At 43.2% G+C, this 57,586-nt stretch overlaps 2 protein-coding genes across 2 annotated transcripts; one reads left to right on the forward strand and one right to left on the reverse strand.

Annotated features, from left to right (window-relative positions):
• The first annotated feature begins 11,336 nt into the window (after positions 1-11,336).
• Positions 11,337-23,180, forward strand: LOC143785249 (serine protease 27-like). The gene is made up of 5 exons (XM_077273975.1): positions 11,337-11,341; positions 16,808-17,104; positions 17,640-17,671; positions 22,165-22,771; positions 22,805-23,180. The coding sequence occupies exons 1-4, from the start codon at positions 11,337-11,339 to the stop codon at positions 22,440-22,442; spliced, it is 612 nt and encodes a 203-aa protein (XP_077130090.1). The 3' UTR covers positions 22,443-22,771; positions 22,805-23,180.
• Positions 23,181-23,325: 145 nt separating this feature from the next.
• On the reverse strand, positions 23,326-56,133 carry LOC143785145 (mast cell tryptase-like). The gene is made up of 5 exons (XM_077273827.1): positions 55,487-56,133; positions 31,074-31,278; positions 27,720-27,991; positions 27,160-27,329; positions 23,326-24,857 (listed from the first exon to the last, which is right to left on the reverse strand). The coding sequence occupies exons 3-5, from the start codon at positions 27,805-27,807 to the stop codon at positions 24,579-24,581; spliced, it is 537 nt and encodes a 178-aa protein (XP_077129942.1). The 5' UTR covers positions 27,808-27,991; positions 31,074-31,278; positions 55,487-56,133; the 3' UTR covers positions 23,326-24,578.
• Between the last annotated feature and the right edge of the window lie 1,453 nt (positions 56,134-57,586).

The raw sequence follows: 57,586 nt of genomic DNA on the forward strand, positions 1-57,586 counted from the left end.
GCTCATCTGGCGACTCTGTTCAGCAAGTTAAAATTGTTATTTCTTTGTTGCGGGGTGACCCTCAAGATTGGGCATTCTTTCTGGCGCCAGGAGATCCGGCACTGCTAAATGTTGATGCGTTTTCTCTGGCGCTTAGAGTGCTTTATGAGGAACCAAATCTGGTAGACCAAGCAGAGAAGGTTTTGCTGGCTCTCTCTCAGGGTCGGAATGAAGCAGAGGTTTATTGTCAGAAGTTTAGGAAGTGGTCAGTGCTCACTCAGTGGAATGAGTGCGCCCTGGCGGCGATTTTCAGAAAGGGTCTTTCTGAAGCCCTTAAAGATGTTATGGTGGGGTTCCCCACGCCGGCGGGTCTGAATGAGTCAATGTCTTTGGCCATTCAGATTGATCGGCGTTTGCGGGAGCGCAAACCTGTGCACCCTCTGGCGGTATTTTCTGAGCAGAAACCTGAGCCTATGCAATGTGACAGAATTCTGACCAGAGTTGAACGGCAAAACCACAGATGTCAGAATGGGTTGTGCTTTTACTGTGGTGATTCTGCTCATGTTATCTCAGCATGCTCTAAGCGCACAAAAAGGGTTGCCAAGTTTGTCACCATTGGTACTGTACAACCTAAATTCATTTTGTCTGTTACTTTGATTTGCTCTCTGTCATCCTACCCAGTTATGGCTTTTGTGGATTCAGGTGCTGCCCTGAATTTGATGGATTTGTCATTTGCCAGGCGCTGTGGTTTTATCTTGGAGCCTTTACAACTCCCTATCCCGCTAAAGGAAATTGATGCTACACCGTTGGCCAAGAATAAACCTCAGTACTGGACTCAATTGACCATGTGCATGGCTCCTGTACATCAGGAGGTAATTCGCTTTCTGGTGCAACATAATTTGCATGATGTTGTCGTGTTGCGTCTGCCATGGCTGCAGGCTCATAATCCAGTCCTGGATTGAAAAGCAATGTCTGTGTCAAGTTGGGGTTGCCAGGGGATTCATGGCGATGCTCCTTTGGTGTCAATTGCTTCTTCTACTCCTTCTGAAGTCCCTGAATTTTTGTCGGACTACCAGGATGTATTTGATGAGCTCAAATCCAGTGCCCTACCTCCTCATAGGGATTGTGATTGTGCCATAAATCTGATTCCTGGTAGTAAGTTCCCTAAGGGACGACTTTTTAATTTGTCTGTACCAGAACATGCCGCTATGTGGAGTTATATAAAGGAGTCCTTGGAGAAGGGACATATTCGCCCGTCTTCGTCCCCTTTGGGTGCGGGGTTCTTTTTTGTGGCCAAGAAGGATGGTTCTCTGAGACCCTGTATAGATTATCGCCTTCTAAATAACATCACGGTCAAATTTCAGTATCCCTTGCCACTGTTGTCCGATCTGTTTGCCCGGATTAGGGGGGCCAGTTGGTTCACCAAGATAGATCTTCGTGGAGCGTATAATCTTGTGCGCATAAAGCAGGGCGATGAATGGAAAACAGCATTTAATACGTGTAAAATCTAATAATAATATATATAATCACTTACATATGGATAATTACATGAAATCAAATAAAGAACCAAGGGTATAGGGAAAGTGTATGATACAGTTTCTGAAGGTCTTGTCATTGACCATCTGTCCTCTGCATGTCAAAAGCTAGAGGTGTTTGTGAAGCCCAACCTATATTTGGATGTCTAGCGTTATTTCTAGCCGGTAAACAAGTGTAACTAAGATAAGGAATATTCTGGAATCTACTTTTATGGTATAGACCATTGGCATGGAACTGGTTTACCTTATATGGATATTGTGTAGGAGAAAATAGAAACCCATGAAAGCCTATGGGACGGATTTGTATATAAACCGTCTCTTCTCAGCATGTGGTAGAGTCCTCATACCTTGAGCCTCTCTACACGGACGAACACATCATCATGCCACAAGACCATATGTAAGATCTCTGCTTGCTTTCATTTTCTTTTTAACCTAATACTTGAATTTGTGTAATGAACTTATAATTTACTTTTTCTTCATTTTTGTAATCACTCTTTTTGAATGGACAGTAAATGAGTTATGTTTTATCCACACAATTCTATTTTTACTTTTCTTCCCAATCCTCACTAAGATACATTTTTTCTAACATTTTGGCGAGCCTTAGCCAGATCTGATTTTTTGTCTTTTCTGTGAGGAATTTCAGCCTTTTCAGGGGGGGAGGTTGCTAAAACACCTGTTTTGAGTTGTTAAAAGGCACAGAAATTCTACTATATCGTGTTACAAAAGTCAGACTGAACCTACACACAGAAGTGAGGATACGTGATGCAAGTCCCATATACGGAGCTCTGAAGGATCCATAAAGACAGAGGATCTTCCATTGACTATTGGACCAATCCAGGAGGAAAAGAAATTCCATAGGTAAGAGAATGGAATTTATCCATGAATTCTCTAAGAAAAGTAATATACAGTTTCAGTTTGTTCATAGCCATACAAACGCACAATTATGGTCTAGTCTGTATAACCAATGTGAAGCAGAGAATCTTAAAATTGATTAAGAAGTTTTTTTCTGTAAAAAAGTTGCAAAGGAAGCTGCAGAATGTAATGCACATGGTCCGAGTGTACAATAATTTAGTTTTTGATAAAACTGAAACACAGACACAAATATGTACTATCACACAAGACATTGATCATACTGACATACAAGGTGTCACACAAGAAGCTGATGGAGATTACTTTGACTGTCCAAATTGTTTGATATTGTCTGAACATATTGAACAATTGGAAGATCAAATTGATACCAGAACAGAATTATTGTCCAAATTGAGACAAGACATTAAAAAAGCTTCTGTTGTTACACGATCAAAAGACCAAGAAGACAATGCTGCCGCATCATTTATACCTGACACACAAGAATTAGATGAATCAGTAGATTTACATGCAGAAGAATTGCAACGGAAAAAATTCCATGACAGAGCTGCAAGCATTAATCTAAAAATACACGATCAGTTAATGAAAATTGCAAAAGACATTCCAAAATTCAATGACAAGATGGATGCCTTTTACAATGCAGACATTTTTGAATCAAACACAGACAAATACAATCTTAATGATGAACAGAAAAACAAGATTTTCAAAGTATGGTTACCCTCACATATGGGAAGAAGGTTACAGGCCACACCCAGATTAAATGAGAATCATGAATTGACACAAAGTACAAGAGAAGACAGACTTAGGCAATTAAATTCTTACATCACAGGAGAGGCCACTCCGAATGCTGAAATTTTGGAACAATTAAAAACTAATATTAATGAGGATCCATTTGTATTTTTGGTAAAATTTGAGCAGGCCTATAGAATGGTGATGGAAATTGGGCCTAATCAGGAACCAACATCCATGATCAGATTTTTTGTGAAAAAGTTCAAATATTTGGATCCTGCCTCAGAACAAATGGCTAGTACGCAGCCATCATTGCAAGAAGCAATAGTTTTTATCGACAGAGTAAGGAGATCCATGAAGCAAAATCAGGTAAAGGCGAAAATAGCTGTAGTTCATGAAAAAGAGGATAGTCAGCTGAAACCTAGACCCACAGTAACATTCAAGAGCAGAGATTACGTAGAACAAAGAGGTAAAAATACTACACAAAGAAACAATATCCATTGTTATTTCTGTGGTATACCTGGACACTTAAAGTGGCAATGCAGAAAATTCTTGAGAGCAGAATCAGAGACAGGTACACAAGGGACAGGTAATCTTGGAAGGGAAAATGGTCTCATGCCAAAATTATCCACCAGACCTTCTGCACCTCCATTACAGTCTAATGCCCCCACTCACACTGACAACAGACAAACGCAGTCTCCATATGCACCATTAATCAGACAGATCAGAGAGATGACAGTGAAGGAGACCGAGCCCAGAAATAGAATGCCGAGTGCTTTCAAGAAGGACACTGGACTTCTTCCATCTCCTTCATCCTTCTGACAATCACAGACAATTCCAACACCTCATCCACTGGAATTTGTGACTCGAGTTACATTAGATGAATGTGGAAGACCATTTGTCAAGGTAAATCTAGCAGGACAGAATGTTGTATTTCTCATTGACACAGGAGCTCAGTTAAGCGTCACAAATCTTGATCTGAAGCTACAACCAGATTCACCAGTTTGTACAATTGTTGGTTTTAGTGGAAAAGGTGGAACTAGAGCAACCTTAGTTACTGATGTGATATTGGAAATACCTAGTTCTTTCAAAACAGGAATTGACATTTGGTATTGTCGTGACTCTGAAAATATACTTGGCACGGATTTTATGCAGAAATTTGCATGGGTTGTTGATCTAGGAAATCAGGTGATCTGGAAGGATTCTAATGGTTGTAAACCTGTAGTCATTGATCCTAGTGATTATAGCCATGTTGGAAGTATTTGCTTAAATGATGTTGTGTCAACAGATCATCTGTGGCCTGAAACTGGTGGTGATGAGGTATTGACAGAAATTGTACAGCTTTTTCCTTCTCTTTGGGCTCAGTTCAGAAATGAAGTAGGTTCTATGAAAGATGTTATTGTAAATATCGAGGGGCGAGTTCCCCCACCACAACGTCAGTATAAATTGCCTCCAGAATCAATTGAGTCTATGTCAAAGATCATACAGGAATTGTTAAAACAAGGTGTCATCCGAAAGGCTAATTCTGTAAGTAACAATCCTTTGTGGTGTGTTTTGAAATCTGATGGTTCTTATCGGATGATATTGGATCTGCGGATGTTTAATAAACATACTCCCAATGTAGCACCCATTGTTGCAGATACTCATGACATGATGGCAAGGCTGAATGCAAAGGCAAAATACTTTTCTGTACTAGACATCAGTAATGGTTTTTTCAGTATACCTCTTGAAAAGAGTTGTCAGTACAAGTTTGCTTTTACTTTCTTGGATGAGCAATACCTGTTTTGCAGGTTACCTCAGGGAGCTCATTTGTCACCGAGCATCTTTCATCAGGCATTGGCAAAGGTATTAGCTAAATTTTCAAGGCCGGACTGTATTTTACAGTATGTGGATGATATTTTGCTATCCACAGAAGATAAGGAGTCACATGTTTCACTTCTGAAAGAGTTGTTTGAGCTGCTGCATGATGCAGGGTTGAAATTGAACACAAAAAAGGTCAAATTGCTGCAGACTGAGGTCAGATTCTTAAGGTACCGTCACACTAGGCGATATCGCCAGCGATCCGTGACGTTGCAGCGACCTGGATAGCGATATCGCTGTATTTGACACGCAGCAGCGATCTGGATCCCGCTGTGAAATTGCTGGTCGCTGCTAGAAGGTCTGCACATTATTTGGTCGCTAGGTCGCCGTGTATCGCCGTGTTTGACAGCAAAAGCGACGATACCAGCGATATTTTACACTGGTAACCAGGGTAAACATCGGGTTACTAAGCGCAGGGCCGCGCTTAGTAACCCGATGTTTACCCTGGTTACCAGCGTAAAAGTTAAAAAAACAAACAGTACATACTCACCTGCGCGTCCCCCAGCCTCTGCTTCCTGACACTAAAGCGCCGGCCCTAAACTGAAAGTGAAAGCAACAGCGGTGACGTCACCGCTCTGCTGTTAGGGCCGGAGCTCAGTCAGCGTCAGGATGCAGAGGCTGGGGGACGCGCAGGTGAGCATGTACTGTTTGTTTTTTTAACTTTTACGCTGGTAACCAGGGTAAACATCGGGTTACTAAGCGCGGCCCTGCGCTTAGCAACCCGATGTTTACCCTGGTTACCCGGGGACCTCGGCATCGCTGGTCGCTGGAGAGCGGTCTGTGTGACAGCTCTCCAGCGACCAAACAGCGACGCTGCAGCGATCGGCATTGCTGTCGCTATCGCTGCAGCGTCGCTTAGTGTGACGGTACCTTTAGGGGTATTGTTGAGCCCAGGTAAAAGACAACCATTGCAGGAACGGATCGATGCAATTGCTTCTTTGCCAGTTCCAACATCACACAAGGCAGTACGACATTTCTTGGGTCTTATAAATTTTTCAAGGGAGTTCATTGAGAATTTTGCAGACAAAGCCAGGCCTTTGTATGATCTTTTAAAATTTGAAAATAGTGAGTATTTTGGTCCTTGGGGTTATGAACAACAAACCTCATTTGAACAATTGAAAATGAATTTACAAACTGCACCTGCTTTGTCCACAGTAGATCCTACGGCTCCATTTGCTTTGCAAGTGCACACATCAGAGACTTCTGTGTCTGCTGTGCTGCTACAGTTGCAAGGAGAAGAGTGGAGAATTTTGGGCTATTTTTCTAAGCTTCTCTCACCTGTTGAAAGAGGGTTTGAGACATGTGCAAGACACCTGGTAGGTGTGTACTTTGCAGTCAAAGCAACTGAACACATTGTTGGGTTCAACAAAATTACTTTGCAAACTCCTCATTCTACACTAAAACTTCTCTTTGAGAATAATATCCCAGGTGTGTCACATCAGAGATTTGCTCATTGGTTACTGTCATTGTCTCCCAAACAAATTGAGGTAGATTACAAAGCCAAATATGTTCTTCCTCAGTTGATGCAATATGAAGGACAAACTCATGATTGTTTGCAGTCTTTTCAGGATCCATGTCCATCGCTTTTCAGACGGAAGGCAGAGGCAACAGATGAACCAATTTTTGTTGATGGTTCCAGATTTTATGCAGATGGACACTACTATGCAGGATATTCCATTTTTTATCCCAAAAGAGAACAGGTAGTAAAACATAAATTACCGAGTCATTTTTCAGCTCAAAGGGCAGAACTAGAAGCAGTGAAAATGGTGCTACAGCTGAACGAAGCTGATGATCAGTGTCCCATTGTAATCTACAGTGATAGCTCCTATGTTGTTAGATCACTGACAGATTATTTGCCAGTTTGGGAAAAAAGAGGCTATGTAGATTCTTCAAATAAGACTCTTGTACATAGTGACACACTGAAAACAATTTTCAAAATAGCATCAAAAACCCCTAATGGTTTTGCTATTGTCAAAGTACCAGCCCATAAAAAAACTGATGATGAATTATCTGTAGGAAATGCTACTGCAGATAGGTTAGCCAAAGAGGCAGCCCTGACAGGAGAAGAAGTGTTTCAACCAGAGACTATTGAGCTTTTAGCAGTTCAAAGAACGGACATGCATATCCCTTCTTTTGCGGAAGAACAGGAGAAAGACACATCTCTTGTTGCTTCCCGGGTTGATCCAAAACCTCCCTTTGTTTGTGAAAACGGGGTTTTGTGTCATGACTTAAACGGGGAGTTGCGTCCTGTTGTACCAAAACATCTACAGGCTGAGTTCACAAAATATAATCATGAAAGTTTGGGTCATTTGGGCCAACAGAAATTGTTAGACATTCTCAGAGAGAAATTTTACTGGGAAAAGATGGAAGAGACAGTACAAAGTATTGTCCAATCATGTCTCATTTGTGCCCAAATTAATCCAAGACCAAAAGGACAGAAACCGCCACTACTCCGAACCGCACCTGCAGATGGTCCATGGTCTACACTACAAATCGACTACATTGGTCCGTTACCATCAGGTAAAAATGGTCTCAGGTATGCATTGGTTGTGGTAGATGTTTTTTCCAAATGGGTTGAAATTTTACCTGTCAGAAAAGATGATGCTTTGTCTACAGCTAGAGCATTAGTTAATCATGTCTTTTGTACTTGGGGGATCCCAAGAATGATCTCCTCTGATCGAGGAAGTCACTTTACAGGAAAAATCATGCAAGCCGTTTGTACTATTCTAGGGGTACAACAACAGTTCCATGTACCTTACCATCCACAGTCTGCTGGTATTGTGGAAAGGATGAATAGGACAATAAAATCCAGAATTGCCAAGATGCTATTGGACAAAGGCAATACTTGGGTTGATGCCGTACCTTTTGTATTGTTGAGTGTGAGAGGAACAACTTCTTCCACAACTCAGTTCACTCCTTTTGAACTAATGACAGGAAGAAAAATGCCATTGATTTTTCCACATGAACCATTTTTGTCTACATCTCAAAAAGATGCTGTTGCAAGGTCCAAATGGTTGCAATTGTTGCAGGAAAATTTGAAAACAATTCTTCCTCATGCTGCATCAAGAATGCAGAGAATGGAGCCACCATATGAGTCTAAATTCAAAAAAGGGGCTCAGGTGATGATCAAAACTTTCAGGAAGAATGGACCTTGGGAAAGTAACTGGGAAGGTCCCTTTGATATCATTGAAACCATGGGACAAGTTATGATTCTTGTGCAACGAGCATCAAACGTGGTTAAAAATACCCGCAGGCAACAAAGAGTGTGGGTACATGTTGATCAATGCAAATTGTATATTGCAAAATAATGATACTGCATTTCTTTTAGGAAGAAATGGATTCCAATAAGAGCTGGAATACGAAACACCATGACCTTGATGGAAGGGATTCAACACCAATCCTTCGGGAAAAGACGACTTTTCCCAGGAAAAGTTACTATCTGATGGGAATCGCATTTCTGCTGCTATGTACTATTTCAACTGTGATCTACGCAGAAGACATCTTACATCGTGAAACAAACACTAGTGAAGTGAATGAACCTTTCAGAAGAACTCTACATTCGAGGAAACCAAGAGGATCAAGTCTACAAAACCTTAAAGATGAAGATATACCGGACAATTCAGTAGATATTACTGGAAACATCTGCATGGGTTATGGGGTGAAATGCTGTATTGAGCTACACTTCTTACACGACACTGACATAATATTACATGCTACTACAGGACCTAAGACTGGGTTTATACAGTTACAAGGAGATTATGTACACAATAATAAGACGGGTACATGGGAATGTAATCCTACAGATGTGTTATACTGGAATATAGAGATAAGAGGTGAAGAGAAAGCTGTGTGGTCAGGAGATATTACAAATGATATGATCACAAAAGGGAAAGTTGGAACATCCAAAACAGATATTTGGTTGAAAACACAACTTTTTGGGAAAACTTTAGATCCTTCATTACTTTCTATTACAGAAGGAGATGAAGATTGGGTAAAAACATGGAACTTCCAGATAACTAGAGAACCAGTACAAGTACAGGTATCTGTAATTTTTACAGTAACAAATACTATAGTTCCAGAAGTAAGGGTTAGCCCACAAGCAGTACATAGCCAAGAAAATATGTCTCCTTTGTCATTAAAATGCAACACAAGGTTAGAGTTACCTTCGGAATCTCTGTTAACCTGGACCAAAGATAGATTATTTTTGGGAAGTTTTGCAAGTGGTCCAACAAATGTTATACACAGAGGTCAATCCGGAAATGTGAGATGGTTGAATAAGAATTTTATTTTTTCTGTAGATAATCCATCTCCTAAGGATTCTGGACTTTACCAATGTTGCGTTTTAACGAAAAATAATTACAAACAATGCAAAAATGTAAATGTAAATATATGGTCAGCAGTAGATAATGTCTGTACACAGACAAGATTTCAACCATCTACTCCTTTCCAAATTAACCAATTCCAATCTAAACCTATATTACGAGATGGAGTGTTTATGACTATGATATGGACTTTTAACATGTCTAATTGGAAAATTTCTTCTAGATATCCTCAATGTCAATCACATCTCATTAATATGGAAATGGGAATAGAACAATGGTTTGGGAAAAGAACCCCAACACAAGTTAGAAGTAAGAGGGGAGTGTTGGAAGGTATTTTGGGGGGATTAGGAACAGTGGGAAGTCTAATTAACACTATGGACATACATACACTTAAATCAGATTTGGAAAATATTGGGTATATCGGAGGTAAAGGAGTAAAGATTCAGAAAAGTTTGAATCAAGTTCTTGAGAAAATGGTTTTGACTACTGCTTCTGTATTGGGGTCTTCAGTATCACATCTACAAGATGCTACTCTAGCATTAATAGAAAGTGAACAGGAATCTCAAGTGGCCAAAACATGTCTAGAAATTCAGATTGAATATTCCACCAATCTAAAAATGATTGCACAAGCCTTACAAAGTGGAATTACTCCTTTAGGACTAATGAGAAATTTGCCTACAGAATATAGTTTTGCATTAAATCATACAGATTTGTGGGTAAATAAGTGGTTAGGATGTGACCAGGATATTTGTGTAGGAACATCACTGATTCCAGTGTCGGGAAGAGAAGAAACCCTAGTTCCTATAACTGTTCTGGGAATCCCTGTTAGTCACACACAATTGCTATATTATCAATTACAGTACACAGATTTTGCATTTGACGGAACAAACACTGAACAATTAGACATTTCTTCATGTTTAAATTTTGTTTCTAAGGTAATGTGTTTACCTGGACAGGATAAAGTCATTTATCATTCATGTTTCAATAATCATACCTCATGTCATGCCAGAGTGGAGAATGTACACACGATCCATGACTTGGTGACACCAGTAAGCGCTAATAAGATTTGTTTCCAAGTTATGTCAGAGAAAGAAGTTGTTTCTGCATACTTTTCATCTTGTGTACATGCTGAAAATCTGACAATAGGTTTATATTGTATCGAGGGAAATGTGAAAACTCTCTCAAAGAAGGAAGGAAGTATTAATATTACGTTAATAGGTTCAAGAAACCTAAAAATCCTTCCAATACAGTTCAATTTGTCCCAAATAAATAATTTTCCTTGGAATATGTGGACAAATGAGATAAAGAAAGACAAGGGTTTGTTAAATTTGTTAACAAAACAATTAAAAGAAGTTGAAATTGTATTCAGACATGAGCAAGGGAATTTAAATGATATTGAACATGAATGGACGAGTATGTCAGGCTCATCTTGGTGGAAAAATTTAGGAAAATCAGTAACTAGTTGGTCACAGTCTTCAACGAAGATGGCAGTAGGAAATGTATTATCTAATCCGATTGTTATTATATTTATTATAGTTTTGCTGTGTATAATATATCAAATAGTTATTATGTGTAAAATTAAGAACATTTATAAAAAGATAAAGACAGAAATGAAAAAGGAAGATGACATTTTAAGAGAAATGCTGAAAAGAAAAATATAATTCTCTAATCTAATTTTAGTTTTCAAAACTCAGGTGACATTCGAGACAGATGTTAATACAAGGTTTTCAGAATAAAGAATGAATGTGATACGAATGGTGAGAGAAAGATTTTAGGGTTAATTATGATATTCTCAAATCATAATCAGGGGGGAATGTAAAATCTAATAATAATATATATAATCACTTACATATGGATAATTACATGAAATCAAATAAAGAACCAAGGGTATAGGGAAAGTGTATGATACAGTTTCTGAAGGTCTTGTCATTGACCATCTGTCCTCTGCATGTCAAAAGCTAGAGGGTGTTTGTGAAGCCCAACCTATATTTGGATGTCTAGCGTTATTTCTAGCCGGTAAACAAGTGTAACTAAGCAACCTAACATGAGGTAATGCATAGGATCATCTGCTTTTATGGTATAGACCATTGGCATGGAACCAGGTTACCTTATATGGATATTATGTAGGAGAAAATAGAAACCCATGAAAGCCTATGGGACGGATTTGTATATAAACCGTCTCTTCTCAGCATGTGGTAGAGTCCTCATACCTTGAGCCTCTCTACACGGACGAACACATCATCATGCCACAAGACCATATGTAAGATCTCTGCTTGCTTTCATTTTCTTTTTAACCTAATACTTGAATTTGTGTAATGAACTTATAATTTACTTTTTCTTCATTTTTGTAATCATTCTTTTTGAATGGACAGTAAATGAGTTATGTTTTATCCACACAATTCTATTTTTACTTTTCTTCCCAATCCTCACTAAGATACATTTTTTCTAACAATACGCCCGAAGGCCATTTTGAGTACTTGGTGATGCCTTTTGGGCTTTCTAATGCCCCCTCTGTGTTTCAGTCCCTCATGCACGACATCTTCCGAGAGTACCTGGATAGATTTATGATTGTGTACCTGGATGATATTTTGGTCTTTTCTGATGATTGGGAGTCTCATGTGAAGCAGGTCAGGATGGTATTTCAGGTCCTGCGTGCCAATGACTTGTTTGTGAAGGGCTCTAAATCTCTCTTCGGAGTCCAGAAGGTTTCCTTTTTGGGCTTTATTTTTTCTCCTTCTACTATCGAGATGGATCCAGTCAAGGTCCAGGCTATTCATGACTGGACTCAACCTACATCTGTGAAGAGTCTTCAGAAGTTCTTGGGTTTTGCTAATTTTTACCGTCGCTTCATCACTAATTTTTCTAGTGTGGTAAAGCCTTTGACGGATTTGACCAAGAAGGGTTCTGATGTGACGAATTGGTCTCCTGCGGCCGTGGAGGCCTTTCAGGAGTTGAAACGTCGGTTTTCTTCGGCTCCTGTCTTGCGCCAGCCCGATGTCTCTCTTCCCTTTCAGGTCAAGGTTGATGCTTCTGAGATTGGAGCAGGGGCTGTTTTGTCGCAGAGAAGCTCTGATGGCTCTGTGATGAGACCATGGGCTTTCTTTTCAAGAAAGTTTTTGCCTGCCGAGCGGAATTATGATGTTGGTAATCGAGAGTTGTTGGCAATGAAGTGGGCATTTGAGGAGTGGCGACATTGGCTTGAGGGAGCCAAGCATCGTGTGGTGGTCTTGACGGATCACAAGAATTTGACTTATCTCGAGTCTGCCAAATGGTTGAATCCGAGACAGGCTCGATGGTCGCTGTTTTTCTCTCGTTTCAATTTCGTGGTTTCATATCTTCCGGGTTCGAAAAACGTGAAGGCTGATGCCCTTTCTAGGAGTTTTGTACCTGACTCCCCGGAAGTTTCTGAATCGACTGGTGTTCTCAAAGAGGGGGTGATTTTGTCTGCCATCTCTCCTGATCTGCGACGGGTGTTGCAGGAGTTTCAGGCCAATAGACCTGACCGTTGTCCACTGGAGAGACTGTTTGTCCCAGACAGATGAACCAGTAGAGTTATTTCCGAGGTTCATTCTTCGGTGTTGGCGGGTCATCCTGGGATTTTTGGTACCAGGGATTTGGTGGCGAGATCCTTTTGGTGGCCGTCCTTGTCGCGGGATGTGCGTTCCTTCGTGCAGTCCTGTGGGATTTGTGCTCGGGCCAAGCCTTCGTGTTCTCATGCCAGTGGATTGCTTTTGCCTTTGCCTGTCCCGAAGAGGCCTTGGACGCATATTTCCATGGATTTTATTTCGGATCTTCCTGTCTCTCAGAAGATGTCTGTCATCTGGGTGGTTTGTGATCGTTTTTCCAAAATGGTCCATTTGGTATCCTTGCCTAAGTTGCCTTCCTCCTCCGATTTGGTGCCACTGTTTTTTCAGAATGTGGTTCGTTTACATGGTATTCTGGAGAATATTGTGTCTGACAGAGGATCCCAGTTTGTGTCCAGATTTTGGCGATCCTTTTGTGCTAAGATGGGCATTGAATTGTCTTTTTCGTCAGCCTTCCATCCTCAGACGAATGGTCAAACCGAACGAACTAATCAGACCTTGGAAGCTTATTTGAGATGTTTTGTTTCTGCTGACCAGGATGATTGGGTGACCTTTTTGCCATTGGCTGAGTTCGCCCTCAATAATCGGGCTAGTTCTGCTACTTTGGTTTCACCTTTCTTTTGCAATTCTGGTTTTCATCCTCGTTTCTCCTCGGGTCAGGTTGAGTCTTCTGACTGTCCTGGGGTGGATTCTGTGGTGGATAGGTTGCAGCAGATTTGGAAGCATGTGGTGGACAATTTGACTTTGTCCCAAGAGAAGGCTCAGTGCTTTGCTAACCGCCGTCGCTGTGTGGGTCCCTGACTTCGTGTGGGGGATTTGGTATGGTTGCTTCTCGTTATGTCCCGATGAAGGTTTCCTCTCCTAAGTTCAAGCCTCGTTTCATCGGTCCTTATAAGATTTTGGAAATCCTCAACCCTGTGTCTTTTCGTTTGGACCTCCCAACATCGTTTGCCATTCATAATGTGTTCCATAGGTCATTGTTGCGGAGATATGTGGTGCCTGTGGTCCCTTCTGTTGATCCTCCTGCTCCAGTCTTGGTTGAGGGGGAGTTGGAATATGTGGTGGAGAAGATCTTGGATTCTCGTATTTCGAGATGGAGGCTTCAGTACTTAGTGAAATGGAAGGGTTATGGTCAGGAGGATAATTCCTGGGTTGTCGCCTCCGATGTCCATGCGGCCGATTTGGTTCGTGCCTTTCATTTGGCTCGTCCTGATCGGCCTGGGAGCTCTGGTGAGAGTTCGGTGACCCCTCCTCAAGGGGGGGGTACTGTTGTGAATTCCGTTCTCGGGCTCCCTCCTGTGGTCATGAGTGGTATTGTGTGAGTTTGTTCTTGGGCTCCCTCTGGTGGCCTTTAGCGATATGGCTGGTCTTGGCTGGGCTCAGCTGTTTCATCTCCTGCTAGGCTGGGCCTATTTAACTCACCTGGACCTTTACTTATCGCCTGCTGTCGGTGTATTCAGTCCTGATCCTGTGCTCTCCTGAATAATCCTTGTGACCAGTCTCCTCCTATGAGAAGCTAAGTTTGCTTGTTCAGTTTCTCATTATTTCCTTGAAAATGTTTCTCATTATATTATTAGTTCAGCCCAGCTTGCTTTTATGTGATTTTTTGCTTGCTGGTTAGTTCTGGGGTGCAGAGTGCGCCCCTCACATCGTGAGTCGGTGTGGGGGTTCTTGTCTTCTCTGCGTGGTTTACTTTTGATAGTTTTTGTACTGACCGCACAGACACCTATCTATTATCTGCCTATCTAGTATTAGCGGGCCTCATTTGCTAAACCTGTTTCATCTCTACGTTTGTGTTTTCCCCTTAACTCACCGTTATTATTTGTGGGGGGCTATCTAAAACTTTGGGGATATTTCTCTGAGGCAAGTGAGGTCTTTGCTTTCTCTCTAGGGGTAGTCAGTTTCTCAGGCTGTGACGAGGCGTCTAGGTTTTCAGGTAACGCCCCACAGCTGCCTTTAGTGTGTTTGGATAGGATCAGGATTGCGGTCAGTATAGCTTCCACATCCCCAGAACTTGTCCTATATATTCAGGGTATATGTGTCAGGTCAGTTTGAGATCCTACCACCAGGATCATAACACTTGTGTAGCCAGACGATGACGCTGGCTCAACAACTCGAGACTTAGGGGCTATATTGCTTTTCCCACGACCACCTGATGCTCCACGACCACCACCACTACCATCATTACCAGCTGCCAATGACCGCCCACGGCCACGACCTCTTCCACCAGACTTCCTCATTCTTGGAAAAATGTAACCTAACTAACAATCGTTATGTGGTCCTGTAAAACCAGGTAGAAGGTGTACGTGAACTTGTTGTGAATTTAAATCTCCCTTTTTTATGTGTGGGAGAATGCAGGGAAAAATCAGGCCCACTGTATTACACAACACTGTTTGATTGGCAGAAAGAGGCTGACAGATATGGCACTAACAGGACTGACGCAGATGCACACACTGGCAATAGAAATGCCACTCTTTTTTTTATATGGGAGACAAGGGATTTAATCAGGCCCACTGTTATACACTAGGTTTTCTGTGGCAGAAAATGAAAGACAGATGCCACACACAGGACTGGCACTGATGCAGATTTGCCAATTTTAATCTGCCCCTTTTTTTTTTTCAGGGAGGCTAGTGAATAAATCTGGGCCACTGTATTAAAGTATATTTTCTGTGGCAGAAAGTGGCTTGAAGAGATATAACAAAAAAAAAAAGGGACTGTACTACAATTACTATCTCCCTACAGTAATCTCAGAAAAGTATGGCAGGCAGCAATAAAAAGGACTGCTGCACACAAAAGTGTGGACAAACAAACAAGATAACTGTGCAGAAAGGAAGGAACAACTGGATTTGTGCTTTGAAAAAAGCAGTTGGTTTGCACAGCGGAGTACACACAGCAACGCAGCTATCAGGGAGCCTTATAACCTACAGAGCTGTTGCACAGAAATCTAGCCTCCACTGTCCCAAAAAGAAAAGGTGGTGTTAGACAGTGGAAATCGCTACAGCACAAGCGGTTTGGTGGTTAGTGGACCCTGCCTAACGCTATCCCTGCTTCTGACGAAGCGGCAGCAACCTCTCCCTACGCTCAGATCAGCAGCAGTAAGATGGCGGTCGGTGGGAACGCCCCTTTATAGCCCCTGTGATGCCGCAGAAAGCAAGCCAATCACTGCCATGCCCTTCTCTAAGATGGTGGGGACCAGGACCTATGTCATCACGCTACCCACACTCTGCGTGCACCTTCATTGGCTGAGAAATGGCGCTTTAAGTGTCATATGAAACGCGACTTTGGCGCGCAGATCGTGTACCGCATGGCCGATCCCACGCTGGGATCGGGTCGGGTTTCATGAAACCCGACTTTGCAAAAGTCGTCGACTTATGAAAATGACCGATCCGTTTCGCTCAACCCTAGTTACCACATCTGCAGAGGGTCCCTGATCTCCAACCAGTGAGTGCTCACCGCCGCACATTGCTTTGAGTCGTAAGTTGCTGCTGCAGACAGGGGCTATAATATTGTCTATGCCCTGTAGTGGTTAGTATGGTCCACCAGGTTGGAATGGGAAAAGGTGACTACATTCATTTTAGTATTATAGCTAGATATAAAGAAGAGTAAAATATGGCCTTTGGTTTGGAGGGGGACGAGGCCAGGAAAGATGACAACCATGGCTTCCTACCACCTGGGAGATGAAGTATAGAGGGGTACTAATTGTCCTTGGTGGCACCAGGTGGAGGGTCCAGCTGTGGACTTATGCCTGAAAATGCGATGCTGTTAATGGAAGACATCACTGACAATCCATTGCCCGGATGTGTTCTCTTATGAGACAACATGAGGCAGATGTGTTGACCCCAGATATGTTTCAGTTCCTGCTGCCACAAGAATAACATTATGGAGGGTGAAGTTGCTCCTCATTTTTGTGGTGTTTGGTTTCACCCCTTAGGTCTACGAATTCATCTTATTTCAAAGTCGGTCTTGGCGAGTACCAGCTTCTGAACCCCAGTGTTCACAGCATCGTGTCCAGTGTAGAAAGTATCATCATGAACCCCCTGTTCATTGGAGTTGGCAGCCCAGGGGACCTAGCCCTGATTGAACTCTCCAGTCCCGTTACCTATACTCACTACATCCTGCCGGTGTGTATCCCACCAGAATCTATGAGCTTCTCCGATGGCTCCAACTGCTGGGTAACTGGATGGGGCAATACGGGAAGTGATGGTAAGAAAACCCAGAAAATGTATAGGTTTATTACCTAACCATGTATTATGCTTTCCAAGAGTACCACGCCCCATCTCCATCATTTATCACTTGTATCTCATCTTACTATATGTTGGATACAACTATTTATTCTCATGGAAATCTACATCTGACGCAGGAAGGCTTACAATTCAGGAAAAGCTCCCTGGGATAAGTGCAAATGAGCTCTCCTCAAGAAGTAAGAGATCTGTCTCTAGTGCCACCTATTGGAGGTAGTCATCCTATAGGTCAATGTCTCCTACGATATACCTCCTTATAAGCTTGTAGCCAGGCATCGTCTGTGACATTTTCTTGTACACATCTATAGAGTGCAAAAAATGAAATGATAGGGGAAATGTTTATGTACCTCCAGGATCTAGGAAGTGGACACCTCTGTTTTTTCTCAGACTCTAGCAGATATGGATTATGCACTCTGAAGATTGTCAATTGTAGGACAACAAGGCAGAGTTCTCAGCATTTCAGGGCTTTGTGTTTCCGTATTTTGCTCTCCATGACCTGGACCTTTGCTCTTCTTCCTGCAGTGACTCTTCCATATCCTCAGACTCTGCAGCAGGTCATGGTGCCTCTGATCAATAACTGCCTGTGATGCCATTATAGTGGATGTCTTTTTGTATTTGTAAGGACCTTACTTTCCATTTTCAGCAATGTATAAAGTATGATGTAGACCCCCAGAGCAATAAGCAAAGGCGAAAATGACTTTGGGTGTGGGACAGAGAACTTCTTCATTTAGTTCTATAGATTAGACTGCACTTTCAAAAACCTTGCGAGGTTTTCATTGATAGAGGTCCTACAAGGTCAAAAGATGGAGCAGAATTGTCAAGTGCTGCTCTACATGGGAAAAGGGCTAGCCAAGAAAAGACACAGACATTATGTAGAGAATGCACCCACTTACTTATATCATTTCATGTATGTTCTCCACTTACCTGTCTCTTCATGTATCTGCCCCCACTTTCTCTGTATTCTCATGTGTCTGCTACCTCTTACCTCTTTCCCCTCATGTACAGGTGCTTCTCACAAAACTAGAATATCATCAAAAAGTGAATTTGTTTCAGTTCTTCAATACAAAAAGTGAATCTCCTATATTCTATAGAGTCATTACACACAGAGTGATCTATGTCACATGTTTATTTCTGTTAATGTTGATGATTATGGCTTACAGCCAATGAAAGCCCAAAAGTCATTATCTCAGTAAATTACAATACTTTATAACACCAGCTGGAAAAATGATTTTAACATCCGGAATGTCGTCCTACTGAAATGTATGATCAGTAAATGCCCTCAATACTTGGTCGGGCTCCTTTGCATCAATTCCTGCATCAATGTGGCGTGGCATGGAGGCGATCAGCCTGTGGCACTGCTGAGGGGTTATGGAAGCCCAGGTTGCTTTGATAGCAGCCTTCAGCTCGTCTGCATTGTTGGGTCTGGTGTCTCTCATCTTCCTCTTGACAATAATCCATAGTTTCTCTATGGGGTTAAGGTCAGGTGAGTTTGCTGCCAATCAAGCCCAGTGATACTGTTATTTTTACACCATATATTGGTACTTTTTGGCTGTGTGGACAGAGGCCAAGTCCTGCTGGAGAATTACATTTCCATCTCCAAAAAGCTTGTCGGCAGAGGGAAGCATGAAGGGCTCTAAAATGTCCTGGTAGACGGCTGCGCTGACTTTGGTCTTGATAAAACACAGTGGACCTACATCAGCAGATGACATGGCTCCCCAAACCATCACTGATGGTGGAGACTTCACACTAGACCACCAGCAGCTTGGATTGTGTCTCCACTCTTCCTCCAGACTCTGGGACCTTGATTTCCAAATGAAATGCAAAAATTTACTTTCATCTGAAAACAACACCTTGGACCACTGACAACAGTCCAGTTCTTCTCCTTGGCCCAGGTAAGACGCTTCTGGCGTTGTCTATCGGTCATGAGTGGCCTGACACAAGGAATGTGACACTTGTAACCCATGACCTGGAGACCTCTGTGTGTGGTGGCTCTTGAACCAATGACTCCAGTAGAGTCCACTCCTTATGAATCTCCCCCACATTACTGAATGGCCTTTTCTTAACAATCCTTTCCAGGCTGCGGTTCTCCCGCTTGCCTGTGCACCTTTTTCTACCATACTTTTTCCTTCCACTCCACTTCCCATTAATCTGCTTGGACACGGCACTGTGTGGACAGCCGGCTTCCTTAGCAATGACCTTTTGTGGCTTCCCCTCCTTGTGGAGTGTGTCAGTGACGCCTTCTGGACATCTGTCAGGTCAGTAGTCTTCTCCATGATTGTGGAGCCACTGAAACAGACTATGGGGCCTTTATAAACACTTAGGAGCCTTTACAGTTGATTATTGTTAATTATTCTAATTTACTGAGATAATGACTTTTGGGTTTTCATTCGCTGTAAGCCATAATCATCAACATTAACAGAAATAAACACGTGAAATAGATCACTCTGTGTGTAATTGGAGCGCCCCCAGACACAGGGCCACAGAGTACTCGGTACCGGGTCTCTCTGCTTGCGGTTCTGGCGATGTCTCGGTGGCTAGACCCCGGTCCATGACCCTGCTAAGGGGCGTCCAATTAAAGGTGATGGGTGGTGGTGTAAGGCGCGATGAATAACGAGGACACAGGGTTGCAGTCTCTTTACCTCTTTACTGAAGGCTTCGGGATCTGCAATCCAGAGCACTGCTAACCGGGCTGGCTGAGACCAGCCGGTCCGATGGCACCTCCAGAGTTCCCTTTGCAGGTGGAAATCAGTGCCTACCTTCTAGCGCCTGTGTGTTGTAGTACCTCCCTGCTGAACACCACGGGATAGTCCTCACAACTATTGTATCTGTTTCTGATGTTCTTTCTCTCCGTCCCCCAGTTGGTATGGTAGGACGCACCCGTATGACGGGGTAGGCCTGGAGTTATTCTGGGACCCTAGAGACGCCCCTCTCCCACAATTGCCTCCGTTGTCTGCTTAGGTGATATAGGTGAGACAGCCAACCTAAAGTTAACTGTCCTGCCGTAGTTCAAAGTAATGCGTAGAGTCTAATACTTCCTCGGCGTTCCGGCCACCGGCTACGCGCCTCAGAAGGATGCCACGACCTTAGGGGCAGGACTCCTAATGGTTCTTTCTCCTTTGTGCTGCGATCTCGTTTCTCACTTCTCCACAATATACCTCGCTTTGTGTCCTTTCTTAAGATGCCGCCGCAATGAAGTGCAGGCGCGGCTCCGTAACGATCTGTCCTGTTCGCTAGGCCACTGTCAGGATCCCACCCCTGACAGGGACCCCCCTGAATCCTCCCCTGCAACACCCTCTGCCACAGGATGTTACCTGGACAAAACCCAGTCAGCTTCTCTCTCACTTCCTATCCAACCCCCAGTTTTACCAGAGTGTGAGGAGTGGCCTAATACATAGCACCTTTGCTCCCCCTGGCGGCCGGAGTGTGAAGTGTAGTGTGTGTGTGATACCTGGTCAGGTGAACTCCTTTTGTGCAATCAGACATAACATCACTCCCCTTAGTGGCGGAGCGGCAGTACTGCAACGACCAGGACTCTGGGGCGCTGTATAATGACTCTATAGAATATATGAGATTCACTTTTTGTATTGAAGAACTGAAATAAATTCACTTTATGATGATATTCTAATTTTGTGAGAAGCATTTGTATCTGCTCCCGCTGACCTCCATCTCCTCATGTATCTACCCCCTTAACAATGTCTCCTCATGTGTCTGCTCCCTCTTACCTCTGTCTCTTCATGTTTCTCATCACCACATTTTGGAAATTCACTGAACCCAATGAATTTGAACAATTTGCGACTAGATGTGAGTTTACATCAGCCACAGAAGGCTCCCATAACTTCCTCATAATGGTTGGTGTTGTGAATTCTGCTCTTGGGTTCCCTCCGGTGGTTGTAGGTGGTAATGCAGTTGTTCCTGGGTTGCAATCCTGGGCAGGTGTCCCTGCTGATTGCAGCTCTGACTGGGATATTTAGGTGTGCTGGATTCATTAGCCCTTGCCAGTTGTCCATTGTTCTTAGAGGTTTTGCATCTCTGTCTGGTTCCTCCTGCCCTGCTGCCAAATCGGCGAAGATAAGTGTCTGGTTTTCTTTCTGCAGCACACATGCTGTGTGCTTTACAATTCAGTACTATTCAATGTTTTTTCTTGTCCAGCTTAGACTGTGTTTGGATATTTCAGTCAAGTTGGATTCTCAGGAGATGCAGATATACATTCCATGTCTTTAGTTAGATGGTGGAATTTTTGTATTATCTGCTGTGGATATTTTTAGGGTTTTAATACTGACCGCTTAGTATTCTGTCCTATCCTTTTCTATTTAGCTAGAGTGGCCTCTTTTGCTAAATCCTGTTTCCTGCCTGTGTGTGTCTTTCCTCTAATACTCACAGTCAATATTTGTGGGGGGCTGCCTATCCTTTGGGGTTCTGCTCTGAGGCAAGATAGAATTCCCATTTCCATCTATAGGGGTATTTAGTCCTCCGGCTGTGTCGAGGTGTCTAGGATGTGTTAGGTACACCCCACGGCTACTTCTAGTTGCGGTGACAGTTTAGGGTTTGTGGTCAGTACAGGTTCCACCTACTCCTGAGAAAGTCTCATGCGGCTCCAAGGTCACCGGATCATAACAGGTTGGCATCTATTGCATCACATGGTACAGCAGAGCCAATCATGATAGACTATTACAACCTGTATAAAAGCAAAGGCAGGGAATGTAGCAGCCACTGTGCTGTAAATCTTCATACTGAGAGGACGACACAGCGTAACCATAGAGAATGGGAGATAAAACTATGAAGCAGAGAAGAAACTGTACGGGTAGTGTGACAGTGTGATGATGTCACTTTGTTATTACTGCGGCTATGTTTATGTTAATGATCTTGATAAGGGTTATATACAGTCCTAGGAGACCTCAGAGCATTATATGGATTTTTGGGGGAAAATGGAAGACTTGTAAATTGATTTGCCCCAAATCAAATTTTTTACAAACTGACCAATTCAAATAAACAAATCGCTTATTTCTATTATTCAGTATTTTTTAATTTATGGCATTTTATTATTTAGGTGACTCCGGGGGACCCCTGGTCTGTAAAATCGATGGGGTTTGGTATGAAGCTGGCATTGTGAGTTGGGGCAATGGATGTGCCTTGTCTGACCGGCCAGGAGTCTACACCTACGTCCCGGATTACTACTACTGGATCAAGTCTCTGGCTACGTTCTCGTCCTCTGCCTCCCCGGCGTCTTACAAGTCCTCGTCCTCTGTGTCTTCTCTATCAGTGTCTCTATTGACCCTCGGTCTCTTGCTGCACGCACGGCTGTATCTACAGGCAGCGCTGCCCTAGGCTTCGGGTCATGTTCGCAGTGGAGCCATGTTCGTCCTTAATCATACTCGTTGTGTTTTTGTCTTAATTTTCTCCTGTGACTTAAATAGGCTGTGAAATGTTTCCCCATACTGACACGTAATGATATGAGGAACTGGAGAACGCTTCACAGCTCAACAAAGTCTGCACAGTCAAGCCCCCAATGCCTTCTGGTCCATAATTCCCAAGATGGCTGTGGCTGAACCCCATACTGCGCAGTCACAAGTCTTTCATAGTTTTTCAAGATGGCTGAGTCTACTGTCGGTCAATGCAGATGCAAACACAAGGCGTCCGCAGAGCCCACTGCACAGGTGCAGGATAAAGTAGCAGAGCCCACTGCACAGGTGCAGGATAAAGTAGCAGAGCCCACTGCACAGGTGCAGGATAAAGTAGCAGAGCCCCAATGGTAATTTAGGCACCGCACGGCCCTTTATAGATATTGCAGATCTTATATTTGCACCTCATATGGCGGCATTAGTTCGGAGCTGGCTTCAGATCATTTTATGTAATATGAAGGTAGAATTTGGGGTATGGGATGAAAGCCGGGCCTGAACTTCATGGTGGCAGCATGTGGCACCGTGCGACTGTTCTGGGGATCATTTATGATTTTTATTGATTCGGTGCAGATTATTATCCTGATTATTACTTGATGATAAACATATTTTTGGGGATTTTTTCACTTTACTGATTTGTGATGTCATTAAATATTATGTATTACTTTCATTTGTTTCTTGTGGTTGCCTTTTTATCATTGTTTTTCGTGCAGACTTTATAAAGTACAAACATAAAAGAAAAAAAATCTCCTACCAACATTATACTGGTAATAATTAGCACTTTTTAATGAAAACAGTTCACACTACTTATCAATAACTGTGAAAGAGATGATTAATTTACCAGCGAGAGATTTCAGTGATTGTCTGCAGTGTTGTCGACGTAATTTCACCACTGCAGACAATCAGCAAGGACTAGAAGCAGCGTCGGAGAGTAAGTAAGGTCTCAGTTATGTTTTGTTTTTATGCGTTGTTTCAGTCTATGGGGCTCTACCCGTTACATCGCTCCTCTACACATTGTGTTTATAGCGGGTCAGATGTAGCGTGATATCTGCTCTACCGATTGAGCCATCTAGATACATGAGCCAAGTGTTATAAGTCACTGAGGCAGCCTTCTGGACAGAAATCACTTTATTATTTGTTACATTATATGTCTGTTCATGTTTATTCATTGTTTTCTGCATCTACATTGTTACAAACATATTTATGTGGCAATCACATCATGTGGTTGTACTAGTGATCGGCTTGGCGATTGGTTGAAGGACCGGTCCAGGTAGACCGTTGCCGTGTGGTCTGGTCCTCTATGGTCCGTGCGTTAGTTTCCCAATAGGTTTCTACTCTACTCTTGGTGGTATCTTCTGTGACAATGCTCTCCCGCCTCTGGCTTGTTGTTGCAGATTGCCTTGCAGACCATTCACTCTACTGTTCTAAATACTAACGTCACGATGGATATGCGCGTATTCATATGTATGGAGTCTGATATTTTAGCCCCATGCTGACCTTTATCTCTCTCTATATATATATTTTTGTTCTTTTCTCCTCTATTTATGACCAGACTTTTCTTAGTGATCACATATCGAGGACGGAGGAAGGCTTCGGTGCCAAACAGAAGAGCGTCACCTGTGTTTGCTCAATGAGAAGTCTTTGTCCTGACTCCTCTTTGTCTGGACTTAGTAGCGCTACAAAAGTTTCCTATTTTTATTCTTTTTTTCTTTTTTGTTGTGGAGATTTGTTGCAGAGTTGAAGATTTCAGGAGAAGGGTCGAATCCATCTGGCACTACACAAACATCTCCAGTGGTTAATTTCAAGGGATAGGTTTTTCTTTGAGATTTTGATTTTGGATATCGATGGTGGACGACTAATTTCTACTGTGAGAATGAAGGTTTCTGATGAGGTCCAACCAAAAAGTTCAGTGACTATTACATTATTAATGAAAATAGAGAGTGCGTTGAACATTACGTACTGGTACTAGTGTTTTCCTCATCCATTCCCTGTTGACACAATGATTATAATCAAGGCATAATAAAATTGATCCTTCTGCAAAACTCCTGGTCCTGTACATCATAATCTACAGATATCGGAGCAATGAAACTGTAATGATGAGGAGTGTCAGCAGATAACACGACACGTTCATGTTTCCTTTGCATTTTCCAGGAGGTTGTGGGATGTTGCGCACATTATAGAACCTCAACTCTGGTATGTGAGACTGGATCCATGACTCGTAGGCGGTTACAAGGGTGTAGACCCCAGGACGGTTGGGTAAAGCACATCCAGAACCAAAGCTTACAACGCCAGGCTGGTACCAGGTGCCGTTGACCTTGGACACGAGAGGTCCTCCGGAGTCTCCCTGAAAGACAATATCTGTGGGCTTAGTGGACAATGAAAAAAAGAATGTAAGTCTTTAGAAGTTAATCTGATCTGGTTCTGGGCACAATTATTGAGTTTGGAAATCAGACGATGACTCCATGCGTTGCCAAACTCAACCCTGAACTATCAAAAAAAGTGAAATTTAAGAGCAAGGAGCAACTTTCACAGCTCAGAAGAGAGAACAGGATCTGCATAAAATGACATAAAACCAGAAGTGGATGTAAGGTTTCCTACACGGGAGGCTTTACAACAAACATCCCTAAGCAACAAAATGTGTCATCTGGTCGCAGAACAGCGGAAGACGCTTCCGCAATGTGAAGTGTTCGGCAAAAATCATGTATGCTATAATTTTAACAAGTCCCTTTTAGGTAGAAGATCGCCTCATCAGTCAGATCTTGGCTTCCAAGATGATCACCACCAGGCAGTGCAGTGGTGAGTCTGGACCTCATGTTCCTGCCTTTATTTTCCCACAACACAGGAAAGGCAGGGAGCCATGGCTTACATCTATCACTATGCCAGTATCGTGGTCATCTAGGAAGCGTGAGGAACAAATGCCCAGTCTGAACAAGGAAGCAGATGACAGGCACAAGGCATGGTGACTATATAAGAGAGATGTCCCAGGGTGGAGGGTCAGTTTAACTGTGCTTTGACTGAAAAATCAACAAATCTTTGAATTAAACCAGAGATGCCCAAGCTTTTGTACAAAACTATAAGATACAACTTTTACATGAAAGAAAAACTTGTGATAGTCATTTTCTCCTCTGGCTAATTAATAAAGATAAAGGTCCCCATATAGCTGAGAATGCCTGAAATAGGTTTTCCAAACCTAAAAAGCCCTTTATAAGGCTTCTTTTACACTTACCGGGTTTTTTGTGGCCCTTTTTTGTGTGCCGTATCACCACAATTTTCAAGGTCTGACAGACCGCAAAAACCTTGCGGATCGCCGTTTTCGGGTTTCCAATACTATGGAAATAGTATTGGAAAAAAAACGGCGTTCCGCAAAACCGGAAGTCACGGTGCAAGCTTCTGTTGTTTTTGCGGCTCCATTGTTTTTCAATGGGGGGCGTATCCGTAAGCCGTGAAAAGATTGAGAAGGCTCGATCTTTTTTCACGGCCGTAAAAACGGCCCTCACAGCCATATGGCACACGGCGCACCATGAAATTGTTGCGGCCCGTTTTTGGGGCCCCATAGAAATCTATTGGGGCTGCAAAAACGGGCCGCGAATCAACGGTATGTGTAAATAAAAAGCTTAACTGTATTTTAGTTGTAATATCAACAGAACAATGAATATGGGCAGAGTGTTGCAGACTAAGCCTTGCCTTGCTCCTGTGCCATCTGCCTCCACCGTGGCCACTATGACTTGATGAGAGGTGGTGACGCAGGAGAAGTTGCTTTGCTTTTTTGGTTGTTTGATCAGGTTTTTCCTACTGTTGTAGCACGATAGTAGATTATTTGGGGTGTTCACCCTACTTGCTTATTGCTCACACAGGAGAAGATGGAGCTGATGGTGCTGATTGCACTTTGTGCCACCCAAATCTGTGCATTGTTTTCCTCTTACAGTATAGTGGGCATCACACTTGCCGGCCAGCCAAGACGCGCCCAATGATTCCCTTGAATTGACTCTGGATTACTAGACACTTCTATCGCCTGATGATTCTGTCACTGGTTCCCTTCCTCTGGCCTTGACCCAACTTGCTGAACCCTTGCATTTTCCTTGACTATCATCCTGACTGCATCCTTGCCTGCTGATTTTATCCTTGGGTCCATCCTTTGGTCTAGATCAGGTTTGCTCACAATCCTACTGGCAACTTGCTCTGCTGGGCAGAAGCTACTCCATGGATGCAAACCAGGGACCTTTGATTGAGCAAAGGCTAGCTCCATGTACAGGGTGACAGGGGGAACACTGGGGCATTCCCGAGGACCTGCCTAATGCACAGACTGTCAGTGGAAGTCCTGCTAAGAGTTGCCAGATGCTGTATACAGAATCATTGCCTCCTAATATATCACACAGTTATGTAGATTGAAAAAAGACTCATGTCCATCAAGTTCTTCCTTTCTCCTCCAGTTCTATGTTCCTTATCACTATTTATAACCGACAATGACATATTGTAAATGCTGATACAGTGTCGGCCATTACCACCTCTCGTGGTCGGACACTCCGCAGTCTGACTACTCTAACTGATGCTCAAACTTTTTCATACAACTGCAAAATACCGGTCAATAATTGCTGGAAATATCTCCATTATTATAAACGAAGACCTATAAAGCATCGGTCCCTCACCTGGCAGGAGTCTTTCCCTCCTTTGGAATATCCGGCACATATCATGGTGTTATAGATTATGGTCTCAAAATTGCTGATCCCTGAGTTTTCGTGATACATCTTGTCACACGTCTTGTGGTCAATTAGTGGAACCATCACCTTCTGAAGAGTCATCGGGGACGGCAGGCTCACTGAGGAGATAAGAAGTCACGTTAATCTGTCATTTATCTTCTTGTTATTAACAGTTTACACCCTGTTGGATCATGTAGGACAGGGGTCTGCCCAGTCAGAACAAACATAACATCTTACTGACCCCTTGGTCCATGTGGCTACAGAGATCATTGGTTCTATGTGGTCAATTAAGAAAAGGTGCAGCACAAAACGAGAAGAACTAACCAAGGGTAGATCACCAAGGATGATTGTTGAGCAGATCGGCCATCATACTAGAGACTTTTCTAAGGATCATCTCAAGAGTCATTTGTTTTCTGTAACCGTCATACTCGTCATCATTGTCATCACCCATATAGTCACCATCATCCAGATAATTCCAATCATCACAGTCATTCACTTCGTCCTCTCACCTTCTGAATTAATATTTCCCCAGCCGGTGACCCAGGACTCCATGCCACACGGGAAGGAGACAGAGGCAGAGGGTAGACAGATGGGCATGATGTAGCTGGTGTAGTTGACTGGACTGGAGAGCTTGACCAGAGCGATGTCTCCTCTGACCGTTTCATTTGAGTATCCGGGATAAAGAATTATAAGTGACACAAATCTATCGACGCTCTGAGATTCTGTCAAGGTGAGTTGGTAGGCTCCCAGCTTCACTGCATAGTTCGTAGAGTTGGAATCGCTGTGGAGCAGAGAATAAGATCAGAGGTTATAAGAGCCGAGGAATAATACATCTAGTGACCGTATCTCGGCCCATGTCTGACCAAACATGACACCACTACACAATTGTCATGTAATGTTCTTCTCCAAATGTAAGGGGTTAGAAGAGGTTCACATTGCTTCTTCCTTGCCTTTCCTCTTCAATACACACATTCCAAGATCACTTCATGAAAAATATGTGAAATAGTACTCTGTTGGGAGCAGTTTACGCTACATGTGACCTCCCAGTGGTTATCATGTGATTTGCAGCTCGTCCTGCATTTTGCTTCCATGTTGTGAAACTGTATTAAATTTGTACCATAAGAAACCTGCCATAAGGTTCCAGGGATATGGGCCTTTTTATTTAGCGCTAGTTGTATGGTCTTGACCAAGAGGGCGTGTTTTACCAGATTGTATGCGGGTGTGAACAGGGAGGAAGCCGGCTCGCCAGAACAACCTAGTATCTTCCACGAGACAGCGTCCCTGCCAGAGACGAAGGCAGCCACGGTACAGTAACAAGGGTCAGCTCCATGGACAAAACCTTCAGCTTTATTTATGTAGAATTAAAACATTCCTACATCCACATGTTGTCCATTAGCAAAACCATTAACGCTCTCGTGGTGCGCACTGCATGATGGCACCGTGCTAATGGACAGTAACAATGTTATAACTCCACATTGCTATACCCTCTCTGTGGGTGTGTCTTTAGTCTACCATGCATAATTAGCCTGTGAACCACGCCCCCTTGGTAAAGAACAAAAAAATAGTACTAAATGTAAAGGTTCATATTTCTGGAAACATACGGTGAATTTTAAGGCCTCTTTGGCTACTTTCACACTAATCCGTTGGTACGGGCCGTCGCAAACCATCGGCCCGACGTACCGACGGACAGTGTGTTAAAGTAGCACAACGTGGGCAGCGGATGCAGTTTTATCAACGCATCCGCTGCCCAGTGTGCTGAGCGGGGAGGAAGGGGCGGAGTTTCGGCCGCGAAAATGGCGGACGCGACGCACAAAAAAAGTTACATGTAACTTTTTTTGTGCCGAGGGTCCGCCAAAACACGACGCAACCGTCGCACGTGTGGCCATACGTCGCGCTGCGTTGCTAATGCAAGTCTACGGGGAAAAAACGCATCCTGCGGGCAACTTTACAGGATGCGTTTTTTTCTCCAAAACGACGCATTGCGACGTACGTCACACAACGCAAGTGTGAAAGCAGCCTTTCACACATCAGTTTTTTGCCATCAGTCACAATCCGTTGTCTTTAGAAAAAAAACGGATCCAGAAAATGTTGCTGCTGGATCCGTTTTTTTCCCATAGACTTGTATTAGCGACGGATTGTGACGGATGGACACATGTTTCATCCGTCGTTTGACGGATCCGTCCGTCGTAAAGTCATTGGACGGAGACAACGTACATACTAACGAATTTTGTGTACGTTGAAAAGTCAGACTGCGATGGATCCAGCGGCGTCCATCATTGGCTATAATGGAAGCCTATGGGCGCAGGATCCATCGCTGTCCGTCAGAGGACAGAATCCAGTGACGGATTCCGTTTTTTGAAACCGAGCATGCGCGGAAGAATTTCTATTCCTTTAACTTAACCCATTTTGCCTTTCAGGGAGAAACTATCTCTCTCTCTCTCTCTTTCTATCTCTCTCTCTTTCTCTCTTTCTTTCTCTCTTTTTCTCTCTTTCTCTCGTTCTCTCATTCTCTCTCTCCAGAATTCTGTTTCTTTAAATTCCGGCTGTAGCTACTTCAACGGATCCACCAAAAAAAAACGGATCCAGTGCATCAGTTTTTTACAATCGGCACAGGATCCATCTTTTCAAGACTTTAACGGATTGTGACTGATTCTAAAAAATGGATGTGTGAAAGGGGCCTAAGAAACACAAAATCCGGCCCACGGTGGATACTGTATTCACTATAGAGTACCATGATAAAGGTGCATGGGGTGATTGATGGGGGGAGGGAGGCCGGACATGAGACTCTTATGTATTTCTGTAAAAAAGAAGGAAGGAAGGAAAGGAAAGGAAAGGAAAGTAGGGAAGGAAGGAAGGACAGAGAGGAAGGCAAATAAGGAGAGGAACAGAAAGTAAGGAAGATAGGAAAGGAAAGAAAGGAAGGAAAGAAGGAAGAAAGAAAGAAAGAAAGAAAGAAAGAAAGAAAGAAAGAAAGAAAGAAAGAAAGAAAGAAAGAAAGAAAGAAAGGATTGAAGTAAGGAAGGAATTAAGGAAGGGAAAGGAAAGGAAGAGAGGAAAGAAGAAAGGAAGGAAACAAAAGAAAGGGATGAAAGGAGGAAGGAACGGAAAGGAAAATAGGAAAGAAGGAAGAAAGGAAGGATCAAAGGAAGGAAGGAAAGAAGGAAGGAAAAGGAAAGGAAAGGAAGGACAGAGAGGAAGGGAAGAATGGAAGGGAAGGAAGGAAGAAAGGAAAGGAAAGAAGTAAGGGAAAGGAAAGAAAGGAAATGAAGGAAGAGAAGAAGGAAGAAAGGAAATAAGAAGGAAAGAAATGAAAAGTAAGGAAGAAAGGAAATAAAGGAAGGAAGGACAGAAAGGAAGGGAAAGAAGGAGAGGAACTGACATTAAGGAAGAAAGGAAAGGAAAGGGAAGGAAAGGAGGAAGGAAGGAGGGAGGGAAGGGAAAGGAATGAAGGAAGGAAGGAAGAATCAAAGGAAGGAAGGAAGAAGGAAGGAAGAAGGAAGGAAAAGGACAGGAAAGGAACGACAGAGAGGAAGGGAAGGAGGGAAAGGAAGGAAAAAAGGGAAAGGAAGGAAGGGAAATGAAAGTAAAGGAAGGAAGGATGGAAGGAAGGAATAAGGAAGGGAAGGAAAGGAAAGGAAGGAAGGAAAGAAGGAAGGAAGAAGGAAGGCAAGGAAGGAAGGTAAAGGGAAGGAAGGAAAGAAATGGAAAGTAAGAAAGGAAGGAAGGAAAGAAAGACAGAGAGGAAGGGAAGGAAGGAAATGAATGGAAGGAAGGAAGGAAAGAAGGAAGGAAGGTAAAGAGAGCATAAAGAGAAATCATTGAGAATGATGTGGACTTACCATATAAATATACCCGTCACTTACATTTCAAAGCAGTGGGCAGCGGTCAGCACCCACTGGGATGCGATCAGGGAGCCTCCACATATGTGGTAGTAGCTTCCCTGTATCCGGTACAGCAGACTCACTTGCCACGGCCATTCTCCCTGCACAGCGTTTGTACCATTAACTATCCTCCCGGTGATCTGCGGGGAGCCACAGACAGGGCCGCCATCGGCAGAGCTGGGTGTAGCTGGAAGGAAAGATTCCTACAGATCAGTACATTTTTACCTTTTTTTTAGATTTATGACTTTTACACTTTTGTTATATTTTTATACAGACTCATTAGATCGTGTTTTGTCATCACTTTTTATTTTCTGTTTTTCCTTTTTATGGAGTTTTACACAAATGAAGGATCAATTCATGGGATTCATTCTTTTTACTTTTGTCTTTATTAAGATAAAATAGACAATATATTATACATTGGGGCAGAATCATACATTGGGGGCCCTTTACCCGAGGCTCCCATCTCTGCCATATTGTAGGCGGCCCGACTGGACCTTTACATGCTTCCAATGTTAACTCATGCCTTGTTCAATAAGATGCTGCTTTATAGAGGCGTATGGAAGCATTATTTCTAGGGGAGGATTTCTGCAGAATACAGTGCTATATGGAGGCACCATACAATGGCAGATATTGGTCTCCTTAGCACAGAACCAGGCATTTCTGGTGACACTGTGGAGCCTCGGGGCATAAGACAGCACAGGAACGCCTCCGGCTCTCATCACTGAACCCTAACAAACACCACACTTGAAGTTTAATTGTCAATCCAGAATTAATTTGCACATTGCATTCCAGGCATGATGCATGTACAGTATCTCCCCGAGGTCATTGCCCACAGTGGAAAACACTCAGTGTGTAGGAAACACGCGGAGGGCAATAGTAGGACTTACCTGTTTCCCGAAATAACTCAACCCAATAGTCAACACCAAAGTGGCAGCGTCTGGGAAGGTTCGATGATGAGAACACAGCCCTGTATTGGCTTCCTTGGTGAATAAGTTCTCAATACTGGAAACCTCTAATTGCACAGAGAAGACGCGTGTAACACTCTGAGTTCTCCTTGAAGGGTAATGGACCCATTTTAGGGTCTTTATTGTCCTATTAATGTTCAACTGACCTCAAACTATGTGACCAGGGAAAAAGGATTGTGACTAGAGGTAACCAGCAGCGTATTCAATAACACTATGTAGTAATAAAAAATCAGACAAATGTGCACACAATAAATATTTCATTGAAACACACAACTTTACAATAAAAATAAAATGTAAAAGTTAATAGTAGAAACAAGGAACAATAAAAGAAAGGGGAGGCCGATGAGAGACACAAAATGATGGAAATAAGATAACAATACTAAAGGGACTTACCGAATGGCAGAATAATACCAGGGACTAATGATAACAGGTATGTATAGACATACAGTATATATATATATATATATACAGTGGGGCAAAAAAGTATTTAGTCAGTCAGCAATAGTGCAAGTTCCACCACTTAAAAAGATGAGAGGCGTCTGTAATTTACATCATAGGTAGACCTCAACTATGGGAGACAAACTGAGAAAAAAAAATCCAGAAAATCACATTGTCTGTTTTTTTATCATTTTATTTGCATATTATGGAGGAAAATAAGTATTTGGTCAGAAACAAAATTTCATCTCAATACTTTGTAATATATCCTTTGTTGGCAATGACAGAGGTCAAACGTTTTCTGTAAGTCTTCACAAGGTTGCCACACACTGTTGTTGGTATGTTGGCCCATTCCTCCATGCAGATCTCCTCTAGAGCAGTGATGTTTTTGGCTTTTCGCTTGGCAACACGGACTTTCAACTCCCTCCAAAGGTTTTCTATAGGGTTGAGATCTGGAGACTGGCTAGGCCACTCCAGGACATTGAAATGCTTCTTACGAAGCCACTCCTTCGTTGCCCTGGCGGTGTGCTTTGGATCATTGTCATGTTGAAAGACCCAGCCACGTTTCATCTTCAATGCCCTTGCTGATGGAAGGAGGTTTGCACTCAAAATATCACGATACATGGCCCCATTCATTCTTTCATGTACCCGGATCAGTCGTCCTGGCCCCTTTGCAGAGAAACAGCCCCAAAGCATGATGTTTCCACCACCATGCTTTACAGTAGGTATGGTGTTTGATGGATGCAACTCAGTATTCTTTTTCCTCCAAACACGACAAGTTGTGTTTCTACCAAACAGTTCCAGTTTGGTTTCATCAGACCATAGGACATTCTCCCAAAACTCCTCTGGATCATCCAAATGCTCTCTAGCAAACTTCAGACGGGCCCGGACATGTACTGGCTTAAGCAGTGGGACACATCTGGCACTGCAGGATCTGAGTCCATGGTGGCGTAGTGTGTTACTTATGGTAGGCCTTGTTACATTGGTCCCAGCTCTCTGCAGTTCATTCACTAGGTCCCCCCGCATGGTTCTGGGATTTTTGCTCACCGTTCTTGTGATCATTCTGACCCCACGGGGTGGGATTTTGCGTGGAGCCCCAGATCGAGGGAGATTATCAGTGGTCTTGAATGTCTTCCATTTTCTAATTATTGCTCCCACTGTTGATTTCTTCACTCCAAGCTGGTTGGCTATTGCAGATTCAGTCTTCCCAGCCTGGTGCAGGGCTACAATTTTGTTTCTGGTGTCCTTTGACAGCTCTTTGGTCTTCACCATAGTGGAGTTTGGAGTCAGACTGTTTGAGGGTGTGCACAGGTGTCTTTTTATACTGATAACAAGTTTAAACAGGTGCCATTACTACAGGTAATGAGTGGAGGAAAGAGGAGACTCTTAAAGAAGAAGTTACAGGTCTGTGAGAGCCAGAAATCTTGATTGTTTGTTTCTGACCAAATACTTATTTTCCACCATAATATGCAAATAAAATGATAAAAAAACAGACAATGTGATTTTCTGGATTTTTTTTTCTCAGTTTGTCTCCCATAGTTGAGGTCTACCTATGATGTAAATTACAGACGCCTCTCATCTTTTTAAGTGGTGAAACTTGCACTATTGCTGACTGACTAAATACTTTTTTGCCCCACTGTATATACAAAGTTAATTACAATGTAGTTCAGTGAGTTACATATACAGTGCCTACAAGTAGAGTTGAGCGACTTTCATTTTTTTAAGATCGAGTCGGGTTTTGTGAAACCCGATTTTGTCCAGAGTCGAGTCGAGTGCAGTCGGCCGATTATCGCTAAAAGTCGGGGATCGACCGAAACACGAAACCCAATGCAAGTCAATGGGGAAGCATAGTCGGCAGTGAGTGGAGGCCAGGAAAACACCTACAGTGCCCATTTTAATGCCAAAAACATCCATTCTTGTTTCTGAAGCTTGTCAATCTTAATTAACTTTATAATAATAGTTGGGCATAGGGAATTGGGGGTCATTTGGCAAAAGTTGTGGGGGGAGTAGGGCTGGCTCAAGTTTTTTGTGGGCCCAGGAAATGCGGACTACGTCACGGCGGTGTTGCAGGGAAAGGTAAGTATTTCAACGTTGCAAGTGCTGTGATCCTGAGCAAGCAGGGGGGGCCCACTCGTTCGCATTGGCACTGGCACAGGGCCCCTCAAAGTACAGCGGTGTGTTTGCATGGCGGGGGCGCCTCCCACCAGCAGCGACACTTTTGCGTACTCTGAGGGGCCCTGTGCCAGTGACGTCGCCAACGAGTATGCCCCCCCACCTGATGAAGGAACCTGCACTTTCATCTGCACCTTCCTCTTTGTCCCTGTGTAAGGTGGTATAACATGCGGGAAGGGGAACCTTACTTTCAGCAGGGTCAGATTCTGGCTGTGTAGAGTATAAGGGGAATGTAGTGGTCTAGGTCAATGTACCAGCAGACTCATCTAGCAGTGGCTGGGCAATGGGCAGGATGAGGAGGAAACAGATATAGGGCCAAAGAATAAAGTAGGCTAAATGCAGTTCAAAATTGGTAACAGGACTAAACAGGCGGCATTGCTTTGTTCAGTGGAGTAGCAAACCCAAGAGCAGCAGACACTGTTTCAAGGGCCTAACCACACTAGTAGGCCAAATGCAGTTTAATATCTGATAGTATAGGGCGTAAGCCAGAATGTGGAAGCTCAGCTTTGTTCAGTTGAGGACAACACCAGGCAGGGGCAGACAGACACCTTTAGTAGGCCGGAACAGCCAATTGCATTTTTAAAAATGGTAATTTGGAACTGAAGGTTGAAGCTCAGCTTTATTCAGTTGAGGACAACACCAGGCAGGGGCAGACAGACACCTTTAGTAGGCCGGAACAGCCAATTGCATTTTTAAAAATGGTAATTTGGAACTGAAGGTTGAAGCTCAGCTTTATTCAGTTGAGGACAACACCAGGCAGGGGCAGACAGACACCTTTAGTAGGCCGGAACAGCCAATTGCATTTTTAAAAATGGTAATTTGGAACTGAAGGTTGAAGCTCAGCTTTATTCAGTTGAGGACAACACCAGGCAGGGGCAGACAGACACCTTTAGTAGGCCGGAACAGCCAATTGCATTTTTAAAAATGGTAATTTGGAACAGAAGGTAGAAGCTCAGCTTTATTCAGTTGAGGACAACACCAGGCAGGGGCAGACATTCACCTTTAGTAGGCCGGAACAGCCAATTGCATTTTTAAAAATGGTAATTTGGAACTGAAGGTTGAAGCTCAGCTTTATTCAGTTGAGGACAACACCAGGCAGGGGCAGACAGACACCTTTAGTAGGCCGGAACAGCCAATTGCATTTTTAAAAATGGTAATTTGGAACTGAAGGTTGAAGCTCAGCTTTATTCAGTTGAGGACAACACCAGGCAGGGGCAGACAGACACCTTTAGTAGGCCGGAACAGCCAGTTGCATTTTTAAAAATGGTAATTTGGAACTGAAGGTTGAAGCACAGCTTTATTCAGTTGCAGCTTCTTGGCAATAATATAAAGAAGACGAGACAGGACAACACTCATTGGATGCCATATCTGTGTTTTCACTGGAAAAAAAACTGTCATTTAACTACTTGTAGGAGAAAGTTTTTGTAGCTGGAGGCCACTTTTTGTATTGTACCAGTTTTTGGTTGTATGTTTGGAACTGAAGGTTGAAGCTCAGCTTTATTCAGTTGAGGACAACACCAGGCAGGGGCAGACAGACACCTTTAGTAGGCCGGAACAGCCAATTGCATTTTTAAAAATGGTAATTTGGAACTGAAGGTTGAAGCTCAGCTTTATTCAGTTGAGGACAACACCAGGCAGGGGCAGACAGACACCTTTAGTAGGCCGGAACAGCCAATTGCATTTTTAAAAATGGTAATTTGGAACTGAAGGTTGAAGCACAGCTTTATTCAGTTGCAGCTTCTTGGCAATAATATAAAGAAGACGAGACAGGACAACACTCGTTGGATGCCATATCTGTGTTTTCACTGGAAAAAAAACTGTCATTTAACTACTTGTAGGAGAAAGTTTTTGTAGCTGGAGGCCACTTTTTGTATTGTACCAGTTTTTGGTTGTATGTTTGGAACTGAAGGTTGAAGCTCAGCTTTATTCAGTTGAGGACAACACCAGGCAGGGGCAGACAGACACCTTTAGTAGGCCGGAACAGCCAATTGCATTTTTAAAAATGGTAATTTGGAACTGAAGGTTGAAGCTCAGCTTTATTCAGTTGAGGACAACACCAGGCAGGGGCAGACAGACACCTTTAGTAGGCCGGAACAGCCAATTGCATTTTTAAAAATGGTAATTTGGAACAGAAGGTTGAAGCACAGCTTTATTCAGTTGCAGCTTCTTGGCAATAATATAAAGAAGACGAGACAGGACAACACTCGTTGGATGCCATATCTGTGTTTTCACTGGAAAAAAAACTGTCATTTAACTACTTGTAGGAGAAAGTTTTTGTAGCTGGAGGCCACTTTTTGTATTGTACCAGTTTTTTGTTGTATGTTTGGAACTGAAGGTTGAAGCTCAGCTTTATTCAGTTGAGGACAACACCAGGCAGGGGCAGACACCTTTAGAAGGACGGAAAAGCCAATTTTTTTAAAAACAGCAGTTAATCTGAGCCAGAAGGTAGAAGCTCAGCTTTATTCAGTTGAGGCCAACTTGAATTAGGGACTGCAGACAGACTTTGCAGGCTGTCCCTTGTGTGGACCATGCATCCAATACATTAACCCATTGAGCCACAAAGGACACGTAACCTTCCGTGGCCAGGCCTACAGGTCCATGTGTCTGTTGTCAGGTATACCTTTGGACTGACAAATTGACAGAATGCAAGGACAATGCGGTCTTTAACATGCAGGTGGAGGGGTGGGATGGCTTTTCTCGCAAAAGAATTGTCAACTGGGTAGCTCATAGCGTGGTATATCGTAGTTCATCCTGGCTTTATTAATATTAAATTAAATTAAAAAATAGGCTCTATGCACTTTATAATTGGTTCCAGGGGTACACGGGCAGCAGTTGTCTGGTCAGTGGAGGCCTAGTGGAAGGAGGGACCGCAGACAGGCTTCGAAGGCCTAACATAATTAAATTGGGCTGGCTGTAGGCACTTTATTATTAGTTACAGGGGTACACGGGCAGCAGTGGTCTGGTCAGTGGAGGCCTAGTGGAAGGAGGGACCGCAGACAGGCTTCGAAGGCCTAACATAATTAAATTGGGCTGGCTGTAGGCACTTTATTATTAGTTACAGGGGTACACGGGCAGCAGTGGTCTGGTCAGTGGAGGCCTAGTGGAAGGAGGGACCACAGACAGGCTTCGAAGGCCTAACATAATTAAATTGGGCTGGCTGTAGGCACTTTATTATTAGTTACAGGGGTACACGGGCAGCAGTGGTCTGGTCAGTGGAGGCCTAGTGGAAGGAGGGACCGCAGACAGGCTTCGAAGGCCTAACATAATTAAATTGGGCTGGCTGTAGGCACTTTATTATTAGTTAAAGGGGTACACGGGCAGCAGTGGTCTGGTCAGTGGAGGCCTAGTGGAAGGAGGGACCGCAGACAGGCTTCGAAGGCCTAACATAATTAAATTGGGCTGGCTGTAGGCACTTTATAATTGGTTCCAGGGGTACACGGGCAGCAGTGGTCTGGTCAGTGGAGGCCTAGTGGAAGGAGGGACCGCAGACAGGCTTCGAAGGCCTAACATAATTAAATTGGGCTGGCTGTAGGCACTTTATTATTAGTTACAGGGGTACACGGGCAGCAGTGGTCTGGTCAGTGGAGGCCTAGTGGAAGGAGGGACCGCAGACAGGCTTCGAAGGCCTAACATAATTAAATTGGGCTGGCTGTAGGCACTTTATTATTAGTTACAGGGGTACACGGGCAGCAGTGGTCTGGTCAGTGGAGGCCTAGTGGAAGGAGGGACCGCAGACAGGCTTCGAAGGCCTAACATAATTAAATTGGGCTGGCTGTAGGCACTTTATAATTGGTTCCAGGGGTACACGGGCAGCAGTGGTCTGGTCAGTGGAGGCCTAGTGGAAGGAGGGACCGCAGACAGGCTTCGAAGGCCTAACATAATTAAATTGGGCTGGCTGTAGGCACTTTATTATTAGTTACAGGGGTACACGGGCAGCAGTGGTCTGGTCAGTGGAGGCCTAGTGGAAGGAGGGACCGCAGACAGGCTTCGAAGGCCTAACATAATTAAATTGGGCTGGCTGTAGGCACTTTATTATTAGTTACAGGGGTACACGGGCAGCAGTGGTCTGGTCAGTGGAGGCCTAGTGGAAGGAGGGACCGCAGACAGGCTTCGAAGGCCTAACATAATTAAATTGGGCTGGCTGTAGGCACTTTATTATTAGTTACAGGGGTACACGGGCAGCAGTGGTCTGGTCAACGGAGGCCGATTGTAATGAGTGTCTGCCAGTTAGTAGTCCAAAACAACAACTAAATGTGAATGTCTCGCATTAAAACAAAACAAAAACACTAAAGGGTGCAATCATTAGGTTCAGGGGTGGGATCCTCTGCGTTGTTTCAGACCTACTAATTTAGCGCAAAGTATTTACTGTGGTAAATAGAGGACACTGCCCCTGACTATGTTAAGTACCATCATACATGTCAACACAATGGTATTGTCAGTGGCAGGTATGGAAGGATGTCAGCGCATAGACTTAACATTGGTGGAAGTGTGAGAGATAACTGTGGAAGTGGTAGAGCAATGTTTGACCTGGGGGTGGGTGAACTCTCTTGTGGCCGGCGTTACAGGCCCAAGGCCCCTCATGTTACAACAGTGTGTCTGACGTTGGGTGCGCACCACCACCGCCAGAGACACTTTATTGTACTATGAGGAACCCAGTAGCAATGCCGTCGACCAAAAGCGAGCACACCCACCTCTTCAGACAAACAGCAGTCTCACGGGTGCTTGCGCCAAGTCGCGATACCACGGCCCCGTGTGGGGAGTTTGGCCATTTAGGGAGGTGTAAACATGTCGTATGCTGGACAATCAGCTGCAGCAAATTAGACATTAGAAAAGTAATTCACAGTAGTCCACAGGCAAGAGCTTTTCATAGGAAAGCTAGGTGTCGGCCGGGCAAGGTGGGGCAAAAGATTTCGAAATCCAGTTGTGGTTCATTTTAATGAATGTTAGATCATCAACATTTTGGGTAGCCAGACGAGTCCTTTTTTCGGTTAATATTGAACCTGCAGCACTTAATACTCTTTCTGATAGGACACTTGCTGCCGGGCAAGCAAGCTCCTGCAATGCATATTCTGCCAATTCTGGCCAGGTGTCTAATTTTGATGCCCAGTAATCAAATGGGAATGACGGTTGAGGGAGAACATCGATAAGGGATGAAAAATAGTTAGTAACCATACTGGACAAATGTTGTCTCCTGTCACTTTCAATTGATGCAGCAGTACCTGTCCTGTCTGCGGTCATAGCAAAATCACTCCACAACCTGGTCAGAAAACCCCTCTGTCCAACGCCACTTCTGATGTGTGCACCCCTAACACTCCTAGTCTGTTGCCCCCTTGAGCTCGTGTGAGAACGATCACGTGCGCTGTGTGCTGGGAATGCCTGAAGCAAACGGTCAACAAGAGTTGATTGTTTGGTTGCTAATATTAGTTCCAAGTTCTCATGTGGCATAATATTTTGCAATTTGCCTTTATAGCGTGGATCAAGGAGGCAGGCCAACCAGTAATCGTCATCGTTCATCATTTTCGTTATGCGTGTGTCCCTTTTTAGGATACGTAAGGCATAATCTGCCATGTGGGCCAAAGTTCCAGTTGTCAAATCTCCGGTTGTGATTGGGTGAGGGGCAGTTGCAGGCAAATCTACGTCACTTGTGTCCCTCAAAAAACCAGAACCCGGCCTTGACACGCAACCAATTTCCAGTGCCCCCGGGAAAGGTTCCGCATTAAAAATATACTCATCCCCATCATCCTCCTCGTCCTCCACCTCCTCTTCGCCTGCTACCTCGTCCTGTACACTGCCCTGACCAGACAATGGCTGACTGTCATCAAGGCTTTCCTCTTCCTCTGGTGCAGACGCCTGCTCCTTTATGTGCGTCAAACTTTGCATCAGCAGACGCATTAGGGGGATGCTCATGCTTATTACGGCGTTGTCTGCACTAACCAGCCGTGTGCATTCCTCAAAACACTGAAGGACTTGACACATGTCTTGTATCTTCGACCACTGCACACCTGACAACTCCATGTCTGCCATCCTACTGCCTGCCCGTGTATGTGTATCCTCCCACAAAAACATAACAGCCCGCCTCTGTTGGCACAGTCTCTGAAGCATGTGCAGTGTTGAGTTCCACCTTGTTGCAACGTCTATGATTAGGCGATGCTGGGGAAGGTTCAAAGACCGCTGATAGGTCTGCATACGGCTGGCGTGTACAGGCGAACGTCGGATATGTGAGCAAAGTCCACGCACTTTGAGGAGCAGGTCGGAGAACCCAGGATAAGTTTTCAATAAGCACTGCACCACCAGGTTTAAGGTGTGAGCCAGGCAAGGAATGTGTTTCAGTTGGGAAAGGGAGATGGCAGCCATGAAATTCCTTCCGTTATCACTAACTACCTTGCCTGCCTCAAGATCTACTGTGCCCAGCCACGACTGCGTTTCTTGTTGCAAGAACTCGGACAGAACTTCCGCGGTGTGTCTGTTGTCGCCCAAACACTTCATAGCCAATACAGCCTGCTGACGCTTGCCAGTAGCTGGCCCATAATGGGACAACTGGTGTGCAACAGTGTCATCTGCCGATGGAGTGGTTGGCCGACTGCGGTCTGTGGAAGAGCTGTAGCTTCTGCAGGAGGACGAGCAGGAGGAGGGGGTGCGAACACCTACAGCCAACTGTTTCCTAGACCGTGGGCTAGGCACATCTGTCCCGAAATTGATGTCCCCTGTGGACCCTGCATCCACCACATTCACCCAGTGTGCCGTGATGGACACATAACGTCCCTGGCCATGCCTACTGGTCCATGCATCTGTAGTCAGGTGCACCTTTGTACTCACAGATTGCCTGAGTGCATGGACGATGCGCTGTTTAACATGCTGGTGCAGGGCTGGGATGGCTTTTCTGGAAAAAAAGTGTCGACTGGGTAGCTCGTATCGTGGTTCAGCGTACTCCATCAGGGCTTTGAAAGCTTCGCTTTCAACTAACCGGTAGGGCATCATCTCTAACGAGATTAGTCTAGCTATGTGGGCGTTAAAACCCTGTGTACGCGGATGCGAGGATAAGTACTTCCTTTTTCTAACCAGAGTCTCATGTAGTGTGAGCTGAACTGGAGAGATGGAGATCGTGGAACTTGCGGGTGTGCCGGTGGACATGGCAGACTGAGAGACGGTTGGAGACGGTATTGTTTCCGCCGGTGCCCTAGATGCAATATTTCCGCCTACAAAACTGGTGATTCCCTGACCCTGACTGCTTTTGGCTGGCAAAGAAACCTGCACAGATACTGCCGGTGGTGCGGAAAATGGTGGCCTTACAGTGACAGAAGGGATGTTGCGTTGATGACTAGCTTCATTGGCCGAGGGTGCTACAACCTTAAGGGACGTTTGGTAGTTAGTCCAGGCTTGAAAATGCATGGTGGTTAAGTGTCTATGCATGCAACTAGTATTGAGACTTTTCAGATTCTGACCTCTGCTTAAGCTAGTAGAACATTTTTGACAGATGACTTTGCGCTGATCAATTGGATGTTGTTTAAAAAAATGCCAGACTGCACTCTTCCTAGCATCGGATCCCTTTTCAGGGATTGCAGACTGAGCTTTAACCGGATGGCAACGCTGTGCTCCAACAGGTTTTGGCTTTGACACGCGTTTTGGGCCAGATAGGGGCCCGGCAGATGGAACCTGTTGCGATGTTGATGCCTGCTGCGGCCCCTCCTCCACCTCCGCTTCTGAACTACTGCCGCCTGCACCCTGTTCCCCCAATGGCTGCCAATCGGGGTCAATAACTGGGTCATCTATTACCTCCTCTTCGAGCTCGTGTGCAACTTCGTCTGTGTCACTGTGTCGGTCGGTGGTATAGCGTTCGTGGCGGGGCAACATAGTCTCATCAGGGTCTGATTGTGGATCTGTACCCTGAGAGGGCAATGTGGTGGTCTGAGTCAAAGGAGCAGCATAGTACTCTGGCTGTGGCTGTGCATCAGTGCACTCCATGTCAGAATATACTTGTAATGGGCATGGCCTGTTAAATGTTTCACTTTCTAAGCCAGGGACGGTATGTGTAAAGAGCTCCATGGAGTGACCCGTTGTGTCGCCTGCTGCATCCTTCTCTCTTGTTGTAGTTTTTGCTGAGGAGGACAAGGAAGCGACTTGTCCCTGACCGTGAACATCCACAAGCGACGCGCTGCTTTTACATTTACCAGTTTCGGAAGAGGAGGCAAAAGAGCTAGAGGCTGAGTCTGCAATGTAAGCCAAAACTTGCTGTTGCTGCTCCGCCTTTAAAAGCGGTTTTCCTACTCCCAGAAAAGAGAGCGTTCGAGGCCTTGTGTAGCCAGACGACGAAACTGGCTCCACAGCTCCAGACTTAGGTGGAATATTTTTATCCCCACGACCACCTGATGCTCCACTACCACTACCATCATTACCAGCTGACAATGAACGCCCACGGCCACGACCTCTTGCACCAGACTTCCTCATTGTTTTAAAAAATTAACCAAAGTAACTTTATTTGTTGCTGTCAAACAACTTACACGGTGAGCTATAACTTCAGTATGATTTCAATATCCCTTAACAGGTTGGTGAGACCACAAGGAAAATCAGGCACAATGTTACACACTCTGTTTTCTGTGGCACAAAATCACAGAGATGACACACACGCAGGACTGTCACTCAAGCACTAATGTCAATATTATTCTCCCACCTAATTTTTTTTTTTTTTCTCAGGGAGACTTTAGAAACCAAATAAGATAAAACGTTTTTTTCAGGGACAATTTAGAAACCAAATACTAATAAAAAAAATAAAAAAATAAAATAGCCTTTCTATGGCCCACAATTAGAGAGAGAGAGGTGGCACACCCAGGAGTCAAGACTGGCACACAAGCTGAAAGGGCAATATTACTCTCCCACTGTTTTTTTATGTTTTGTTTTTTTTCAGGGAGACTTTAGAAACCAAATAATATTAAAAAAATCAAAAAAATAAATAGGCTTTCTATGGCCCACAATTAGAGAGAGAGAGGTGGCACACCCAGGAGTCAAGACTGGCACACAAGCTGAAAGGGCAATATTACTCTCCCACTGTTTTTTTATGTATTTTTTTTTTTCAGGGAGACTTTAGAAACCAAATAATATTAAACAAAGCAAAAAAATAAATAGGCTTTCTATGGCCCACAATTAGAGAGAGAGAGGTGGCACACCCAGGAGTCAAGACTGGCACACAAGCTGAAAGGGCAATATTACTCTCCCACTGTTTTTTTATGTATTTTTTTTTTTCAGGGAGACTTTAGAAACCAAATAATATTAAAAAAAGCAAAAAAATAAATAGGCTTTCTACGGCCCACAATTAGAGAGAGAGAGGTGGCACACCCAGGAGTCAAGACTGGCACACAAGCTGAAAGGGCAATATTACTCTCCCACTGTTTTTTTATGTATTTTTTTTTTTTCAGGGAGACTTTAGAAACCAAATAATATTAAACAAAGCAAAAAAATAAATAGGCTTTCTATGGCCCACAATTAGAGAGAGAGAGGTGGCACACCCAGGAGTCAAGACTGGCACACAAGCTGAAAGGGCAATATTACTCTCCCACTGTTTTTTTATGTATTTTTTTTTTCAGGGAGACTTTAGAAACCAAATAATATTAAAAAAATCAAAAAAATAAATAGGCTTTCTATGGCCCACAATTAGAGAGAGAGAGGTGGCACACCCAGGAGTCAAGACTGGCACACAAGCTGAAAGGGCAATATTACTCTCCCACTGTTTTTTTATGTATTTTTTTTTTTCAGGGAGACTTTAGAAACCAAATAATATTAAACAAAGCAAAAAAATAAATAGGCTTTCTATGGCCCACAATTAGAGAGAGAGAGGTGGCACACCCAGGAGTCAAGACTGGCACACAAGCTGAAAGGGCAATATTACTCTCCCACTGTTTTTTTATGTATTTTTTTTTTCAGGGAGACTTTAGAAACCAAATAATATTAAAAAAAGCAAAAAAAATAAATAGGCTTTCTACGGCCCACAATTAGAGAGAGAGAGGTGGCACACCCAGGAGTCAAGACTGGCACACAAGCTGAAAGGGCAATATTACTCTCCCACTGTTTTTTTATGTATTTTTTTTTTTCAGGGAGACTTTAGAAACCAAATAATATTAAACAAAGCAAAAAAATAAATAGGCTTTCTATGGCCCACAATTAGAGAGAGAGAGGTGGCACACCCAGGAGTCAAGACTGGCACACAAGCTGAAAGGGCAATATTACTCTCCCACTGTTTTTTTATGTATTTTTTTTTTCAGGGAGACTTTAGAAACCAAATAATATTAAAAAAAGCAAAAAAAATAAATAGGCTTTCTATGGCCCACAATTAGAGAGAGAGAGGTGGCACACCCAGGAGTCAAGACTGGCACACAAGCTGAAAGGGCAATATTACTCTCCCACTGTTTTTTTATGTATTTTTTTTTTCAGGGAGACTTTAGAAACCAAATAATATTAAAAAAATCAAAAAAATAAATAGGCTTTCTATGGCCCACAATTAGAGAGAGAGAGGTGGCACACCCAGGAGTCAAGACTGGCACACAAGCTGAAAGGGCAATATTACTCTCCCACTGTTTTTTTATGTATTTTTTTTTTTCAGGGAGACTTTAGAAACCAAATAATATTAAACAAAGCAAAAAAATAAATAGGCTTTCTATGGCCCACAATTAGAGAGAGAGAGGTGGCACACCCAGGAGTCAAGACTGGCACACAAGCTGAAAGGGCAATATTACTCTCCCACTGTTTTTTTATGTATTTTTTTTTTTCAGGGAGACTTTAGAAACCAAATAATATTAAAAAAAGCAAAAAAATAAATAGGCTTTCTATGGCCCACAATTAGAGAGAGAGAGGTGGCACACCCAGGAGTCAAGACTGGCACACAAGCTGAAAGGGCAATATTACTCTCCCACTGTTTTTTTATGTATTTTTTTTTTTCAGGGAGACTTTAGAAACCAAATATTAAACAAAGCAAAAAAATAAATAGGCTTTCTATGGCCCACAATTAGAGAGAGAGAGGTGGCACACCCAGGAGTCAAGACTGGCACACAAGCTGAAAGGGCAATATTACTCTCCCACTGTTTTTTTATGTATTTTTTTTTTTCAGGGAGACTTTAGAAACCAAATAATATTAAAAAAAAGCAAAAAAATAAATAGGCTTTCTATGGCCCACAATTAGAGAGAGAGAGGTGGCACACCCAGGAGTCAAGACTGGCACACAAGCTGAAAGGGCAATATTACTCTCCCACTGTTTTTTTATGTTTTTTTTTTTTTTCACGGAGACTTTAGAAACCCAATAATATTAAAAAAAACAAAAAAATAAATAGGCTTTGTATGGCCCACTGAATGAGAGATGGCACACACAGGAGTGGCACACAACCCCTGACTGAGGCCAATATTTTTCTCCCACTGATTGATGTAGTGTTTTTGTGTTGAGGTAGATTTTAGAACACAAATCAAGGAAAAAAATAAATAGGCTTTCTATGGCCCACTCAGTGAGAGATGGCACACACAGGGATGGCACTGTAGCAGAAATGCCAATCTTAATCTCCCACAAAAAAAAAAAAAAAAAAACAGGGACTGTCCTACAATTACTATCTCTCTGCAGTAATGTAAGCCAGGTATGGCAGGCAGCAATAGGAGTGGACTGATGCACAAATTAAATAAAAAGTGTGGACAAACAAAAAAGATAGCTGTGCAGAAAGGAACAAGAGGATATGTGCTTTGAAAAAAGCAGTTGGTTTCCACAGTGGCGTACACACAGCAATACAGCTATCACGGAGCCTTCTAGGGCAGCCCAATGAGCTACAGCGCTGAGGGGAAAAAAAAAAAAATAGCTTCCACAGTCCCTGCACACCGAAGGTGGTGTTGGACAGTGGAAATCGCTGCAGCACAAGCGGTTTGGTGGTTAGTGGACCCTGCCTAACGCTCTCCCTGCTTCTGACGAAGCGGCAGCAACCTGTCCCTAAGCTCAGATCAGCAGCAGTAAGATGGCGGTCGGCGGGAACGCCCCTTTATAGCCCCTGTGACGCCGCAGACAGCAAGCCAATCACTGCAATGCCCTTCTCTAAGATGGTGGGGACCAGGACCTATGTCATCACGCTGCCCACACTCTGCGTTCACCTTCATTGGCTGAGAAATGGCGCTTTTCGCGTCATTGAAACGCGACTTTGGCGCGAAAGTCGCGTACCGCATGGCCGACAAGCACAGGGGTCGGATCGGGTTTCATGAGACGCCGACTTAGCCAAAAGTCGGCGACTTTTGAAAATGAACGACCCGTTTCGCTCAACCCTACCTACAAGTAGTATTCAACCCCCTGCAGATTTACACATTTGGAATTAACTTGGCATTGTGACATTTGGACTGTAGATCAGCCTGGAAGTGTGAAATGCACTGCAGCAAAAAAGAATGTTATTTCTTTGTTTATTTTTTAAAAAAATTGTGAAAAGTATTTTCAGAGGGTCATTTATTATTCATATGCAGACAGAAAGTGTACTTGGCACCGAAGTGACACCTACTTATAAGGGATTTTTCTTTGAAGATTTTTCTATAGACTTCGGGGATAAAGCAATCCTGAGAAGACTGAGGCGGTGCTATGCATGCAATTGTAACGATCCAAACAGGCATATGAAAAGAAAGAAAGTTGCAGCACTCACCATCGATTCTTCATTTCTTTATTCAGTGAAACAAACCTTGATAGGTTGTGGCATTAGAAATAGGCTTAGGCGTAACGAGGGGAGCGGGGAGGTGCAGGAACGAGACGGACGACGGCCGTTTCACGCTGTTGCGCTTCTACGGGTCCATGTGAGTTGTGTTTGTGATGTCATATCCTTTTATAGGATTAAGACATTTCACGTTTTTTCTTTTACATGTGCAAAATAAAATGATGTATTAAAAACAACAATAGACTCGAACTGCACAATTACAGACAAACACTCATTAGATGAAAATCGACATGTCAATTTTTTCATTGAGGCCCCAAGGGCCTTGCGCGTTAGTTTTAAGAATCCACTTAGCCTCCCTCTGGAGGAGTAATTTATTGCGATCGCCTCCCTGTTTTGGGAAGGAGACCGATTCTAGCCCTGCAAATCTTAGTACATTAGGGTTCCCACCATGGCATTCGTGTACGTGTTTCACCAAGCGAACTCTCCCTTTTCCAGTGAGGATGGAGTTATAATGCTCACGGAACCGTACCATAAGGGGTCTTATAGTCTTCCCTATATAAAAACGATTGCAGGGGCAGAAGATGACATACACAATAAATTTACTTTTACAGGTTATAAAATCTTTTACGGTGTGGTGGTGTGTGCCTATCTTTAGTAGCCTATCTGTCAGATGGAAGGCACACATGCTACAATTTCCACATTTGTGATTGCCAGGTGGAGCAGTTTTCTCAATCCAATTTTGATTGCGGTTTTCTATGCGATTTCTAACAACTAGGTCTCCTATGTTTTTGGAGCGTTTGTATGAAAATAATGGGGATGTCGCGGAAAAATCTGGATCTTTTTGGAGAATATGCCAGTTTTTTCGAATCGCTGCATGTATTAAGCTGTCTACTGGGGTGTGTTTAAAAATAAAAGGGAACTTCCGATTTTTATTATTGTCTACTGATTTTTTATTTATGTAGTTCTTTCTTTTTTTATTACCCTTTTTTAAAAGGTCTATTTGGGATAGATTAAACACCCGTGTTTCAGCTTCTTGTAGCAGAGATTCTGGATAACCTCTTTTTCTAAAACGCGCTTTTAAGTCCTGAATTTGTTCTTTGCAGATCTCATCATTATTGTTGATTTTTCTTAATCTGACCATCTGACTAAATGGGATGCTGCGCTTTGTATGATGTGGATGGGCACTATTATAATGCAAGACGCTGTTTGTCGCCGTGTTTTTTCTATGGACGCTGGTTATTATTGAACCCTCCTGTATCTTTACCCTAACATCTAAGAAGTCTATTTCATTGCCTCCAAAAGTGGATGTGAATCTCATATTTTCGTCGTTTTCGTTTAAGTATTTTACAAAACCATTGAAGTCTCCTTCACCCCCATCCCAAACGATAAAGATATCATCGGCATAGCGCAAAAAAAGCCGTATATGTTTCAAGAAAGGGTTTTTGGGGCCGGTGACATGCCTCTCCTCAAACTCTGCAAGGAACAGGTTTGCGAAGACGCATGCCACCGGGGTGCCCATCGCGGTACCGACCTTTTGACGATACCACTGGTTTAAAAATTTAAATGTATTGTTGGATAACACAAATCCCAAACTTTCCACTATAAATGAAATAAAATCATCATCTTTTTCAGTGTTGGATAGAATACAGCGAATTGCATCTATGCCCTTTTGCTGAGGGATTCTAGTGTACAAACTAGTAATATCTATAGATGTCAGGGCAAAGGTGGGTTGCCACCTGAAGTCTCTCAGTGCAAGGAGAAAATCTCCTGAGTCTTTGATGAACGAAGGAATTTCATATAATAGTGGTTTTAGAGACCAATCGATGAATTGTGAAAGGGGTTCTGTGATTGAGTTTAATCCCGATACGATCGGGCGTCCAGGAGGTTTTTTAGAATTCTTGTGAATTTTCGGGATACTGTACCAGTTGGGATAATTGGGGTATTCAGGTATTAATTTTTCTGCTCTTTTTTTAGAGATGGTTCCTTTTTCCACATATTTACGTAACAATGAACGTAGCTTATCCTTGATAGAATTAGTAGGATTTTTTTCTAATGGCTGGTATGTATTTAGATCGTTAAGCTGTGACAAAGCCTCTTCGATATAATACACTTTATCTAGGATAACTAGGTTGCCCCCTTTATCTGCTCTTCTATTTCTAATATCTTCCCACCCTTGTATCTCATTTAGAGCTTTTTGTTCCGAAGTGGGGAGATTTTTGAGGGGTTGTGGGAAAAGGATCGCCTCTACATCTTTTATTACCAATTCCTCGAATAGGTCTACATTATTGCCTGGAGAAATGGGGGGCATCCACTGTGATTTTACCCCACCTTTGAAAGCAATGAATGTTGAATTATTCTCATCAGCTTCCATATTCTCTGCTGGACTGTCATTAGTTTTACACAAATTAGCCAGGACATTTGTAATTTCCCTATCCGAGGAACTTGAATCTGTACATGCTATAAACCCCAACTGACCCACAGTGACTGGTACATCCGTGGTTACTCTCACATTAGGTGCGTCTTTATTTTTACAAAAAAATTTATGAAGGTGCAATTTGCGCGTGCTTTTAAATAATTCAATCCTGAATTCGCCCAAGTCAAAAGATTCCGGCAAGCAATAATTCAGTCCTCGAGATAGAACTTTTAGATGATCGTTGGTTAGAGATCTTTTTGATAGATTTATCACCTGCAGAGACTCATCGGTGGTATTTTGAGTGTCTGGAAGATTCAACGTCTCCAAGACACTTGCTTTCGTTTTTTGAGACCGCTTCTTTCTTCTTCCCCCCCGACGGGTTTTCTTATTTCTAAAGGGGAGCATGGCTTGGGATGTGCTTGTGAGGTAGATGCTGCACTAGTTGATGGTTGAAAAACTTCTAAGGTTTCTTCCGCTGCGCTGGAATCAGAGTCGGTCACCCACCCGTCACGTACAGGATGTAGTTTTTTTCCGGATTTTTTAAAACGATTTTTTGAAAAAGATCTTTTCATGGTGTTTTTATTCCACGAGAATACTTGATTATTTTCAAAGTCGCGTTTGTCTCTTAGAAATTTTTCTTTTTTCTTTTCTTTAGTTTCTATTTGGATAATCACAAGTTTCTTTTCCAATTTTTTTTCAAAAGACTTAAAAGCATTATCTCCAATTCTGGTTTTTAGTTCAATTTTTAATTTTTCTAGTTGTTCGCATATTAAAGCGTAATCCTTCTCATTGTGGGCAAGAACTAGCCGCAATAAGTTTTGCGAGCATTCTAGATGTATTTTTTCCCATGCTGATTGAAAGTTTGTATCTTCTTTAAATTGGGAGATTTCTTTAAAAACTCGCAGGCCTCTTGGCACTCTATTACATTCGACGTAAGATTTTAACGATTTTATAGTCCAGTATAGTCGGATTTCTTTTTCTGCTGTATTGCAGATTTTGGATTCCAGTGTTTTAGTACTAATCAACTCCAATTCATCTTTGTGGTTGCATTCTGTAAAAAAGTCCACCGCTCCCTCTCTGCCTGCCTGCAAGCCACCTGGAGCTTCTCCCTCATTAGCCTGATCTTCCGTCCCTTCCATAGATATAGGAGATGTAGACATAATTTCTGTGCCTCACTCTTCGTGCTCAAAGTACTAGGAATATGACAATTTGTAAAACATATGCAGACAGAAAGTGTACTTGGCACCGAAGTGACACCTACTTATAAGGGATTTTTCTTTGAAGATTTTTCTATAGACTTCGGGGATAAAGCAATCCTGAGAAGACTGAGGCGGTGCTATGCATGCAATTGTAACGATCCAAACAGGCATATGAAAAGAAAGAAAGTTGCAGCACTCACCATCGATTCTTCATTTCTTTATTCAGTGAAACAAACCTTGATAGGTTGTGGCATTAGAAATAGGCTTAGGCGTAACGAGGGGAGCGGGGAAGTGCAGGAACGAGACGGACGACGGCCGTTTCACGCTGTTGCGCTTCTACGGGTCCATGTGAGTTGTGTTTGTGATGTCATATCCTTTTATAGGATTAAGACATTTCACGTTTTTTCTTTTACATGTGCAAAATAAAATGATGTATTAAAAACAACAATAGACTCGAACTGCACAATTACAGACAAACACTCATCAAACAGCGTCCATAGAAAAAACACGGCGACAAACAGCGTCTTGCATTATAATAGTGCCCATCCACATCATACAAAGCGCAGCATCCCATTTAGTCAGATGGTCAGATTAAGAAAAATCAACAATAATGATGAGATCTGCAAAGAACAAATTCAGGACTTAAAAGCGCGTTTTAGAAAAAGAGGTTATCCAGAATCTCTGCTACAAGAAGCTGAAACACGGGTGTTTAATCTATCCCAAATAGACATTTTAAAAAAGGGTAATAAAAAAAGAAAGAACTACATAAATAAAAAATCAGTAGACAATAATAAAAATCGGAAGTTCCCTTTTATTTTTAAACACACCCCAGTAGACAGCTTAATACATGCAGCGATTCGAAAAAACTGGCATATTCTCCAAAAAGATCCAGATTTTTCCGCGACATCCCCATTATTTTCATACAAACGCTCCAAAAACATAGGAGACCTAGTTGTTAGAAATCGCATAGAAAACCGCAATCAAAATTGGATTGAGAAAACTGCTCCACCTGGCAATCACAAATGTGGAAATTGTAGCATGTGTGCCTTCCATCTGACAGATAGGCTACTAAAGATAGGCACACACCACCACACCGTAAAAGATTTTATAACCTGTAAAAGTAAATTTATTGTGTATGTCATCTTCTGCCCCTGCAATCGTTTTTATATAGGGAAGACTATAAGACCCCTTATGGTACGGTTCCGTGAGCATTATAACTCCATCCTCACTGGAAAAGGGAGAGTTCGCTTGGTGAAACACGTACACGAATGCCATGGTGGGAACCCTAATGTACTAAGATTTGCAGGGCTAGAATCGGTCTCCTTCCCAAAACAGGGAGGCGATCGCAATAAATTACTCCTCCAGAGGGAGGCTAAGTGGATTCTTAAAACTAACGCGCAAGGCCCTTGGGGCCTCAATGAAAAAATTGACATGTCGATTTTCATCTAATGAGTGTTTGTCTGTAATTGTGCAGTTCGAGTCTATTGTTGTTTTTAATACATCATTTTATTTTGCACATGTAAAAGAAAAAACGTGAAATGTCTTAATCCTATAAAAGGATATGACATCACAAACACAACTCACATGGACCCGTAGAAGCGCAACAGCGTGAAACGGCCATCGTCCGTCTCGTTCCTGCACTTCCCCGCTCCCCTCGTTACGCCTAAGCCTATTTCTAATGCCACAACCTATCAAGGTTTGTTTCACTGAATAAAGAAATGAAGAATCGATGGTGAGTGCTGCAACTTTCTTTCTTTTCATTTATTATTCAACCCCTCAACCCACCAGAATTCTGTTTGGTTCCCCTAAAGTATTAAGAAGTAGTTCAGGCACAAAGAACAATGAGCTTCACATGTTTGGATTAATTATCTCTTTTTCCAGCCTTTCCTGACTATTTAAGACCCTCCCCAAACTTGTGAACAGCACTCATACATGGTCAACATGGGAAAGACAAAAGAGCATTCTAAGGCCATCAGAGACAAGATCGTGGAGGGTCACAAGGCTGGCAAGGGGTACAAAACCCTTTCCAAGGAGTTGGGCCTACCTGTCTCCACTGTTGGGAGCATCATCCGGAAGTGGAAGGCTTATGGAACTACTGTTAGCCTTCCACGGCCTGGACAGCCTTTGAAAGTTTCTTCCCGTGCCGAGGCCAAGCTTGTCCGAAGAGTCAAGGCTAACCCAAGGACAACAAGGAAGGAGCTCCGGGAAGATCTCATGGCAGTGGGGACATTGGTTTCAGTCAATACCATAAGTAACGTACTCACCGCAATGGTCTCCGTTCCAGACGAGCCCGTAAGGTACCTTTACTTTCAAAGCGTCATGTCAAGGCTCGTCTACAGTTTGCTCATGATCACTTGGAGGACTCTGAGACTGACTGGTTCAAATGTTCTCTGGTCTGATGAGACCAAGATCGAGATCTTTGGTGCCAACCACACACGTGACGTTTGGAGACTGGATGGCACTGCATACGACCCCAAGAATACCATCCCTACAGTCAAGCATGGTGGTGGCAGCATCATGCTGTGGGGCTGTTTCTCAGCCAAGGGGTCTGGCCATCTGGTCCGCATCCATGGGAAGATGGATAGCACGGCCTACCTGGAGATTTTGGCCAAGAACCTCCGCTCCTCTATCAAGGATCTTAAGATGGGTCGTCATTTCATCTTCCAACAAGACAACGACCCAAAGCACACAGCCAAGAAAACCAAGGCCTGGTTCAAGAGGCAAAAAATCAAGGTGTTGCAGTGGCCTAGTCAGTCTCCTGACCTTAACCCAATTGAAAACTTGTGGAAGGAGCTCAAGATTAAAGTCCACATGAGACACCCAAAGAACCTAGATAACTTGGAGAAGATCTGCATGGAGGAGTGGGCCAAGATAACTCCAGAGACCTGTGCTGGCCTGATCAGGTCTTATAAAAGACGATTATTAGCTATAATTGCAAACAAAGGTTATTCCACAAAATATTAAACCTAGGGGTTGAATAATAATTGACCCACACTTTTATGTTTAAAATTTATAAAAATTTAACTGAGCAACAAAACTTTTTGGTTTGTAAGATTTATGCATCTGTTAATAAATCCTGCTCTTGTTTGAAGTTTGAAGGCTCTAACTTATTTGCATCTTATTAAACCTGCTAAATCTGCAGGGGGTTGAATACTACTTGTAGGCACTGTATAGAGATTTGGTGCAATGTAATGCAGAAAAAGAATAAAATCAGTAGTGAAAAAATAAAGATACATTTTAATCAGAGATACTAAAAAAATAATAATAGACTGTGTCACTTCATCGGCATCCACCTCGGACCCCGGGTCAGGGAGCTTGTTCTCTGGCCTATAACTCTTATCTCTCTTCTCCTGAAGGATCTTCCAAGTTGATTTATAACCAGATCAGTTCATCATTACCGACCAGAATGACTGGCGATTCTCTGGTAACTCATTCTGCAGTCTGCCATGTACAGTGATACTCAGAGGATGGAGAAGAGACAGGCCTGAACCAGCTCAAGGACGGATTCACAGTAACTCATTCTGCATTCCACTATGTACTATGATGCCCAAAGGATGTAGAAGACTATGTGTCAGCAAATTTGTAATTTGCAACCAATTATACAGGCATTTAAGTAAGAACAAATTTCTCCTAAGGCATCTACATCCTTTTTTAAATTAAGAATAATATTCAAAGCTTTTTGTGGTGGGATAACCTTATAAAATGTATAGCCAGTACTTAAAGGGATGGCAAAAATTCCCTATCCATCCATCACCCTCCCAAAATGAGCAGAAAATGAGCAAACAGTGATAACAATAATTTATAGTTAATATGCGGAAACTCTTCAGGACAGTATTGTAGGACGGCTGAGGTGGAGCAGATGTCTCCTGGGAAATGCAAAGGTAGCAATTTTAGATGTGGCCCTTGACTTCCTCAAAACAAGTCTTCTACTTGGATCCCAGATGATCAGACCAAGGTTTTATCTTATTCTCCTTATATTTTCCCCCAGTTGAATGGAGAAGACATTTTTGTTACCCACAAGAGTAAAAAGATAGAAGAGGAAGGAACCTGATCATGAACATGAAACTTGAAAGCTCCAATGAAGGACATGACATTTGTAGAAGGATTACTCTTATTCGGCCATCAGAACGGACCTGACAGCAGAACCTGACGGTATTCAGGGTGCAAACTATAATACGTAACTTACCAAGGTGCAGAAATATAAGCGCCCCAAGAATCCTCAGCTCCATACTCTCCTGTCTGGTTGATCTGATCGAGATACCCGTTTTATAGAGGTTTCATTTCTAATCATTACATAGGGAAAGCCCAATTACTTAGTAACTGACAGTTTACATAACAAAGTATAAAAACTCATCAATCACTTCAGGCTATAGAAAAAGCAATAACAGTAAACACTAAAGAAAATTCTCTAATCTCAATCATCACAATGTAGATCATAAGAAAAACAGCGCTGCCGAGAAACTAGCAAAACAATGACGGACGCAAAATCTATTAATCCAAGGTGTTGTGTGTGCCGAGCCTCGCGTCAGGCCAAGAATTCACAAAACCATCTCCTAACCTTCAAACAGCGCACTGCACGTCACAGGAAGGAACCTTCAGATTTTGCTTTTTCAGCATTTTTACTCAGACTCTCTCGTAGTCATAGAGAAGGATGGATGAAAGTGGGGGAAATGTACCTTCTAATACTAGGAATAGTAGGAACAAGGAGGGCGGATCATCAGGGCTCCTCCACCAGAGATCTACAGAAATGTGGAAAGGAAAAACAACAGAAAAGAAAGGAGGCAGATACATAATACATGGAATAGGGGAACCAGAAAACAAAAAGGGGGACGGTCTCACAGGCTGAACTGATGAAGAATGCAACTTTTTTGAAGTTTAAAGAGTAATAAAACTTTTGTAAACTTTTTTTTGTCCCTTAAACTCCCTTCACACAGTCTTTGTTTGTTCTGAGACCCCCACCGATTGCTGAAAAGACTCCAGAGTGGCGCACAGCTCTGTGCAGAGGACAGATTCAATAGAAAGTCTATCTGTACACTGCAGAGTTTTTGAGCGACTATGGAGAGGACTTTTGAGCGACTATGGAGAGGACTTTTGAGCGACTATGGAGAGGACTTTTGAGCGACTATATAGTGGTCTTTTGAGCGACTATGGAGAGGACTTTTGAGCAACTATGGAGAGGTCTTTTGAGCGACTATGGAGAGGACTTTTGAGCGACTATGGAGAGGTCTTTTGAGCGACTATGGAGAGGTCTTTTGAGCGACTATGGAGAGGACTTTTGAGCGACTATGGAGGGGTCTTTTGAGCGACTATGGAGGGGTCTTTTGAGCGACTATGGAGAGGTCTTTTGAGCGACTATGGAGAGGTCTTTTGAGCGACTATGGAGAGGTCTTTTGAGCGACTATGGAGAGGTCTTTTGAGCGACTATGGAGAGGTCTTTTGAGCGACTATGGAGAGGACTTTTGAGCGACTATATAGTGGTCTTTTGAGCTGCTATGGAGAGGTCTTTTGAGCGACTATGGAGGGGACTTTTGAGCGACTATATAGTGATCTTTTGAGCGACTATGGAGAGGTCTTTTGAGCGACTATGGAGAGGTCTTTTGAGCGACTATGTAGTGGTATTTTGAGCAACTATGGAGAGGTCTTTTGAGCGACTATGGAGAGGACTTTTGAGCGACTATGGAGGGGTCTTTTGAGCGACTATGGAGAGGTCTTTTGAGCGACTATGGAGAGGTCTTTTGAGCGACTATGGAGAGGTCTTTTGAGCGACTATGGAGAGGTCTTTTGAGCGACTATGGAGAGGTCTTTTGAGCGACTATGGAGAGGACTTTTGAGCGACTATATAGTGGTCTTTTGAGCTGCTATGGAGAGGTCTTTTGAGCGACTATGGAGGGGACTTTTGAGCGACTATATAGTGATCTTTTGAGCGACTATGGAGAGGTCTTTTGAGCGACTATGGAGAGGTCTTTTGAGCGACTATGTAGTGGTATTTTGAGCAACTATGGAGAGGTCTTTTGAGCGACTATGGAGGGGTCTTTTGAGCAACTATGGAGAGGTCTCCTGAGCAACTATGTAGTGGTATTTTGAGCTACTATGGAGAGGTCTTTTGAGCGACTATGGAGAGGTCTTTTGAGCGACTATGTAGTGGTCTTTTGAGTGACTATGTAGTGGTCTTTTGAGCGATTATGGAGAGGTCTTTTGAGCGACTATGGAGAGGTCTTTTGAGCGACTATGGAGAGGTCTTTTGAGCGACTATGGAGGTGTGGCGCCCCTAGGGGTATTTGCCACAAAAATAGTTATTGACACAAATAAATGTTAAAATAGCAAGACTGCACTACCATCTCTGGCCAGAAGGGGGAGCTCCAGAGATTCCCCTTGATCTATTCTGGTCTGAGAAAAAGATTGGCAGTTGGGTTGAGGAGCTGAAAGTGAGAGGTCGTATAACTGAGCTCCTAACAGCCCTATGACGGATTATAGGCCCGTAATACCCATAGTAGGAAAAGAGGAACAGAGAAAAAGGACATTGTGAGAACCGGGTAGTAATAACCTCTACCCAGAATAGGCGCAGAGACGGATACCGGATCCGTGGCTATATTCATTATATATAATACAGCAACCGGAAGTGAGGTGATATCAGCTTCACCAGGGTAAGACGCAGCAA

This window comes from Ranitomeya variabilis, chromosome 7 (assembly GCF_051348905.1).
Source record: "Ranitomeya variabilis isolate aRanVar5 chromosome 7, aRanVar5.hap1, whole genome shotgun sequence".
Classification (NCBI taxonomy): domain Eukaryota; kingdom Metazoa; phylum Chordata; class Amphibia; order Anura; family Dendrobatidae; genus Ranitomeya; species Ranitomeya variabilis.

Bases quoted from the DNA above. Each gene is read 5' to 3' on its own strand.
- LOC143785145 (XM_077273827.1), bottom strand. From the start codon at position 27,807: ATGCCCATCTGTCTACCCTCTGCCTCTGTCTCCTTCCCGTGTGGCATG. The intron at 27,330-27,719 runs GTGAGAGGACGA...TTATCTCCTCAG, and splicing joins GGGAAATATTAATTCAGAAG to TGAGCCTGCCGTCCCCGATG. The intron at 24,858-27,159 runs GTGAGGGACCGA...ATTGTCTTTCAG, and splicing joins GAGGGAAAGACTCCTGCCAG to GGAGACTCCGGAGGACCTCT.
- LOC143785249 (XM_077273975.1), top strand. The intron at 17,105-17,639 runs GTTTATTACCTA...TTCTTCCTGCAG, and splicing joins AAAACCCAGAAAATGTATAG to TGACTCTTCCATATCCTCAG. The intron at 17,672-22,164 runs GTCATGGTGCCT...TTTATTATTTAG, and splicing joins ATCCTCAGACTCTGCAGCAG to GTGACTCCGGGGGACCCCTG.